Consider the following 72,089-nt stretch of genomic DNA (forward strand, 5'->3'; position numbering starts at 1 on the left):
CCACTTGGTTCATGGGCCCACTGGGCGATGACAGGGGTGGCTGTGGAAAGAGACTGAGTGTTGTCCACAGAATGGTCCATCCTATCCACTTATTACAATCCTCCTCTGCTGAGGTCACCCGTTGGCTAGCACTCACATAGGATACAAATATCTTCAGTTTTTGACCATGCAGAGAGGTTCATCCACATAACTTTTCCCCAAATTTCTTTGTCACCAATTTTCCAATCATGCTTCTTCCATGTCCCTGACCTTCCAGCCAAATAATTGGCTACAGCCCACGAATCACTATATAATCACACAGCTGGCCATTTCTCCTCCCATGCAAAGTATACAACCAGGTGTACTGCTCAAAGTTCTGCCCACTGGGAAGATTTCCCTTCACTGCTGTCCTTCAGGGATGTCTTAGAAAGGGGCTGTAGTGCTGCAGCTGTCCAGTTTCAGGTGGTGCCTTCATATCATGCAGAATCATCTGTGAACCAGCCCCTAGTCTTCTCTTCCTCTGTCAACTGTTCATAGGGAACTCCTCATGTGCCCATCGGTGTAGGCTGGGAGAGAGAAGGCAGGGTGACCAAAGTGGAGACCATAGATATTTGAGCCACTTCCTCATGTAACTTACTTGTGCCTTCAGGACCTGCTTGAGCCCGATCACATATATACCATCTCCATTTGATGATGGAATGCTGCTGTGTGTGACCCGTTTTATGGCTAGACGGGTCAGAAAGCACCAAGTTCCTGATAGGCTGCTCAGGTCACATGGTGAATTGATGACCCATAGTCAAACATACAATTTCCACCAAAGCCCAGTAACAGCCCAAGAGCTGTCTCTCAAAAAGAGAGTAGTTATCTGCAGAAGACGGCAGGGTCTTGCTCCAAAATCCTAGAGGCCTCCACCGTGATTCACCTATGGGAGCCTGCCAAAGGCTCCAAACAGCATCCCTATCTGCCATTGACACCTGAAGCACCATTGGATCTGCTGGGTGGGTCATATGGCCCAAGTGGCAAAGCAGCTTGCACAGCAGCCTGGACCTGTTGCAGAGTCTTATTCTGTTCTGGGCCCCACACAAAACTGGCAGCCTTTGAGGTCACTTGATAAATGGGTCAGAGTAACACACCCAGGTGAGGAATGTGTTGACTCCAAAATCCAAGGAGGTCCACTAGGCCTTGTGCCTCTTTCTCGGTTGTAGGAGGAGCCAAATGGAGCAACTTAGCCTTCACCTCAGAAGGAATATTTCGACAGGCCCCAAACCACTGGACCCCTAGAAATTTTACTGAGGTAGAAGATTCCTGAATTTTAGTCAAATTCATTTCCCATCCTCTGGCACACAAATGTCTCACCAATAAGTCCAGTGTGTTTGCTACTTCTTGCTCACTGGATCTAATCAGAATAATGTCATCCATGTATTGAGCAGTGTGATATCTTGCAGAAGAAGCAAAAAATGACCACGATCTCTCCGAATAAGATTATGACACAAAGCGGGAGAGTTGATATACCCCTGAGGTAGGAGAGTAAAGGTATATTGCTGGCTTTGCCAGCTGAAGGCAAACTGCTTCTGGAGGGCCTTATGGACAGGAATTAAAAAAAAGGCATTTACCAAGTCAATGGCTGCATACCAGGTACTGGGAAATGTGATAATTTGCACAATTAATAAACCACATCTGGTACAGTAACTGCAATTGGAGTCACCACTTGGTTAAGCTTATGATAATCTACTGTCATTCTCCAATATCCACCTGTCTTCTGCACAGGCCAAATGGGAGAGTTGAATGGGGATGTGGTGGGAATCACCACTACTGCATCTTTCAAGTCCTTGATGGTGGCACTAATCTCCACAATCCCTCCAGGGTTGTGATAGTGTCTTTTATTTAGTATTTTTCTAGGTAGACGCATCTCTAATGGCTTCTATTTGGCCTTTCCCACCATAGTAGCCGTCACCATACCAGTCTTACACTGGACCCACTGTAAGTTGTATCTGAGCAAAACTCCATTAATTACCTGACCTTCATAAGTCCCTATTTTAAGTGGAGGACCACAATGATGTTTTGGGTCCCCTGAACTCAATGTCAGCTCAGAGCCAGTATCCAGTAGTCCTGAAATGTCTGATCATTTCCCTCTCCCCAGTGCACAGTTATCCTACTAAAAAGCCGGAGTTCCCTTTGGGGAAGGGTGAGAGAAAGATTAAGAGCATAAATTGTCAGTAGTGCAGTGGGGTCCTTCCTCAAGTGTACCCAGCCTCCCCTTCATTCAAGGGGTTCTGCGTATGCAAACTGGCTCAAGTCTCGAAAATGATTGAGAGGCCATGATTTTTCTGTCTTTATAATTCAAATTAGTCTTTTGTCCAGTTTACTGCTTATATAAATTAAGTAGGATTAAGTAGGAATCTAGTAGGCTTTTTATCAATTTCACTTCTAGAAACACTGTGACTAATTAGCCAGTGCCAGAGCTCTACATGAGTCAGACTATTCTGATTGATGTTTTGCCTCTGCTGTCCATTACTGTAGCTAGCACACCTTGCCTTTGATGGCTGAGTGACACCACTTTGCCCCTGCCATGTCAGGATCCAATTGTTCACATTGTATTTAAATTTTGTAGTTGAGTGACTGTGATTCCCTCTGTTAGATCTGACATACAGAGAAGGACAATTACACGGCTCTTCAAAGATGCAGGTGCTGCCCTCACAAATCTATTTCACAAGTCTTTGGTCAAATGTATATCTTCTGAACCCTCCCAGCTGGGATAAGTAGGTCTAAAGTGACTAATCCACTCCACCATCCCAATCTCCCTAAGCCTTTGAGTCCCTTCCTCTACATTAAACCAAGGGAGATCGGGCATTTCCAGCTGGCTCTCAGGGGGCCATCTTTTAATCCATATTTCAGCTAACCAAGCAAATAAACTATTAGAACTTTTTAAACTCCCTGAGCTGCAACATTAAATGCAGAGTCCCTACTTAGTGGGCCCAAATTAATAAATTCAGTCTGATCCAACTCTGTGTTCCTTCTACCATTATCCCATGCCCTTAATATCCATTCCCATGCCTGTTCTCCCAATTTTTGCTTATATAAATTAGAAAACTCAAGCAGTTATTTTCAAGTGTAGCATACCTCCTCATGAGTCACACTCTCAACCTCACCTCTAGGGGCCTGCTGGGACTTTAATGTAGTAATAGGTCTAAAAACAAACAGGGGTGTTAGCAGAGGCTCCTGAGGAGAATCAACATTATCTTGCCTGGCAACTACCTCAGGGGAAGAGGCCATCACTGTTGCTTAAGGCAGTGCCATATTTATCTCCTCAGGCAAAAGTGGAAAGGCTGATGGCAGCATGGATTGTGGCGGGGATGTTGCCACTACTGGGGATGGGAAGCTGTTTCTTCTGGTAAACACATTTCATCAGAGTTTACAAACTTGGTGTCCCCGGCTTCAACAGGGTCCTCCCACACATCCCCATTCTAAGTTGCAAGGTCCCATTCTATTCCAATCAACAACCTCACTTTAACAGTAGACACCTGGCAAGGCTGTGCATGCACCTTTCGTTGCAGGTCAGCTGCTCACATGATAAGAGCTTGTGGCTGTTTTTCCACAATTTCAACTCTTTCTTTACAGGAGATAAGACTCACTCAGGGCAATCTTAGCAGATTTGAGGCTCAATATCCGCTTCTGAAGCTGGGAAATAGAATCCCTGAGTTCGTCATTTTCTTTCATCACTTTGTCCACTGGACTTAGGAACAACCAACCAGTTTCATTATGTTCCTTGGTTCTCCACATATGGTGAAAGGTATTATGTATAGAGTCACTAAACTCCTTGCCTCTCATGAGCAAGGAATCAGGAGTGTTAAATTCATTTATTTTGCATAACGCTGTAAACAGTTCACACCAAGGATTATCAGTGTTCTCCATACTATTGGAAGTAGAGTGCTTAGCATTTTGGGGTGGATGATGCTCAGAATAAATTGTTTCACTTTGGGAGTTATATTTACTAGAAGAATGAAGCTATGGCTTTCCACTTTAAGACAAAGAGAGGGACATACAACAAAAAAGACGGCACGCTCAGGGGCTATAGGGGCATGAGTTCAAATCCTGGATTTCCAATTTCTAGCTATGTATCTTTGGTGACTCATTTAACCTCAGAACCCACTTCACAGGACTATTACAAAACTGTGTGTGTGTGTGTGTGTGTGTGTGTGTGTTACTGAAAAATATTACCCAGAAATTCAAAAGGCAATAAACTCCAGAAATTCAAAAGGCAATGAAAGAACTCCATCCTTAATATTCTGTTTCTATAGAACCACTCCTGGTACCAAAATCTGTATTAGTCAGGGTTCTCTAGAGGAACAGATCTAATAGTGTGTGTGTGTGTGTGTGTGTGTATATATACACATATATATATCATTTATATATATATCCGTGTGTGTGTATATATATACATATATGTGTGTATATATACACATATATATGTGTGTGTATATATATATATATATAAAGGGGAGTTTATTAAGTGTTAACTCATGTGATCACAAGGTCCCACAATAGGCCATCTGCAAGTTGAGGAGAAATGAAAGCCAGTGAGAGTCCCAAAACTGAAGAGACTGGAGTCCGATGTTCAAAGGCAGGAAGCACTCAGCACAAGAGAAAGATGTAGGCTGGGAGGGTAGGACAATGTAGTCTTTTCACATTTTTCTGCCTGCTTCATATTCTAGCCACACTGGCAGCTGATTAGATGGTGCCCACCCAGATTAAGGGTGGGTCTGCCTTTCTCAGCCCACTGACTCAAATGTTAATCTTCTTTGGCAACACCTTCACAGACACACCCAGGATCAATCCTTTGCATCCTTCAATCCAATCAAGTTGACACTCAGTATTAACCATCACAACAGCCTAGGAGTGTAAATGGAGAGTCCATGACATTACATGGAGGGCTTGTATTTCATGAAGTGTGGGGGAGCTAGCCAGGATGTAAGCTCTACAAACCTGAAAGGCAGAGTCTGCTTCTTAACAAAAAGCTGCTTGATACTGGTGAGAAGCTAATGCTTCTTAAACCACCATACCCATGGTGAAGAACCAGTTTATTTACTTTCTCAATCTGTTATGATGGCTATTTATGAAAAGTGCAATAAAAAACAATATAGAAAAATGAAATGCAAAGACAACAGACCTGCAAAAGGAAATCAAGCAACCATTTTTAATTACTATATTTAATAGTAACAAATTTAATCTTAAAAAGTGATCCAAATACTACTGCTCTCTCTCAATTCCATTGGTCATTGCCAATTGATATCAAACAGTTCATGAACTGATGTAGGCCCATGGACCACACTCTCAGGAGCTTTGCTCTTGACCTTCCTGTTTCTGAACCCAATTTCATGGTGTGATGGCTTTGGAAAAAATAAATCGATTCCATGAGCGCAGGGGCTGTTATCACTCTTGCTCAGACTTAAAAGCTACGGAATCAAGTCATCCTCTCTTTTAATCTAGATTCCTATTTTTGTATTTAGCCCCAGATCTTTTACAGTCTGAAGAGGATTCCAGTCTAAAGGCTGTCAGGCATAGTACAACAGGAGGCAAGTGTGTACCACAGCAGTGACAGGAAATGATTCATACAGCAGTTGTAATGTAGGGTAAGAAAAAAAGCAATCCTGTTCAGCTCCTACAAAAAAACAGCACACCCTGCTGCTAACTCATTTTTCTCCCAAGTCTTAGCCTTTAGCCTTCTAACATTTGCACTTAGGCTTTATTGTCCCTACACTCATGCTCTCACTCCCACACCAGTGCTTCTGCTGTCTACTCAATATTTCAGATCCCTTGTCACACCTCTGTTATTCTTGTAAAATCCCCTTTAGACTTTCGTTCATTCATTCTTTTTTGTTGTTCTTGTTCACCTAGACTAAAATGTAGACATTTTTCCATTGACTACCCTATCTCTTTGGAAGCTTCCATTTCTCTCTTCCTATTGATACCCCCTGAATAAATTATGTTTAAATGTCTACCACATTTATAAGTCCCCATCAATCTTATGATTAACTTCATTCTTCCAACCATATTTTTTCTTCCTTTAATATATTAGTGTCCTCCTGATAGTCTTCACTGTCTTCTCTCTCTCATGTCTCATTTATTCCCTAACCAATGTGCAATTTAACTTTGGTCTGTAATTTTAAACTGAAATTGTAAATATCACCAGTGACCTTATGAGTTCCCCAAATGATGGAACTATGTCATATATCATCTTTCTTGATGTTGATGCTTTGTCTGCCTGTTTGTCTTAATGCCTACATTGTGCTATATCAATGTGTAGTGATTGGTGTCACACTTCCACCAAGTAGAATCTGGCTCCATCTTGGATGATGTAGCATGCACATCATAAAAATTAGCTTCTTTATATCATGAACTCTTCAGTTTAGATAATTTCATATTTTTCTTACATTTTTTCTATACCTAACATTTCCAAAAAAGGGACGTATCCTTCTAGAAATAATCAAGGCATAAATTTGAAAGTTGTCTCTTGCCTGCCTGGTCTGGTGCCTGCTTGCCTCCCCAGAGCCTGTTTTTCATATTGTTCACTCTGATCCAATCCCACTGGTCTTCTTGCAGTTCATGCATGCATCATGTGCTTTTTCTTCTTTCCTCTGTTTGAAATTGTCTTCCCCTGTAGTTGACCTTTTATCATTATTAGTTTTCTTTTATTTCTTTTCTCTTACTTTTTTTTTTTTTTTGAGACAGTGTCTCACTCCGTCACTCAGACTGGAGTGCAGTGGCACAAACTCAGCTCACTGCAACCTCTGCCCCCCTGGGGTTTAAGCGATTCTCATGCCTCAGATTCCCGAGTAGCTGGGATTACAGGCGTGTGCTACCCTGCCCAGTATTTTTAGTAAAGATGGGGTTTCACCAGGTTGCCCAGACTGGTCTCAAACTCCTAACTTCAAATGATCTGCCAATCTTGGCCTCCCAAAGTGCTGGGATTATAGGTGTTAGCCACCACTCCTGGCCTTATTATGAATTTTCTTTGTAGCATTTATAACTATCTGAAATTATATTACTTTTTACCTATGTGTTGCCTTTAATAACCAGAACATAAGCTCTGTGACAGAAAGAGTTTGCCTTCATAAGTGAGGGGCCTGAGCCCTGTCTATGTTTTCAGAGGTCAATTAATCCAGCCTCTTTATTTGACAGGTGAAGAAGCTATAGTCAACAATAATGGAAATATTTATGCTAGGTTTTACTCTTGGTAGCAGTGCTAAAAATGATTCCTAGACATTTTTCTACTACAAGTACTTCTATGTATTTCCAGTGAAGTATCATTAAAGGCAGGGGGGAGCGAATGTATACACAGGAGGATTTAGAATCAAAGTCCAAAGTAACTCCTGTAGGGAAAAAAAAACAAAAAAACAAAAAAAATTTGAATTTGTCCTAAGAATTAGAGCATATTTGGCGTTTTAGTTCATAATATATCTGTGCTACATATAATTGAAACATTAATCATTGAGTAATGATTGTTTTCTATGTATTCTGAAGACATTGGCATTAAATAATCTGCTCTTCAAATCCTGGTTCTAAGATCTACTAACTGTGAATTGAATAAATTAAATAATCTTAGTATGCCTCAGTTTTCCTGTATTTAAAATGAAGACACTTATGGTTTCTAGTTCAAAAAGTTTTATGAGAATTAAAAGAAATAGCATTTGTGAAACCCTTAGAACAGGTTCCTGACATATGGAAAATGGCCAATAAATGTTAGAGATGATTGTGATCTTCACTGTTGGGGAAACATAACTCTGAAGTAAGGTCTAAAATTAAATCTACAATATTATGTGCAGCCTTGTCATCTAAATCTGGGAAAGGCTTGAATGACCTAACCCCAAGTTCCCTCTATCTCTGTCTTCCTGGATAAAGTCCCCTAGCCAAATAACCCTCTTTGTCAAGTGATCAGCACAGTCTGGCTGATCTCTGAGTACTGGGTTTCAGTTCTCTGTCACCCCACAGAATTATTCAAACAAGATAAGCACATCCTCCTGTGAGAATCAGCAGTCATCCCACCCTCTTGACAATACAATATCTGTTCCCTACAGTCCATGGTTGTTCACTCTGTTCCCAGATGCTACTCCTGTGTGGCCTATATAGTGTCTTCCTCCCCTGGGCTGTGAGTATATGTGACCAATAACCTGTTATCTATCTTATCTGTCCAGTGTCAGATGTCACACATTTTGCCATCCCCATAACCAGGACTCTCACTCTCACCAAGTGAGTGACTAGCAGGTGACTAAAACAGTAAAAATATACCCCGATTCTGAGAACCTGTCCTCAAGCCCTTTGATCAACTAGTCTGCAATCTCATCTGGCAATGGCATTTCAACCTATATCCAACACAAAAACATGTGCTTCACTTGAGCTATCCTGCTTTGCTTCACAGGAGACTTGACAATGCACACTATTATATATAAATCTAAAACCATCCACATTTCTGCCCTGTAAGTCCTGAAGGGTCTTATCAGAGAAAACAAAACTGCTTATATTAAGACATATTGTGATCTATTTTCTCTACCATATACCACTATGCACTTTATATATAAATAATATCCAACTACTCCTATAATCTTATTTCATGCTTTCAATTTTTGTGATATTATTCTATCTTCTTAGAACAATACACTGCTAGCCTTTAATAAACATCATGGATTGACATCTTCTTTCTCCTCATCTTCTTTCAATGAGAAGCTGTGTCTTATTTAACTCTGTATTCCCAGGGCCCAGCAAAGTTCTCAGAATGACAAACACTACCTGTGGTGAAATTGACATGATCCACCATTTTCCTCTTTTAGTGGGAGCGCTTCTCATCCACACTACTCTCCACTCTCTGTTAGTCCATCACTTCAAGTATATCTAGACTAAGCTCAAACTCAGTCCCACATTTGACTTCAATTCACTCTGTGTCCATATTCTATGTTCAAAAAGAATCAAATCTTTTCTGTGAGAAAACACAAGTATAAATACAATGAAAATATTTTAATACACTCTATCATAGAAAAAGAAGCTACTTTTAAGACAATTTATATCCAGACAATGTGGCAAAGTTACTTTATACTTTTTCCAATAGCTTTAAAATAAGATTTGGTATATGAATAGACTCCGCATAGATGTGACATCAGGAATACTGGGAGTCATTCAATAAATATTTTGATTGACTGATTTCATTTATTCTCACCACCTCTCTACTTGCTTGCCCTGGCCTTGGTGAAACTATTTGGAAAGAGAATCAAACCTCCTAGAATAAAATTAAAAATTGATTTTTAGTAAAGTTTCATGTATTAAATTATACTCAGTATCAGAGAAGTGAATTTTTTTATGTTTTCACTGGGAATATGACTACTTATAACTGTGTATATTAGTGTGTATATACACGGTGGGTATATATACATATCTACTAGATTTAATGTAACAAGTCATTGCAACTATTTAAAATAAGTGATGGGTTGAATTATCTACAGAGGCAAAATAAAATAGCTAATTTCAGAGTGAATATTTTCAACGTTTTAGGCCTGACTAATAGTTTAAAAAATAAGAGTTCGGAGACAAATTGGTTTACTAAACAATCAAGAGTTTGGGGTGGTAAGAAGTAGCCAGTCATTTTATTTTGGCAACATTTTTTATTTGCTTCATCTTTCCCCATGAACATGTGGAGTTAGGTATGGCTGATGGGAGTCTTTTTCGACTTCTCAGAAACTGCATTTCATATCCTCAATCTATCATTTCTAAATGTCCTTTTTAAATCTGTCTTCAGATCATTCATGTGTTTCACGAGAATTAGACATTCATTTTCCCCGTTTGAAGAAACACTGTGTTGACTGACACATCCACAGTTTTAAAATAACATGGTTTACTTTATTTAGGACAGCCTGGTGTATTTGTAGAAAAATAGAAGCAAAAACTAAGGATGGACTGTATATCCAGTTTTTCCTGAAACTACTCAATGTTGACATGTTCCCATGAGAATGTGCATTGTTGTTCAAACTCTAGAAAACCAGTTATTTCCCAGAAGAATTTAATTTTCTATAATCCTACCAAACAGAAACATTTCCTTGCTCTGGAGAATTCAATCATGTAAGACTATTTGTTGTTTTCTTCAAGAGTCACATCTGGAGAATAACTGTCTTTTACCCTCTGACCCTTTTGGTAGAGATAATAATCCAAATTCTTTTTTTGTTTGTTTGATTTTTTTTTTTTTTTTGAGACATGACCTCTCTCTGTGACCTAGACTGGAGTGCAGCGATGCAATCACAGCTTACCGCAGCCTCGATCTCCCAGGCTCAAGCCTCCTGAGTAGCTGGGACTACAGGTGCGTATCACCACACTTGGCTATTTTTTTACTTTTTATTTTTATTTTATTTTGCACAGACAGCATATCTCTATGTTGCACAGGCTAGTCTCAAACTCCTGGGCTCAAGACATCCTACTGCTTCAGCCCTTCAGCCTCCCAAAGTGTTGGCATTACTTGTGTGAGCCACCATGCCCAGTCTCCAAATTCTTTTCACACAAATTCATTCTGTACAATGACTTCTGATTATTCTTCCAGTAGCATCATGTTTACCATATTTATGCAATAAGCTAAATTAATAAATGATGCAAGGCTGAATAAATTAAGGTCATGAATGACAGTACAAGTTGTCCAGCAGGGCTATGGAGGTACAAAGAAGAATGACTTTTCACTGCTTTCATGAAACAAGATTGTACAGAAGACTTTACATGGACATGTAGGGAATATATACATACATACATATATATGTGTGTGTGTGTGTGTATATATATATATTTATATTTTTTATATATGGACACTGAAATCCCAGGAGAAAATATACAGTTAACCGCCTGTAATCCCAGTGCTTTGGGAGGCCGAGGCGGGCAGATCACGAGGTCAGGAGATCAAGACCATGGTGAAACCCCGTCTCTACTAAAAATACAAAAAATAAGCCGGGTGCAGTGGCGGGAGCCTGTAGTTCCAGCTACTCGGGAGGCTGAGGCAGGAGAATGGTGTGAACCCGGGAGGTGGAGCTTGCAGTGAGCCGAGATCGCGCCACTGCACTCCAGCCTAGGCGACAGAGCGAGACTCGGTCTCAAAAAAAAAAAAAAAAAAAAGAAAAGAAAATATATAGTTAACCAAAAATATTGAGGAAGATAACATCTAATTTGGTAAAAGGAAGTTGATAATTTGGTGCTCTGATAGATTTTTTAATCTTTATTGTTGTATAATTAACATTCAATAAATTGCACAACCATAAACAATTTGATAAGTTTTGATACATGTATACACCTATGAAACATCATCCCCATTAAAATAATAAACATACGCATTGACTCCAAAAGTTTCCTCACACCTCTTTATAATCCATTTCTTCCCCAGTCCCCAGCCAATCAATTGTACGCTTTCTGGAACTATAGATTAGTTTGCATTTTCTAAAATTTTATACAGATAGAATCATACTTTCTGTGGTCTGGCTTTTTTCATCTATCGTAATGACTTTTAGATTCATTTTTTGTTCATGCATCCAGTGGCATGATTATAAATATTTAACCACCAGCTCTCTGGTGGCAGTGTTGGTAGGGGTGGGTGTGAGCGATCTTTAGCATTTGTTGATTTTCATGGTGCAAAGATTCCCATCATGATGGATTTTAAGCTACCAACATGATGTCTCTGAACTCACAGTAGGAAAGAAATGCACACAATCACATCTTGTGAGCTAGTTCTAGCCAAATCCAGCTCCTCACTATATGTGTCATCGTTTCATTCTTTGTTATTACTGAATAGTATTTTATTTTGTGGTTTTACCATAATTTGTTTATCTATTCACCTGTTAATGAACAATTAGATTGCTTCTGGTTTCAGGATATTCCAAGTATGTAGAGATGTTGTGAATATTCTTGCGCAAATCTTAGTTTGGACATATGCTTTCATTTCTCTTAGACAAATACCTAGGAATGAAACAGATGAGCCATACTACAGGTAAAATATTTCCGAGGTTGCTGGATTATTTTATACTCTCACCAGCAGTGTGGATATGTTGCAGTTGCTCCACGCTCTTGCCAACACTTAGTATCATCAGTATTTTTTATTTTTTCATTCTAATGGGAAAGTAGTATATCCCATTGTGGTTTTAATTAACATCTCCCTAACAATGAATGATGTTGAATATCTTTTTACATGTATTTTTGCCACCTACATGTCTTCTTTGGAAAGTGTCTACTCAAATATTTTGTCTGCTTTTTTATTGGGTTGTTTGCTTTCATATTACTGAGTTGTAAAAGTTCTTTATATATTCTGTACAAAATTCCTGTGTCAGTTATACATTTCATAAATATTTTCTTCAAGTCTAGGGCTTGGTTTTTCGTTTTCATAAGTTAATAAATCTCTACCAAACTTAATATCACTAAGATTTTCTCTTTTTTTTTCCTAGGAATTTTAGAGTTTTAGTTCTCAAATTTTGGTCTATATTTCATTTTGAATTAATTTTTGTATATGGTGTGAGTTGAGGACCAAGGTTCATTTATTTGGATAAATGGCTAACGAACCGACTCAGAACCATTTGTTCAAAATATGATCCTTTGCCTGTTGTTCAATAGATTTTATTTTTAAATTCAAGGTACTCATATATGACTCTAATAAGTTGAGAAATGCTAAAGCTATATCAATATTTTTAATTGTATTCATTCTCCATCTAGAGATTTGTGTACACGAGGTTATGAAGTACAGAAGAGTATCTATTAATTTAACACAAGAAAGTTCAAATTTAAGAAGGAGATGGACTGATACATGTCCTAAGAAGTCAGGCTGCTTAATTTTCACTCCTCTATTGTATAAGGGACAGGGAAGAAAGTGTGCATGCTTGGGAGAAGCAAAGATGTGGGAAAAAATTGACCCATAGGGTTGCAATGATTGCTGCACTCCAGTAGCACTCAAAGAGGTCTCACAATATGATAAGGATTGTTCTAACAAGTCTTGCTTGACTTCTGCGTCATGAAACTCAACATACAATCCCTCATCTCCCTAAACTTCTCCCAATTCTGCAACCTAGTCATTAAGAATATGCAAAGTAATTGCATATCAAAAGCCACCTATGAAGTATTAAAGACAAAATAAACCAGTGTAAAAACCCAAATGAAACAAAGCTATTATGATTAGCTTTTCAAAACGTTTTGAGGTAATTGTTTAATTGAGCAGACATCTGTTTGGTACCAGCAGTAACACAAAACGGTTTTATTTGGCAACTTAAAGAAAGTTAACCTCAAAATCAAAACAAAGCAAAACAGTTAAGATGGTTGCAATTTACTGCTGAAATTATTGCAACTCCACTTACCTCCTCCCCTTAGAGGAAATCAAAGTAAGCTAGCTTTTTATTTATGCTGGTTTCAGATATCCTTACCTATTTTTCTCATATACTATAGACATTCCCTGAAAATTCAAATATCATAATTGGAATAAAAGTAAATAATTTATCTTAAAATATTTATTTTGCAGACTGAGTTTTCAACATCTGTATCAAAAAGTATAGCAAACCACGCAATTGGTTTAAATACTCATTTTAGTGATCATTTTATAATGTAAATATATAAGTAAATGTGAATTTAATTTTATAAAAATTTAAGAATTTTCATATAAATACATCATTTATTGGAAGAATTTTCTTTGCTAGTCCCCATGTTTTGGTTTGTAAATTGAAGTTATTGTATCTGAATTGGTTGTCAATTTGTTCTACCTCTTTTGTAGATCCTAACTGAATAACTTCCAATCAAAGGATAACCTACAGAAAGAACTAGTACTTCTGAAATAACAGAAAACTGATAAGACATGGAGCTATACAGCAAGAAGCGGCTGAATCAGTAGATGAGAAATAAAACAGTAAATAGCAGGTAACAACAGATATGATATATTCTTGAGTGTATGGGGGCTATTTTCTGCACATTCCCAAATTGTTCAGTGAAGAGGAATGTGACAAGGACCTGGGTTTTGTATCCACACGTGAGGGTTACACAGTAATTAGTGCTTGCCCCAAAGTAGAAATAGCCACAGGATATGTGCTTCCAGGACCAGCTTTACGCATTGGCATGAATTGTTAAAGGGTCCTAGACAAGGGCCTGATGCCTGCTTCCTCCCATCATCATATCCATGCACAGGCACACTCTATCCATCGCATTATGCCTGAAACTATACTCCTACAGTTTGTTTTTTAGCCTTTCTCCACCCCCGTCCTTCTCAACAGTTATCTCTCAGTGTAAACAGATCAGAAAGCAGACTGAGACTCTGAAAGTGGTGATGTTGGGGATGTGGGTGTCAAGGCTCTAATGAGGAAAGGGAGGAGGTCTCCCTGAAGGGCTCCCTCTCACCTTCTGTCTATAGCTTCCGGAATAAAGCCCTGTTAAAGCATTTGCAACTCTGCTGTTTTCTTCAGTGCAAGTTGTTTACCCGTCTGTCTGCTCTTACAGCCTGTAAACTCTTCTAGAGTAAGAAATATGGCATATGGTGAGAGCCTGGTTTAACCAATACATTAATTTTAAAAACTTTGATTTCCAAGTTTTACTGAGGATCATTTTAGAATGTCCTTAGATGACTCATAACTATCAGTGTTTAATATTCAATATCCATAGTTGTGTTATCTTCTTTTGGTTGTATGTGGTTGCAGTTGTGTGTGTGTGTGTGCGTGTGTGTGTGTGTGTGTGTGTTGCAGTTGGGGCAATGGTTCTAAAGAAGAGAGAAAGAATCTGAAAGACAATTTTTGTGTCCAAGGTATTTCAGTATCCAAATTCCTTATTTCAGAATGTTACTTGAAAAAATCTCTCATTTTGCCATGATAAAAATTGGTTCAGAATTAAAACACCCCCATCTGGAACCAGTGTCTTTCTGTGTGTTTAACTATGTAATTGTCTGCTCAAAAACAGACACCCCTATTTTCTGTGAAGAAACCTGCTCTTCCTCATGATAGATTCTGGGCCACAAGTACCTCAAAGCTTCCAAGGGACTCATAAGCACACATTTGTTTTTTATCTATAAAAACATATCCAAGTGGTTTCTTCCCAGCTTAATGGAAGGTATGATTTAGAGCTAAAAGACTGTAATCCACATGGCTTTTAAATAGGTTATTTCTTTGTTTTGGTTATTTTGAGAGTACATATGTTTCAGCTCCTGAGTAAATTACAGGCTTTTAAGGCTTCACATAGCTATTTTGCTTTTAAGCAGACCGGATTTCACCTTTATTCCTTCTCAGTTTGCTTTCTTATTTACAAATGAAAAACAGCAGAGGGTAGCATTTATTTACTTTCTCCTGAATATCAGCCATGCAATATGCATGGGAAGCCTATGGAGGTGGGACACACAGGCCTCCCTTCTTAGATGCTGGGCTCTGAGTCTCCTGCCTATAATATCAGAGCAAGTGCGTAAGAAAAGAGGCCTGCAGAAAAGATGGCTATGAGATGTGAATAATAGTTCTGCTATGTCAATGAGTAAAAAAGTAAGTGGATAAAAACCAAAAGAAAACAAATAAAAGGGCTGAAGGAAGAGATGATGAACTTTCTGTGATATCTTGTCCAGCTTTTCCTGCTTCAAGATAATAAAAATTAAGAAAGTAATAACAAGAAGTCTACTTGCCTGTTGTTTTCATGGTATGTATTAGGAACACTGTCTTGTGAATCTAAAGAGCCATTTAATTGAGGGATACAATAAATAAAAAGCAATTACATCGATTTCTATAATTCCATTTAATTGATGCTGGCAAATAAATGAGGATATGCAGAGAGAAGATTTTTCTGATGGTGGAGGTTGAAAATGGATAAAACAGGAAGCACTGAGATTTTTCAATCTTATTTTTACTAGCAGACATTTATCTCAGTCTTATCCTTCCGTAGTGCCACATGACCTCACCAGGCTTACCTTCTCAGTGTGACAGTGACATCTTGGGAAGTCTTGTCTCCAGGCCTCACACTGGTAGTCCCCTTGGTCTGAAGCATTCTCCTACCCCTTGCTGCTCTTTGAACTCACTCGCTTATGAGTATATTCAAACCCCAGTTTCTCATCAAAACCTCCCTTCAGTTCTACCACAAAGAAATTATAGAAATTTGAGAATGTCACTTCTCTAAGCCTTCATTTCTCCAACTTTAAGATTAGCAAATGGAAGTGATCTTTAATATCACTTCTGCTTCTGGTCCTTAAGTTAATTCTGCAAGTGTAACAATGTCCATGCTTCTTGAAAACTCCTACCTCTCCTGATTTTCTAGGCACATTTTCTAAACTACTTGTGCATAACTTATACCATGGTTAAGTAAGAATTTTGCAAGTATTTAGGAAACTAAGTTTTCCCTTCACTAGAATGTGAATTCATTTTGGTTGTACCATTTTATAAATTTAATTTTTTGTTCTCTGACATTGTAAATTTTTAAGGTCTCAAATATTGTAGAACAAATGATATACCTAATCAATTTTGAGATTAAAGACTGTTAGTAGATACAGTGATGTGTCAGCACAAGGCTTTATGTTTCAGGTTTACCTGGAAGGGAGAGCAGGTAGGGAGAAAAATGGCTGTTTCAAATATCTTCAAATTTCAGCCACAATATTATGGTTTTGAACAGATGAATAACTAACATTTAAAACTGTCTTACCATAGGAAATAAAGCAGTAAATGTCTGTCTTTTGAGAAGATTCATCAGGGATTATATGACCACGTTGTGGAGTCACACATGAAATAAAGGAGTATAAGTGATTTCTATGGCCTCTTTTTACTACAATTCTTGCAGCCTATGACTCTATCATGTTTCTTAGAGTGACACATACCCATATGAACATTGTGCCCTGTTGAATACACACAGAAGATGCTCTCTAGTGGACATAAGAATAAACGTAAGTGAATCTAGAACCATTTGGATATGATTGCTCATATCAGGGCATGGAAGGCAAAGGTGGTTATGTCTTTGCACTGGTCTTGGTATCAGAGACTTGAACCCAGCTCAGGCTTTGCTAATAAAGAGCTGTAAGCTTTGGGCAAGTCGTCTTACTTTCCATTGTTTCAGATTTATCCTCAGGAAAGTGAAAGAGGTTGAACCAGATAAGTTCAAATATTCTCATTAACTTTAAGTGATTGTATATCAATAGAAACAGAGATATACTGCATTTCTAAAAATCCTAAAAGATGACTATCCAAAATAATAAACCATAAACATTCATTTACTTCACAAAATTAATCTTTGTTTTATAAAGGATTGAAAAAGCAATCTTATCTGCATTTATTTATGCCAATTATATATTTACATAAAGCTCTGCTATCATGAAACAAAGTTGCACAGTGTAGGGTGAGGATGAGGATATTATAAACATTATCATTTACCATTGTTGTATGATTTCCTATTTATAAACTACAGTAATTAAAATCATTTTACAACTCTTCCATTAGTCACAGAGCTATTGATTCATTACTGAGTTTATAGCTGCTTCATGAGAAATCCTGATGACTGAGAAGAAGATGAAAATATCATAGGTGCTTGGAATGAGCTCCAGTTGAAAGCATTGGCTTCAATGAGCTTTATGGTTTGAAGAAGGCATTCATTTTATGGCTTGCTTTATTTTTTTCAGGGATAAATTTTACTTCATTTCTCTTATGGATTGCATTTTATCTTAAGAAGTTAAAAAATCTCTATCAGAATAAAGTAAGAAATGACACACTTGGGATAGAGAGAATATGTGAAATCATGGACAGATCTCAGAAAGATTGGAGATCAGACGGTAACCCTTTCCACCCTAGGTCTACTTTCCATACCTTTACAAGCTTCCAGTATCCCTACCTCTTTCTCCATTGTCCAAGGCCTCAAATTATCCCAGGTTTCTATGTCATTGTTAAACATGGTCTTATACATTCACAATTAGCTATTAATAGTTAAATTATTTAAAATAGCAAATCCATTATCCACCTAGAACTGAAGGAATTATAAACAAATTACTAATATTTGCACTTATCTTTAGAATTTACAAAGTGCTTACACACACACACACACACACACACACCGTGAAATCTCATGATAACCTTACAATATTCCCTTGAGGTATGGTACATATGTTAGATATTATTCATACCACTTATAAAAGGTGAGGGAAATGATTCAGAGGGTTTAAGTGACCTATCCACAGCCACTGAGCTATGGGCATCAGTGGAAGAAGATAAATTGAAACTCAAGTGTTTCCATTCTAAGACCTAAGCCTTCAAAAAATGTGTATCCTGTAGTTATCTATGCCAATCATAAGTGATTTATTTCAACTTATCTTCTCAATGTTGTTTGACTTTTTTCTTATTTATTCATTTATCACATAAGCCTCCTTCTTTAGGATCAGAGAAGTTCTAAACTAGAAGAAACATACACAAATAATGTTTGGGCCAGACATCTAATTTTCAGCAATAGATGACTGAAACACCCAACATGTCACCATCTATGCTCTTATAGATTTCATGAAATATTACAATAAAAGTGACATCTCATTGCTACCAATGTTTAACAGATTAAAAAACAAAAACCAGCCCAAAGATTCTAAGTGCCTTTGGGGTATGGGGTCAGACTCATTTCCGGAGGTGAGGCTTGGACTCTGGGGCAGAATGAAGACTAGCTGAAACGTGGAAGAGAAAAAAAGAACCCCTCTATAAGACATGTTCACCAGTGCCATGTTGGTTTACCATTGCAATGATAGCACCTGGAAATTACCACCGCTCTCCATGGCAATGGCTAAGGAGTACCACCCTTTTTCTAGAAATTTCTGCATAATCTGCCATGTAATTAAAAGTAGGTATAAATATGACTGCACAACTGCCCCCGAGTTGCTACTCTGGGCACAGCGCCTATGGGGTAGTTCTGCTCCACAAGGAACAGTGCCTCTGCTGCTGCTTTGCACTGCCACTTGAACAGAAGTTACTGTCTAACACCACTGGTGCACCCTGAATCTTTTCCTGGGTGAAGCCAAGAACCCTCCTGGGCTAAGCCCCAGTTTAGGGACTCACTTGCCCTGTATCACTTTGAACAATGTCATACATCTAACCCATAGAACTAAGGCAAAAACTGAAGTTGCCAATACAAAATCTTATAGATGTTTTTAGTTTTTAATAAAAAAAAATTATTATTTTTTCCCCTTGAAGTTCTCTAGAAAAATAATTTCCACTAAATTCGTTAGTATCCTGTTCGATTATGTTTTCTCACTGGAATCCTTTTTGTCTGTCCAGTGAAACTAAAAAAAAAAATGTATTCTAGTGGTAACTAAGTTTGTCCTACTCAGAAACCAATCAAGAATTTCTTCATGGCTTCCTGAGTGTAACAACACTTTGTGTAATGACAGTGCTCTGGGTGTGTAGTTTCTAAGTGCTCTATTGTGGGGAATACACAGTGTAAAGGACCATTTCTGTCTACCAATATTTATAGTTGGGTAACTAGACAGCATGTGAATAAAATCAGCAGCTGTGGCATGAGCATACATTCACGAGGACAAGAAAATCAGAGTGTGGCAGACATGGAGATGCTACACCCCGATCTTTTTTTGAGGAAAGACTTACTGCCAGCTGTGGAGAGTGTGGTCAGCTGAGAGTCTCCTGTTAACCCTTCTGGATCAGTCTTAGCTCTAAGCAAGAGCCACCTTTTCTTGAAGTTATGTTCTTTCCACTTCTGGGGAAAGTCCGAATCCTGTGCCTCAGTGAGGAGGGAGTATGAAGGTGCCTGCTGGGGGACAACCCTTTTGGATAATCTTGCTCCACATCTCCCAGCTAAGGTGGATAAGGCCCTGTTGAGCATGGGTCACCATTCAACATTTTTCCTTTGCCCAATCCTGTTTTCTCCCCATTTCCTTTGTAGGTGATTCATGATAAATATCTTGTATCCCAACTCTATTTTAGCATCCATGTCCCAGAAACCTAACCTGCCACAGAGAGCTGCAGGGCAGAGAGAGCTGAATATTGCAGAGACAGGCACAGACAGACAAACATCAGAAAAAGAGCCATGATAGCTTTGTATTTTTTTTGCTGTTATTCTCCTGAACCTGGCTATAATTTTTGCCTTTTTGTTCTGTTTTCCAATCTTGCAAATTACAATAAATCGCTCTAATTATTCTTAGTGTATTGTTTAATTTACTTCAAATCAATTTCTACTTTTAACAGCCATAGTCATAACTGTATGACCAAATAAAACAAAGTGCCGTGTTTTGGAGCAGTGATACAAAGTACAATAAAATCTAAGAGAAAGAACATATTAGTATGAGTTTGTAACAGCAAGGAAATAAACATGAATGCCAGGATTTTAACCAGTTTTTCTTCAGCCCCCTTCTTTTCTTTTCTCTTTTCTTTCCTTTTCTCATTTCTTCCCTCCTTCCTTCTTTCCTTCCTTCCTTCCTCCATCCCTTCCCCTCCTCTTTCTTTTCTTTTCTTGCCTTTCTTTGTCTTTCTTTCCCTCTTTCTTTCTTTCCTTTTCTTTCTTTCCTTCCTTCCTTCTCTTTATTTTTTCTTCCTTCCTCTTTCCTCACTTCCTCTCTCCCTTCCCCCTCCTTCCTTCCTTCCTTCCTGTTTCTTTATTCCCCTCTGCTTTCTTCCTGATCTTTGCAACTCACTGTTCCTAAACAATAGCCCAATGAGATTTCTATGGTGTCAGATCAACAAATGGAGTTTCTAAGAGTAGTATGTCGATAGTCTGGGGAATTATAATGGACAAATAGAGCTAGAATTTTAGCAGATTCTGTAAGCCATGGCAAGGGCTTGTATTAGAGAAAAGGAAATAAATCATAGACAACAAAATTCAGATTCTGCTACTTTTCCTTTCACAAAGAGAAAAATATAGTCTATATCTTTTTAAGGCAGCCTGATCCTTCACGTTTTAGCCTGCATTCTTCTGTTCCTCTGTCTTCCCAGCTCAGTGAAATTTTTCTCAACCTCCAGATCCCCAATTTACTAAGTTGGAAGCTCCAAAGAGGGAGAAGTATATCTATCACTGTTATCTCAGTATCCCGAGTGCAAAGCATGGGTAATAGGGGACATTTTGGTGTATATTTGCTGAACAGCTAGGTTTATTAATAAGCAAATGTTTAGCCTTTTGTTATTATATTTTATAGAAGTTAAGTGATTCACCCTTAATAACATGGTTTATTGTTGGGTAAATTAAGACTCTGAAACACTTCAGCCCTTAGGCATATTAACAGCATAAAGCCAGTGGGGTCTTCTGTGTTAATAGATTGTTAGCTTTCGATAACACACTGCCTCCTTGTGAGCAAAAGCAGTAGTGGCTGTGGAGAGATTTCCTCCCTCAATCGGCTGTCTCTAAGAGTGAGTGGTATGTATGACATAGCAAAGCTTCCTAGGATACAAGCAGATTAAAATGACAGGCTTCTGCTCCAAAGATTTAGCTTTGTTTTACTAACATGCAAATGAATGAAAAACAAAGGTAGTTCTTTTCTTTGGAGTAGAGAGTACTGAAGACACCATCAGAGGCCCCATCAAAGCTCTCAACTTCAAATGCTCCAGGAGATCCGTAGTCCCTTGGAAACCAGTTGGGTTGGTGGAGCACCAGGGTCCAGGGCAGCTGAATGCAGCAAATGATGAGTGAATGATTAAGGATGAGTAAAGAAGACATCTAGCATCCTAGAAAGTACAAAATATCAATTGATTCTTAAAACAAATTTGTAACCAGACTGCACAATTCACCAACTCATGGAAAACCAGTGCAGAGCCTTTGACCTCCTGTGGTGTCTCCTGATTGGCTGACACATAGATTTTATGCTTTTTTTATTTAAACTTTCAAGCCCGTGTGGTAGGTTTGCTCCCATCACTTTACTACTCCTCTCTGCCTCCTCAGGGAGTGAGCTGGCCACTGCCACAGTGCTCACCCCTGCTGCCATGCCCTGCTTTGAGCCCTCCTCCCTTTTTTGTTTAAAAATGATAACTGCCTTCTATTTAATCTATACTTTCCTTAATACTACAGCTCATACTTATAAGAATCGCACATATCACCTGAATGACACATAGCTCAGCATTTTCATCTGTACTGCTCTTCTCTCCGCCCATTTTTCAAGAATATGTGTCTACAGTGTATTGAAGGACAGAAGCTGCATCTTTTAATTCCTCCAAGTGAATTAGTATGTTACATGGGTCACTAAGACATATCTAGTATAAAGTGACAGGCTCATGTGTTATCAAGCATTGTATATATAAAAATGATTTGCTCTTCAGCACTTAAAAAATGTTCCTTATCTCTTTACAAATAAATATATTTTGGCATTTTCAAGATGCTGTTCAACATGAAAAAGGTCACGCTCTGAACATGAGTAAAACATAATTGTCATCAATAAAAAGACACTGTAAAAAAAAATGAAGCCCCCTAGTGAATGCAACCATATTTAAATTTTTCTGTAGATGTGGTACATTGTCAAGCCTTTTAATGCCATCCTTTTCATATTAAAGTTTGCACATTAGTATAAATGCACTTTTCAAAGTAAATTTGCTGAATAATTTCACCTTACTCTTTTCTTTCCTAAATTTGCACTCAGATTGGTATGGTTTAAAAACAGGTTTTATATGAAACACTTTGAGCTGCCTTAATGTAATGGAATTGCACAAATCGCAGGGTGAGTGTGAGCTGGAGGGTAGCAGGATCTTCATCTCCTGTTACTATGCCAATGATGTCTGACTGAACCATGATGCAATAAGAGCTATCTCGTTTAATAAAAGACAGTTTCTCATTCAGTACCTCAGAAGAGAGATTTCAATCAGCTCACAGTCTGGGGCTTACAGTCTACTTGCAGGTTGAAATCATGCTGTTGACAGTATCTCAGCTGGCCACGAAGAGTGTTGTTGAAAGCACATTTGCTTGGACAAGCTCCAGACTGAGAAAGCCCTCAGCAAAAGATAAACTAACAAGCAAGGACAAGGACGTTTTCCAAGTAGTGATAACTCCTGATTGCATTCTTAAATTCTTCGTCCTCTCTTTGAATGTGGGACATATGGACTTTCAGGTAAAATCAGTCCAACTCCCAGAAGACTGATTTGTAGAGAGACGACTGTCTGATGTGATAAACAGCAACTCTCCATCAGTTCAATGCAAATCAAAATTATCTATAAAAAATAAAAGTTTGAGGAAAAGAGAAACTCTGTACAAGAAGGATACCCTGTGCTTGGCTGAGAGTCTTGCTGACTGCAAGAATGTGGACCACTAAGACCCAGCAAACTGGATTGCCCTATACTTGGCACACCTTTTCCAAGTTATAACCCTGTATCGGTTTCCTGCTATAGATGGGAGCTCCAACATTCAAATGAAAGAATCACTCTTCTTTGAGCCTGTTAAAGCTCACCTCAGAACTTTGTTGTCACAAAGCAAAGGGATTATTAGTCTCCACAATTGCCCATCAAATCCTCCTGACAGATCAGAAGACCAAGGCAGCCATTTCCAGGATGCTGGTTCTCTACTGAAGCAAAGACAGGATCATTGAAGCTGATGGGCCACAATCCCCTTGCTTCTCCTACACGTTGCCCCATGGTGTCTGATGGTTGTCATTTCAGAGATAAGAAGATATTTCAAAGACAGATGATGAAGTACCTACCCAGCATTAAGCACAAGTAAGCCTGAGTCAGACATGGGGAGAATAAAGTTTAGATAATACAAGGTTTACCTGAAAAATTCTTATTTTGTGTATCATAAGGAATTCCACAGGGCCAGCTGGGCCATTTTCCCCCTGCATCTGGGCAATTCATAATATTAGCTTAGTAAAGAGAGATCTGCAAGCTTGCTCTAACTAGAAAGGTAAATCATTGATAAAATATGTAATTCTTAATGTATTTAACTCAGTTTAGTTCCATTTTGGTACTATCATCAAGACCAGTAATTTTTCTTTGAAAAGTATGGTTAGCAGAGAATTCTGCTAGAAACACGGAAAGCTCTGACTCGGTGTTAAATGAAAACTTATAAACAAAACCAGTTAGAGAATAAAAGCAATGGTCAATCTCAGTGCCCATGATAACAATGATTTAGCATATTTGTAAATGAGTGAAAGACAATACAAGAAATTAGAGAAAATGAGCATTTTTCTATGTTTACCTGCCATCTTCATTAAATGTTTTTTTCTGGATCTACACAACATATAATTTCTACTGTGATATGAAGTACATAGGGTTCTATGTATATGTGAATACAGACAGTAATAATTAATTACATTAATTAGTTTATCAAATATGTTATTTGTTCATTAGGTAATCAAATTAGGCTTATCCTTATGGAAGTATCATGTGCCTATGTATAGGAAACAGAGCATTGGTCATTGGTTTTATCATTTTATAAGTCTTTAGAGGTTTGCATGCCTCTTTTGCTTGGCCAAGATACTTCAAATCGTGGGCTCAGCTGGGTTGCTGTACCACCCATATCATGTGCAATTGCTAAAATGAATAAAAAAGTATTTTCTCTTTTCAAGTTTTTTGACTGTTGTTTGATTTTCTATAGTATGGTGATAGAAAACTACTGATATGCTCAAAGAAACAAGAAATTTCCAAAATCTCTCTGAGTCCAGCTCTCTGTGGGATGCTGTTGCTGGGGAAGGTTAAAGAGGGACAGTGTATAATCAGTGTCCTTGATGAATTCATCATCTACTTCTGGTGAAAAAACTCATACATAAGAACCCAGTAGAAATCAATATAGAAGTGCATACATTCAGCTATGGGAAAAATAATACTATCTTGACATGGGAAATTAATTACCTATAGTTGTTCTTGAAATACAATATGCCAAAGTGCCCAACACGAGAATTAGAAAGTTGAATGGAAGATATTCATCACCCATCCCCAGAATAACCTAGAAATGTGAGAGAATTGAAGTGTTTTAGGTCATCACTGTAATAGAAATGTAAGTGGCATGTTTTTCAGTCCAAGTTAGATACAAATTATCTAACTAGCGCAGATTAGGTGGTATATTGATTTTAACTTTTTCATTTTTTTTCTTTTTTCTTATTCTTTTTTTATGTGGACATAATATCATGCAGAATTTCATTCATTCTTCAATAAGTCAGATGTAATTAATAGTTCTCCTTGAATCTTTGTTTTAAACACCATTCCACAGGAATTTATAACCTGATTTACTCTAACATCAAGTAGTAAGAAAGGAAGAGAAATATTTATTCAAATCAAGCATATTAAGCAAATCTAAAAGTATCTAAAATTTTTTAAAATGTTTAGTTTTAGGGAACACACTAAAAATGATATCTCTAAAAATTAAGAAAAAAGCATGATTGGCTCTAAACTGTTACTGAGAACAAAAAGGATTTTATCTTCATAGAATGCTCTTTTTCCACCAAATGAGAAAACTGAGTCTGCTTCAATGAGATTACACAAATCAGTAAAAGTCATACGTTTGTATGTCCTAAAATTAGGACATTTGGCTCTCAAATCAATGCTGTTCCAATTATAGTATGTAATTTTAATAGAAAAAGAACCTATCAACCAATTAATTAATCAAATTCATAAAGTAATAAATCACATGGTAATTAAGTAACTTTTAATGGGGTGTAGGAAATGCTACCCCCAAACATGGCCCTTTGGTGTTCTGAGTATTTTAAGCTGAAATTAATTGAGGACCGTCTTCCACCTCCCTGTCTCCTAGAACAGGCCATAGAAACTGAAATTCCCCTCTTCTTTTTCTTTCCTGAAACAGGCCATAGCACCTAGGAAGATCCCTCTGACATTCTCCCTTCTTTCTCCCCTGAAGATCCCCATGTTACAGGTATCCTGACTTACATTTGGACAAAAGAAATATCACAGAGAGGCCAAGAAGAATTAGCAAATACAAGATTAGCAAATGCATCTTGCTAATCCTCCCCTGCGTCCTCACACCCAGTTTATTATAATTAGATCAAATCCTTCTTCCTCCAATCATACTTCTGCATGACTCTCCATAAAAATACAGTTTTCCTTGGTCTTCGGGTCTTTATTTCTGAAAACTCAGATAACATGTAAAATTTATATTGAATAAATGTGTATACTTTTCTATTGTTATTCTATATTTTGTTATAGGAGATTCAGTCATGAACTTAGCCATGGTTGAAGGAAAATAAATGCTACCTTTTCCTCCTTACACTTCCATGAAAATGAGAGTGGAAGAAAGTTTAGATCTAAAGGGTTGTATGTTTGGGGTCAGGCTATTGCAGGGGACTCTGCATATTCAGGGATTACTAGGAGAGCAGCATCAAAACTAGGAGGCAAGAGGGAAGTGAAGGGACTGAAGGCAGATGTAGAAAGGCAGAAAATAAAAACTGAGGCCGGGCGCCGTGGCTCACGCCTGTAATCCCAGCACTTTGGGAGGCCGAGGCGGGTGGATCACGAGGTCAGGAGATCCAGACAATCCTGGCTAATGCAGCGAAACCCCGTCTCTACTAAAAATACAAAAAAAAAAAAAAAAAAAAAAAAAAAAAACAATTAGTGGGGCGTGGTGGCGGGCGCCTGTAGTCCCAGCTACTTGGGACCCTGAGGCAGGAGAATGGCGTGAACCCGGAAGGTGGAGCTTGCAGTGAGCCAAGATTGCACCACTGCACTCCAGCCTGGGCGACAAAGAAAGACTCCGTCTCAAAAAAAACAGAGGGCCAGGCGCAGTGGCTCATGCCTGTAATCCCAGCACTTTGGGAAACAGGAGAGTCGCTTGAGTCCAGGAGTTTAAGGCTACAGTAAACTGTGATCACACCTCTGCACTTCTGCCTGGGCTGCAAAGAGAGAACCTGTCTTAATAAAATAAAATAAAATAAAAAATATAAAAATACAAACATAGGCCAGGTTTACAATTTTTCTAAAGACTGGAAACAAAATCTGTAGTTCTCTAGGGTTGTAGTGCACTATAAACAAAAGCCAGTGCCCCATGCTGCTGGTGCTAACACACATACACTGTCACATTTAGTAGGTGAGACCTTGGCTGTTGCTCTCACTTATGTTATCTAATACTAGTCTCCCTGTTGCTATGAAGGCATTTTGTTGATGTGATGAGAATCTACAATCAGTTGACTTTAATTAAAGGAGACTATTCTCAACAGTTTATGTGAGCCTCCTTCAGTAAGTTGAAGGCCTTAAGAGCAAAAACAAAGGTTTCTCATAGAAGAAGGAATTCTGCCTCAGAACTGCAACATCGACTCCTGTTTGAGCCGTCAGCCTATTGGTCTGCCCCACAGAGTTTGCACTTGCAGCTTGTCAGCACATACACTCATATAATCCAATGTCTTAAAAATAGGTCTGGAAGGGCAGGGTCTCCCCCACTGAAAGTCAGCTGCATGTGCTTCTCTCTCACTTATGCATATTCTGGCCTTCCTATTAACTACAGGGAAGGAGAAACGTCACCTAAAACTAATGTTCAAAGAAACAAGGATGCTTTTTAACGATATCTATGTTTACAGCATACCCAATGGCTTCATTGTCATCTTTATTCCATTGCCTTTAGACATGAAATAGTGTCAACAGTCTGAATTCTAAACCTTTGAAAATAATGTCACATTAAATATTAACAATAATCAAGTCAGTATATTTCATTACCACTAAATGGATTTCAGATATAGTATCTCACTGAGCCTCAAACCTTATGAGGTGTATGTTATTATTGTTTCTATTTTATGGGTGTTGGCATTGTTAATTTGGTTTCTCAAGATCTGAACTTGAGCTTCCATTCATCAAAGTCTAAGCTCTTTCTAAATTTAAGGCACTTCTTACCAACTATCATCTATTAGTAGTTTCTAGATTCTTGTATCTTACACGTAAGTACTTCTTTATAGCATTGACAGAAAATTCATAATTTGTGTGTTTTGATTCATGAAGATATGAATAACATACTCATTTAATCTAATCTAATCTAACAATTATTTCCAAAAAAGAAGCATGCTACCTCAATAAAGTGCAAAAAAAGAATATTAGAATAAATGTTTAAATTATTCTAATATTAACCTTTTTCCCCTTATATACCAGTGAAAAGTGTGAAAATGTTGCATATAAATACCTGGCAATATTATTTGTAGATAAGGTTTTCACAGTTTTATACTGTTTTCAAATAAGTCAGTTATTTTCTGATCAGAAATTGACTGTTACCTCCCTATGACCTCAGCACCATTCTAATTGTTATAAGATATGAAAAAGAATGTCCAAATGGAAATTCCTGGCTTTAAAATTAATAATTAATTCTAACAACCAATGGTTAATGAACATTCACTTTTTGTCTGACACTCTCTTAAGTGTTTTACAACCATTATCTCCTTTAAACCTATAATGTAAGTGTTCTTATTGCTAGTCCAGGGAAGCTTGCAACAATAAAAAGACTTACTCACTATTACATAAATAGTAAGTAGCAGTGCAAGGACTCAGACCCTGGCAATCTGACCCCAAACCTTGAACTTGTAACCACTAAGCTGTATGAACACCCTGAAGAAAAACTAAAACATTTAGTGATGCATATAGTAGCATGAGATGCAAAATTTTAAATATTCAAATGCCAATATTTAAATGAGGCCAAGAAAAAAGAGACATACTTAGACACAACTTATACTTCACTGGAATGAAGACCACAAGAACAGGAGCATTTATCTGTCTTGTTTACTGTTATAGTCTTAGCCCCTAATCAATAGCCTGACATATAATAGACACTCAATAGCTATTTCTAAATGAGTTATTTTAGAATAATTAGAAAATCAACAGAGCAATGGACTGTGAATGTATAGAGAAGAGGAAGGGATCATTACTGGTGGTGGAAATTATGACTTTTTCTTTGGTTCTTTTATTCAACTAATAAATATTTATTGAGTTTCACTATGTTAGTGGCCCATGAGAATAATGAGAAAGTTAGTGTGGGCACTCAACTGTGCTTGGGCTGATAGAAGGACTAGAGTTTTCCAAGGTTTTGGAGGAAGTGACTGATGCATACAAGTTTTTATGTGGACATCTGTAGACACAACCTGATCTTGCTTATATCCTGAGCAGCTACCATCACTTGTGAGTAGGTTATAACTTTTGAGGATTTTATGTTTCACAATCTGATTTCATATTTGCTGAAATAAAATTCTAGCTAGAAATCATTTAAAAAATGGACCTATGGTTGCCACAACTGATGAAAATTGAATATAAACTATGGATGAAATGCTCTTATTTTATCAATGTTAAATTCCCTAATGTAGATAATACTAATATGTTTATGTAAAACAATATTTTTGTGTTTAGGAAATACAAATTTAAATGTTTAGTGGTAAAAGGGTACAACACCTTCAATTTATTTTTAAATTTTTCAGAAACAATATGAATATAGAATAAATTCTAAAGTAAATAGGGCAAAATGTAAACAATTGATGAACCTGGGTAAACCATATACAGGATTTCCTTGTACTACTTATGAAGCTTGTTTTAAATTTAAAATTATATAAAAACAAAAAGCTTAAAATGTAAAAAGACGTGTAGATAATATTTTTCTACCCAATAATTCACTTTGAAAACTTGTTTGATGCTTAAACGGGCAGTGCATTAACAAATCATCATTCACGATATCATTTTGAAACCGCTTGTCACCTGCATGGCAATTTTTTTTGGTCATAACTTCTGCTCTGACAAACAGGTTGATTAAGGGAAAGTAAGATATTGTGTTAGGTACATTGCATAGATTCTGTTTAACACATTAGAACTAAGTAGGCCGGGAAGGGTGGCTGACGCTTGTAATCCCAGCACTGTGGGAGGCCGAGGCGGGCGGATCACGAGGTCAGGAGACCGAAACCATCCTGGCTAACACGGTGAAACACCGTCTCTACTAAAAATACCAAAAAATGCTTGATGACGAGTTAGTGGGTGCAGTGCACCAGCATGGCACATGTATACATATGTAACTAACCTGCACATTGTGCACATGTACCCTAAAACTTAAAGTATAATAATAATAATAAAAAAAAGAAGGTACTCATTAAATAAATTTTGAAAAAAGAAAAAAAAAATACCAAAAAATTAGCTGGGCGTGGTGGGTGGGCACCTGTAGTCCCAGCTACTCGGAAGGCTGAGTCAGGAGAATGGTATGAACCTGGGAGGCGGAGCTTGCAGTGAGCCGAGATCACGCCACTGCACTCCAGCCTGGGAGAGAGAGCGAGACTCCCTCTCAAAAAAAAAAAAACAAAAAACAAAAAAAAAAACATTAGAACTAAGTATTGAAGTATTAATATGTAATAATCATTTAAGTTAGAACAATTACTCCTATTTTTAGGTGGGTAAAAAGCTGAAAGCTAAAAGTGGCTAGCTAAACTGGTAATTATCCATTGGCAATTATCAATAAGTCATAAAGCAAAGAGTCTCAAGTTTGGCGACACAGAAAATGCTAAAGATAACTTTGAAAAATTACCGTTGCCTGGGTCTCAACCTGAAAATTCTGACATAGTTTTTCTAGTGTAGGTCTTGAGTACAGTTGTTTTTAAAGGTTTTGTAATCACCCGATAGATTCTTCCTGCCCAGTGCACAAAGACTATATGGCATTGCATGGTTTAGCTTAACTGATTTGAGGCTATCCTCACCACATGTAGGATGGAGTTATTACTCGAATCAATCTCATCTAAGCTCATATGTTAAGAGATTTTCAAAGGCAGTTTGGGAGAAGGGGTGAGGATGACATAAAAATGGGTGCTTGCTGCTGATAGGATGGGGTCAAAGCTGTCCCCTTGAGCTGAGGTACTTCTAGGTGGGGCCACAGGAGGTATGGTCAGTGGGTCCAGGCAGAGTCATGGGTGTCAGACATGCAAAAAACCTGAAAAGATACCTCAAAAGGCCAATCTATAATAATGATGCAGGACATATCTCATGACAACTTCACAACTTTACACCTTAGCAGAATTCAGGTTCCTCTTCTCCCCCTAGCCTAGTAGCATTTCATTAGCTTTACAAAAGTAGTTAAGTTTTAGGGAAGGGCAGTTATCATCTAAACTATAAACTAAATGTTACCAAATACAAAATCCCAAGTAATGAGATCTTTCAACTACAATATGTGCAAGACACTAAATTAATAATTACAACTTACCTAGATAGAGTATTTAGTTCCACATTCTTAATAGTTTGGATGTTGACAAAAACATAGGAAACAACACAAAAACAGCTAAAAATTGTCACAAGACCTATACACAATAATTATTGCAAATATGACTCTCAGGTTATTACTTCTTTTTATTTTATTTTGTTAGGCCTAAGCCCAGGAATAATTAAGGCAACTTGAAAGCTAAAGACAAGTGTGGGGGTGGGCTACATCACATCTCTTTCACTGTCACAATTTTCTCACTGATATAATTTTTGCACAGACAATTTCAGTTTCCAGATGACTCTAATATACAACTTGTGTTGAGAAACACAACTGATTTTCAAATAAGAGATTGGATTTTCAAATAAGAGATTGGATTTTCAAATAAGCTGGTAATCTAACCCCAGATCCTAAGATCCTTCAATCACAATATGGGCAAGAAACTAAATTAATAATTACAACTGACACAAATAGAGTTTATGGTTCCACGTTCTTAATAGTTTGGACACTGACAAAAACAGGAACCAACTCAAAGGCAGCTAAAAATTGTCATAAGACCTAAGCACAATAATTATTGCAAATATTACTCTCAGGTAATTAGTTCTTCTACTTTCATTCAGTTATAAATAGCTTTAATGTACAGTTTCTCAGTTATTGGAATTATTAGAAGATAAAATGAAAATACAAAAGATTATCTGTGATAGAATCACATGCCTTACCATTGGAACAGTCTAAAGAAACATTTCTAAGAAAAGGCTAAAAGTAGACTGCCTTTGCCAGAGAAATAAGTACAACTAATTCTGTTACCAGAATGGAGTCCTGATCCAGACCCCAAGACCTGTGTCTTGTACCGACCTCCAATCTTATTCTGTCACTTAGAATGCCTAACTGTCTGGAATGCAACCCAGTAGGTCTCAGCTTTATTTTACTCAGCCCCTATTTAAGATAGAGTTGCTCTGGTTCAAATGACTTTTACAATTCTATGCCTGAAATCCCTGTTTGTCTCAGGTTTTGAAAGAAATGTGAGATCTTTATATGATCACTAATTACCTATACTCTTGCTACATTGTAGTTCCGAATATATTTCTAAAATGGCCCACAACCACAGCCTTCACAAGCTGCATACTCATTCACAACATCTTCTAAAATTCACTATCCAGCAAAATGTCTTCTTCACCATCCTCTTTTCTAAAATATCTCTGACCTTCTTGCTCTAACTGAAGTCTGGCTGTTCTATGACCTCTGCTTCACCATTTGCCTTTTTACCTGGTATCTGCTTCCTCCCTCACAAATCTTGAATTGCTGAACTTATTATATGCAAAACCTAAATGTCAAGGCCCTGTGATTATTAAGGATAAAAATTGTTCTGGCACTTGTTAAAATGGTAAGAAAGACTTTATGAAGAACATTTGCAAAAGGTGTCAAGACTATTGCATTAGAGGTAAGAGACTGAGTTCAACTGTGAATAAACAAAGACAGCTGGAGAATTACATCCAACAGTGAAGGGGTCAGTGGATAAAAAATTACTAAGAGGAGACTTCAAGAATAAGTGGGTTCTTGCTAAATTGACCTAACAGGATTCTTGCTGAAGGCAGGGTGGGGTGATGAGATATCAAGTGTGAGAGATTCTTAATACTAAACTGACTTAGCAAGGTTCTTGCTAAAATGAAACATGTCAAGAATAGGGATCAGGCATATTAACTCATTTAATCACCATTTTAAAAAGCAATTATATACTAGAAAAGTGAGACACAGAGATGCTGAATAACTTGGCAGAGCTAGGGAAAAGCAGTGCACAAATCCAACCCCAGGCCATCTAGCTTCAGGCTTTGAGCTCTTGACCACTGGACTGTGCTGACTTTTTCTGGTAGCATGACTTCTTGAAAGGATAACTGACCACCTTGCTTGGGGAATACTAATGAATACTAATGGGGATTAATAAAGGTAATTTTATCAGTAGTTTTTAAGAGCTTGTCTGCTTGTAGATTAATATTGGGATTATTGTTTAACAGTCTCCCAGGGGATCAGAGGTTCCATTGGGTATATTGAAATTTGAAAGTAAATAGAAACTCAAGAATTATTTTGATGTATTGCCATATTTGCAAACTACTTAAGGGTTTGTTCCTGTAAAGCAAAAAGAGGCTATTCATTAACTCCCATACTAATAATAGCACAATAGAAAATAGTTTAACACAATAAATATCGTCATTTTAGAGTGGAGCCTTAGTTCTTGCCAAAGAAACCTGTTTCAGTCATGTGATGAAGGTGAGACATCCCAGGGATATTGACTCTCCTTCTTGTCAGCTAATGGAAATGTTAAGACTATACTTAAGGACATGTAAAACTCCAAGGAGAATTATCTATCATATTTATTACATTGTTATATTAATTTTTGAGATAAAATAAAAAATTATTATATAAATATATATTTATCTTTACCAATAAATATTCTTTATTCCAGCAAGCATATAAAATATTTCAAAAGAACCCTAATGTATTATTAAGTGAATGAAGATTGAGCAGGCACTCATAACAATGGGATAATTTAGTTCAACAGACTTAATTAGTATCCATATTCTTCACAAACGCTTTGTATTAACCTGCCCTCCAGGAGCCTTAGGTATCACTTATATATGGTACTCAGTTTAACATGGTCACATACTAATACAACAATAAAGCATATTGTCACTTTAAAATGGACATATTATAGAGAAGCTTACACAAAAATTGAATAATAACATAGGTGATATCAAAAGTCCCTTTTACATTTCAGGGCTAAAACATTTCATTAGCAAAACATGCAATTCTGAAAAAAGAAAAAAACATACACACCTGGTGCTGGCATTTCCGCATATACATTTGCAAAATGCTTCCAATTAGCATGAAGATGATAATATGACCAGTCTACAGGGCTGTATAATGAATGGTGTTATTTCAATTAGGAATAATTGATGTATTTATATGCATCCTAGGTGTAGTAGAGCCCCACTAAAGAGTCATCGACTCCATATGACATACTCAAATCATACCCCAATGAAAGCTAATGGCATTCATTAAAATAAAACAGCCTTCATAGAAAGACACTGAGAATTCAAATTCTCTCCTGTAATACAGGATGTGATTACTGAATCACTTTAGCTACAGAGTGACAGGAGAGTAAATATGAATATTTGGAGGAAGGAAATGTAACAGTTGCTTCTTTGTTATATTTCTTATCTATCCACATCAAAATTGATCTTACTATAGTGCTTCCTCCATGTCCAAATTCTCCAAAGCTCTAGAAAGCTACCATCACCCTTGGGAATAGCCTCAAATTCATGCTATCTTCATTATTCAGAAGCATGAACCCTATACTTCTCCATAACTCACCATCATTTTAGATTAATTTCTCCTTTCCTGCATCCAGACAGTTGTGGTGTCCTGTGTATTCTGGGTTACTGAAGTAGCTTCTGATCAGGTTCTCATCATCCCTCACCCTGGAAATTGCGGCAGTGGACTCTTGATTGCCCTGTTATCTCTCCTGTATAATCTTTCCTGCTCACTGTGGTCCAATTTATCTTCTTAAGTCTCAAGTCAGATAATGTCTGCCCCCCATAAAAGCACTTGGAGTTTCCTTGTTTTCTAGAGAATAAAGCCAAAAATACTATAGTACTCAATGGTCATGGGATTTCCTTTTTACTTTCAATTATATCCAAATCTTTTCACCTTCACTTCCTTACACATCACTCTATTCACTTCCTACTCAAGAAAGAAAGAAAGAAAAGCAGATTTTGGGTATTTCTTTCTACCAACATTAGAGGCAACTTTAGTCATAAGGACAAACACTGTAATCAATTTGTCAATCTATAGTTATACACTGACCATATACTACTCAATTATTTCTAATCATGATTTCATAAAAGAAATAATTAACTGCCATTACTAGGGGAAACCTTTCCTAGTTCGTTGGGAAAGGAAAAGCTAAGATACAGTTACACACACTAAACTGCAGGCAGTTTCTGTTGACCAGAACCTGAGCAAGTCACAAAGTGACTGTGATAGGGAATACACTTAGGACTGCAGGTAGCTGAGATGAGAAGCAAGAGATGGAGGGATATGAGGAAAAACAGTGCATGCATATGTTCTTCTACCCTTCATCTTTTGCCATCTATGGAGAATCATATACCTGACACAAATGTGTAGTTGACCCAAGAACAACAGGGGTTTGAACTGCTCGGGTCCACTTACAAGTGGGTATTTCTCACCCAGAAATACAGGATTCATAGGATATAAAACTTACATATGCAGAAGGCTGACTTTTCCTACATGCCATTCCATGGGCCAACTTTGGGACTTAAATATGCATGGTATATGTGGAAATTCTGAAACCAATTTCCCTTGTAATAAGAGATGACTGTATTTACATAAAACTATGTTTATGTTTTAGTGGCTAAAGAGGTTCCATGGTTCAAAGAGGATGAGAATGTCCCTGTGACAAGAGGAATGGATTATGTAATGTTTCTGTGAAAACAACATGGAGCACGTGGAACTGTCTGGACTTGAGTATTCCAGGGTGGCTTCCAGAATCAGAGGCAATGAGTGGAGGAAATACAGTCCCAAGACTATGAAGTAAAGCTCAAATCTAGAGGCCACTGAATAAGGACGGTATTGGGTACATTCATTACTTATTTTCATAGTCCAACACCATTAATTATCTAATAACAAATTCATAATACCAACCAGGTTACCTACAATTCAATTCTGCTCTAACGCTACCTGGAGTTAGTGTCAGACTCCACAAGACAAAGGGCTCAGTCGCACAATATCACCCTCAATTCAGATGCCAGCCACAATCCTCAGGGACCATCCAAACTTTTGACAAGACTGGCTATAAATGTGGGGGTTTCTAGGACTCTCTCACATTTAACAATTCTCTAGAATAACTCAAGGAACTCACTGAAAGTTCTATGCTTGCTTTTGCAGTGTTATTGTAAAGGCTACAAATAGGACATGACTTGGAAGGGTTTTGAACACACAGGTTCTATGCCCTTTTTCTGTAGAGGCAGGGCACATCACCCTCCCTGCACATAAGTGTATTTACTGACCAATCAGGATGCTCCACCAAGCTTCAGAGGCTTTTTGTTTGTTTGTTTTATTGGAAGGACATGCCGGCATGATAAATTAGATTAAATCTTGGCCATGTGATTGAGTTCAATCTTCAGCACTCATCCCAACTTCTAATCACATAATTAGCCTTTCTGGGGACCAGCCCTCATCATGAAGCTATCCAGGGGACTCACTTGTCACTTCATTAGTATATCAAAGCCACTCACTCCTATCACTCAGGAAATTCCAAGAGCTTTAGAAGTTCTGTGCCAGGAATCCAGTGGAGAGAAAGATAAGATGTATTTTTTATTATATTGCACCATTGTTTCATCATAGAACTTATTTTGTTTTGTACCAAATTTTGCACTACTTTAAAAACTTTTAAAAATGTGTTCAATGCACATAATGTGGCAGAAATAATAGTAGAAAAAATCCATATGCCCTTTATTGAGTTACATCTATGGTTAACATTTAACCCCATTTGTTCACTGCATCATTATCTCTCTCATTCCCTCCCACTTCTTCCACACACATGTGCATGCATGCACGCACACAAACACACACACATATTTTTGTCTCTGATCTGTTTGAGGATTCTATGACATGTGTCATCTGCACTATTCTTAAGGCTAATATAAAAGGCTTTTCTACTTTACTTTGTTCTTTGTCCTTGCAAATGTGGTTATATTTATTAAAGAAAATATTTTTCTTCATTTTGTATTTTTTTTAATATTTTTAATTTCAGGCCAGGTTGCTTTATATTAGTTGTACTAATCAGTTGTTCTCTACTTCTTAAAACAATTCTTTATTAATTTTATGCATTGTGAATGCATAAAATTGTATACAAAGTTTATAACTTGTCTTCACTTTAAGGTGTCTTTTAATTTTAATATTTAATATTCATATAGTGAAATATATTCATCTTTTTTATACTGAAAAGTCTTACAAATTCAAAACGTTTCTCCAGATCAAAATCCAAAATATTTGATAACATCTTTTGTGAAGTGTCTTTTCAAATGTTTTTCCCATTATCTATTAATTTTTTTATTTTTTATTTTTCAATTTTGTGGGTACATAGTAGGTATATATATTTATGGGGTACATAAGATATATAATACGTTGATACAGGAATGCAATGTGTAAATCAAATCATGTTAAATGGGAGTCTATTCCCTCAAGCATTTATCCTTTTTGTTACAAAAAATACAATTATACTCTTTTAGTTATTTTAAAATGTACAATTTAATTATTATTGACTATAGTGGCCCTGCTGTGCTTTCAAATACTAGGTCTTATTCATTCTTTCTAACATGTTTTTGTGCCCATTAACCAACCCCACTTCCCCACCACTGCTCTAATACTCATTGCACCCTCTGGTAACCATCCTTCTACTCTCTATCTCCATGAGTTCAATTGTTTTAATTTTTAGCTCCTACAAATAAGTGAGAATATGTGAAGTTTGTCTTTCTGTGCCTAACTTATTGCACTTAACATAATGACCTCCAGTTCCATCCATGTTGTCACAAATTACAGAATCTAATTCTGTTGTGTGGCTAAATAGTACTCCATTGTATATATGTACATTTTCTTTATCCATTCATCTATTAATGGACACTTAGGCTGCTTCCAAATCTTGGCTATTGTGAACAGTGCTGCAACAAACATGGGAGTGCAGCTATCTCTATGATATATCTCTTTGGGTAGATTTGCAGCAGTGAGATTGCTGGATTACGGTAGTTCTATTTTTAGAATTTGAGGAACCTCCAAACTATTCTCCATAGTAGTTGTACTAATTTGCATTCCTACCAACAGTGTATGAGGGTTTCCTTTCCCCCCCATCCTCACCAGCATTTGTTATTGCCTGTCTTTTGGATAAAAGCCATTTTTACTGGGGTGAGATGATATCTCGTTGTAATTTTTATTTGCATTTCTCTGAGGATCAATGATGTTGAGCACCTTTTCATATGTGTGTTCACCATTTGTATGTCTTCTTTTAGGAAATGTCTATTCAGATCTTTTGCCCATTTTTTAATCAGATTAGATTTTTTTCTATAGGATTATTTCAGCTCCTTATATATTCTGGTTATTAATCCCTTGTCAGACAAGTAGTTTGCAAATATTTTCTCCCATTCTGTGGGTTGTACCTTCACTTTGTTAATTGTATCCTTTGCTGAGCCGAAGCTTTTAACTTGATGTGATCTCATTTGTCCATTTTTGCTTTGGTTGCCTGTGCTTATGGGATTTTACTCAAGAAATTTTTGTCCGCATGAAAGTGGGGGGTTTCTTCAATGTTTTCTTGTAGCAGTCTCACAGTTGAGCACTTAAATTTAAGTCTTAATTCATTTTGATTTGATTTTTGTATATGGTGAGAAATTGAGGTCTAGTTTCATTCCTCTGCATACTGATATCCAGTTTTCCCAGAAGCATTTATTGAAGAGATTGTCTTTACCCCAATGTATGTTTTTGGCACCATTGTAAAAAATGCACTGTAGGTGTATCAATCTGTTTCTGAGGTCTCTATTCTGTTCCATGGGTCTATGTATCAAAGCCACTCACTCCTATCACTCAGGAAATTCCATTTTGTATTTTTGGTTGTTATTTTAATTTTCTTCTTATTCATGGTGGTGGGTAAAGATGTTAACATTTACATGTAGATCTCCAACACCACTTCCTATTATTCTGAATTGGGGGTCCCTGGTAGCCAAGGTACCTCTGCTTTTAAAGAAATACCTCCACATTATTTTGACCCAGGTAATCTTTAAAAACATGCTTTGAGGAAGTTAATGCTTTTAAATCATCCCTACATCTGTTATCAAGTTTATAAAGTTTTCAATAAAAACTTTTCTAAAGGAAAATATTTTATAGAGCAAACTATTTACTATGCCCATAAAAAGAATGAGATTGCATCTTTTGCAGGGACATGGATGGAGCTAGAAGCCATTATCCTCAGCAAGCTAACAGAGGAACAGAAAACAAAACACCGCATGTTCTCACTTCAATGAGAATATATGGACACAAGGAGGGGTGTTGTGGGAAGTCAGGGACCCCGAACAGAGGGACCAGCTGAAGCCATGGCAGAAGAACATAAATTGTGAAGATTTCATGAACATTTCTTAGTTCCCCAAATTAATACTTTTATAATTTCTTACACCTGTCTTTACTGCAATCTCTGAACATAAATTGTGAAGATTTCATGGACATTCATCACTTCCCAAGAGTATTGATCCAAAAATCAATACTCTTATAATTTCCTATGCCTGTCTTTACTTTAGTCTCTTAATCCCGTCATCTTCGTAAGCTAAGGATGTATGTCGCCTCAGAACCCTGTGATGATTGCATTATCTGTACAAATTGTTTGTAAAACATGTGTGTTTGAACAATATGAAATCTGGGCACCTTGAAAAAGAACAGGATAACAGCAGTTTTCAGGGAACAAGGGAGATAACCATAAGGTCTGTCTGCCTGCGGGGCCGGGCAGAACAGAGTCATATTTCTCTTCTTATAGAAAGCAAACAGGAGAAATATCGCTGAATTATTTTCTCAGCAAGGAATAGCCCTGGGAAAGGAATGCATTCCCAGAGGGAGGTCTCTAAAATGGCCACTCTGGGAGTGTCTGTCTTATGCAGTTGAAAATAAGGGATGAAATACGCCCTGGTCTCCTGCAGCACCCTCAGGCTTGCTAGGATTAGGAAATTCCAGCATGGCAAATTCTATTCAGACCAATTGTCTGCTCTTGAACCTGGTTTCCTGTTAAGATGTTTATCAATGACAATGCATGCCCAGTGGGACATGGAACCTCATCAGTAATTCTAATTTCGCCCTGGCCTTGTGATCTTCTTCTGCCATTTGCCTTGTGATATTTTATTGCCTTTTGAAGAATGTGATCTCTGTGACCCACTCCCTGTTCATACCCCCCTCCCATTTTGAAATCCCTAATAAAAATAAAAACTTGCTGGTTTTGCGGCTAAGGTGGGCATCACGGAACCTACCAATAGGTGATGTCACCCCCGGAGGCCCAGCTGTAAAATTTCTCTCTTTTGTATTCTTTCTCTTTATTTCTCAGACCGGCCAACACTTAGGGAAAATAGAAAATAACCTATGTTGAAATATTGGGGGCTGGTTCCCCTGATAGAGGGGAACAATGCACACTAGGACCTGTTGAAGGATAGGGGAAGGGAGAGCATTAGGATAAATAGCTAATACATGGAGGGCTTAATACTTAGGTGATGGGTTGAGAAGTGCAGCAAACTACCATAATGATAGCAACAGGAGGCAGCCAAATGCCTAGGCAGATAGGGGAGGGTTCCTGGTGAAACACCACCTCCAAGTTGTAAACAGTTTAAAGCCTGAAAGCCAAGCTACAAGTTAAATCCTCAGACTGGATTGAGAACTTGTCTTCCTATTTGGCGTGCTTTCCTCTGATTGATCCCCACTCTTCACCTATTTTACATATACGTACTCTTTCCTAACTGGTTTTATACACTGTTGTGCCCACCTTTGGTGTCTCTGCTTTAACCTTTTTTGCATACTCACAAACAAATCAATACACATTCCCCATTCTGAGGTCATAAAAGCCCCGGGATCCAGCCACACAGGGGATTTTCCCACCTTCAGGTAGGGGAACCACCCACCAAGTACCCTCTTTGCTGGGAGACTTCTTTTCACTTAATAAATTCTTCTCCTCTCACTCTCTGGTGTCTGCATACCTAATTTTTCCTGGTTGTGAGACAAGAACTTGGACCTAGCTGAGCTAAGGAGCAGAAAGATCACAACAATGACACACGTTTACCTATGTAACAAAACAAAACTGCACGTTCTGCACATGCATCCCAGAAATTAAAATAAAATAAAATTTTAAAAACCAGCATGCAAATGAAACAAAAAATAGAAGAAAACAATTTAGTGAAGTTCTTTTTGCTGTTTATTGTGCAAATATCAATAAATTAGATTGTATCTACTATACACTTCTCTCATTTGATGAAATATGGCAGTTTCAGATACTACAAAGTTTAACGTGTATTCTCTATAGTAAAAAGTACTGTACACAAGTATTTTTCATTTAATCTCTGTCTGCAGCTGGATTTTCTGGAAGCAAAACCTAAGACAAGGATTTGATTCCATGTGATTTTTTTTAAGGTAGTGCTCTCAGTAGGCACAGCTTGATGGAATCAGGACAGAGAAAGAAACTAAACCCGTGAGTGTCTCAGCTAGAGTATAGCTCCAGCCTGATCCCCAGGATAACTCTGGACAATAAATTTTACGGCACAGAGGAAAAATCCAAAGCATAGAATCTGGGCTTTTGTAATCTCATGCCAGTTAGTCATTTGATACCACCAGTTGCAAGGGTAAGGAACATAACTTCTCAAGCAAGGCAGCTTCCATTTGGCAGAGGGAAATTACCCAGAGATGAGTGCAGCTGTGTGAGCATTAGCAAACAATAACCATTGCAGCTGGGGGCAGGTGCATCAACTCTATAAAGGGGATCTGGGAAAAGCACCAACAGGTCCACCACAATCTCAGTATCCCAGTGATTATTTGTCAACTGTTTAGCGGAGAACGATCCTGTTCTGAACACCGTGTTATCACATCAGATGCCCAGATAAATGTTTAGGCATCATAATTTTGGGTAGCCCTTGAAATATACCGGTTTGCATGACTTTAGTAATTAAGCTTTAAAAATGAGCAGACAGCTACTGTAAGAACATTTTTAAGGTGATGCATGCTGTAATGTGATGTTCCAGAGTGGAAACAGAAGGCTGTTAATCTATATCCTCAATGTCACCAGACACTGCTTCTTCTCTTTCTACTCACTATCTTTAATTGAAGCTATTTATTCATCGCTCCTTCACTTAAATACACCTGCTTTGTATTTTATTCAAATATATGTTCCTGTTGCTTTTCTATTCAGTAAATGCTCAATTCATGGTTAATGAGCAACTAAATATACATATGAATATACCTATGTATATTAAAAATATATATGTATTTTACAAATATATATGTATATTACAAATATACATAGGTATATTACTATAACTATGATACGGCACTTGTGTCCAACATTTCTTTTATGCGACAAAGAAGGAAGACAATCATAAAGAACAGTGATTAGTTTAAATAAGATATAATTTACTGCTAGAATTGGTTAGATGGGCTGTGACTAGGAAGCTAATGAAATGAAAAGCAATCAAACATAGTGAAATATTTTTCTCACTAAGTATCAACAAGTACTAGAAATCCTGTTGTTATCTAAATAAAGCAATAATATTCCTACTTGGAGGAAAAAGACAGAAACGAATGGAAATTGTTCATTCATAAATTCGGTGTAAATACATATTTTCAGGTGGTGGGCTAAATATGGAACTGGGAGAAGAATCTGTTTTGCTTCTAAGCTAACACATTCGCACATCTTTTTTTTTTCCAATTTTTCAGATTCTTAGTACAGATGGTATACCAGGTGGTTTAAAAATCTGCCTGACAACAACAACAAAACTCAAGTAATCACTCCTCTTCTGCAGATGTTGATTTTTGTTCTCATGGCAGCTACCAAAATCAGAAACTTCTTTTCCCCTTAACATAAAAACATACATTTTATTTTTAGTTTATTTATACTCAAACCTTAATCCAGAAATGATTTCAAGTGGCTTATAATGATATCTAAAAACAAACATTTTGTTCACTTAATTATGTTCTGAATCTGTGTTAGTTTCTATTTTCTGAATATTTTAGCAGTTGCCTAAATATTGATTGTAGAAACTGGGATTTGATTTTTATCTCTGAACCTACAGGGTTTCCCATTTTCTCTCTTGCACCGTCAGTGGCCAGAGCTTAATATTTATGACTCATCATTTAGAAATAACATCTCTGATGCAAGCAGATGGCATTTATACAAATGGTGTTGGGGCTCTCTGCCAACACTGGGACATTACGTAGCAAAGGAGGCATGTCAGGAACAAGCATGAAAGTTGGAGATGAGACAGCCCAGGTAAGCATTAAATTGGACATCTAGACATGTTGATGAGACAACTAGATACTTGACATGATTGGAAGATTATGGAAACATGTTACCAATGACAGTCAATAAAGTACTGCATTCAGCATAATTAATCTTTTTTCTTTAAATGCTATACCTGTTTGCATTGCTAGTAACAAACATTAACTTTTATAGGATCATAATTTGATAAATGCTTATTAGCAGTAAACACAGACTAAATATTTTAACCAGTCAAAATGACCTATTTTTATTAAGTTGGATGCTGCATATGCTCATTTGAAATGCACTAGTACATAAACTTGGTATTCCAAAGAGCTTGAAATTCAGAGGATATAGAGAAGAATAGTTAGTTTCTTCAGCTCTTATTTCATGGATACTTATTTCATGGATAAGGGATGGGTTTTGAGAGTCAAGGAGAAATGCAGTAATGGCAACGACCTCCATCAGTACTTGCTAAATAAAAAGGAAAATTCACTTGAATATGTTCTACTTAATTTGAAAAATATTTAATATCTAGTTGTATATAACATAAAAAATTGAGCTGATACTAGGATCAATCCTGCTGTAATAAACAGAAAGCTCCTTCCGTATGGCTGATACTACACTAGGTGAAGTGGATTCAGTAATGACAGTAATTCAGCATGGTCTCCTGCCTGGCTTCATGGGGCTCATAGTCATGTGGGTCACAGCCAAGGGTGATTAGCTTCCTTAGGTAGGATGTGGACAAGAGTCAAATAGTGTAGGTGTGCATGTGCATGGGTTGGGGAAAGGGGGCGTGTGCTACTGATTGACATAATGACTGAGCAGTGCTATAGGTCTTCAATAGGTAAGGTCCAGTGATGGTAAACATCTTGTGCTGCCTGGGAGAGACCCATGCAATGAAAAATTGCCTTCCCAAAGTGCTCATAGTGTCCCTTTTGAAAAATACTACAGGAAAAAAAGACAATGTGCACTTAAAATATGGTGTACTCATATAAAAAATAAAATACAGAATTACAGCACAAGTGAACATTACTGCATATATTAGAAATGTCTAATCCAACCTTACAGCTTTAAAGAATCAGGGATGGTCTTTCAAAAGAAAATGCAACTGAAGAAAGAATAAAATTGAATCACATGAAATGTAGTTGGAAGGAGGTAGCTGCAGTCTTGAGCAAAAGCCTGCAGGCAGGAGAGAAGATGTTCCATATAAGGAACAAAAGTAACATGTATAGCTGAGATTAGACTACCAGGTAGGAAGTGACAAGAAATGAAACTGGAACAAGGACCAGGGCCAGGTTTTGCAAGGTCTTATAAGGTCTGCTACGGAATCTGCAAGTTCACTGGAGGAAAACAGGAAGTTACTGAACGAATTTCATTCAGGAAGCAACATGACCCTAGCTGCAGTCTAAAATTGTTTCACTTTAATTTGAAGAAATAATGGGATGATCTCTCAATATCTTTTTATCTTTGCAATAAATTATTTCTGTTGCTGCTGTCAATAAGCATTAAAAGTTAGGGTTGAACAAGAAAGTAGAGAAGAGGAGATAAAAGTTGTATCAGAACACCAATTGGATGCCTAATGTGGATGGGGCATTTGTACAGCCAGGACTTACACTGTTTCATAGGAATAAAATGCAAGCCACCTATGTAATCCTAGATTTACTAGTAGACACGTTAAAAACTTACAAAGAAATAGGTAAAAATTAATGTTAAAATATATTTTATTTAAATCATATATTCAAACATGATCTCAACGTGCAACCAATGTAAAAATTTACGGAGATATTTTACTATTTTATTATTTACATACAGAATCTTAGAAATGCAGCAAACATATTACACTTGTAGCATGCCTCTGTTTGGACTTTTACATGGTCAACTACCCACTTTTACATGGTCAACTACCACATATAGATAGTGATTCTCACACTGGACAGCACAGGCATAATGTTTGTTCGTGATGAGAGAAGAAAAAGTTTGAGTATTTGCTATATAACTGAATAAAACAGACTTTTCAAATGCTGAAGTGGAAACTAAGCAAAAGTAGAATCTCTATTTGTATCAATTGATTAGAAGGGAGAAGAAGGGAAAACATCATGACTCATTGTTTTCTCCCTGCCTATGGATAACTATTAGGCTGACTTTATGTAAACACGGATGATTGTTCTCTTCACAAATCAGGGCACTGTAATTTCTTTTTTTCTTTTAAAACGAACGGCAAGCTACTATAAAACTAAACAGTAAGTGAAAGTTTATATTTATTATAGTTCTTTGTTTGATGTGAATGTTCAAATACTGAGATAAGCATAAATAGATTTGAAAAAGTATTCATTCAAAATCTAATAGCCTGATAAAAATTCAAATATTACCATCATTTTAATTCAAAATATTATATACTATTTGAATTCTGGCTGTGAAGAACAGAAGAAAATTGCCAGTTCTGTGCTCTATCACAGTAACTGAGATATATAACGGTGGCTAGAATGTAATAAAAATATCTACAGTTTCAAGAGATTATATAAGGCAATATAATCTTAATATAATAAACATTAAGATTAAATATGTTAATTCATTTAATCTTCATAACTATTCTATGAGATGGACATTGCCATTAAAGTCATTTTATGGATGAGTAAATAGCAGTTCCTAGAGACTAAATTATGTATAAACGTAGAGACAACTTAATAAAGATCATCAATTTTGTAGGTGGGAAATTCAGGGATTTGAACCTACAGAGTCTAGTTCTATATCCATTTTCTTCATTATTACTGAATATTGCATTCAATAGTTATTTGTTGAATGAATGAAGCACAATTTTCTCACGAAATGTGTTGCATTTGAATATGACACACAATGATTTTAAGGGTAAGAGAAGGAAGCAATACAGTTTGGTCGTGAATGGCTTCAAGGGAAAAGTAGGACTTAAGTGGAACATTGGGGAATAAGGAAGATTTAAACATGCTGAGTACCATATCCAGTGTATTTTGTGCATAAAGAAGCAAAGAAGTAGAGTATGAAGCAGGTGATTAACTTGGATTTCAGGCAAGAGTGCAGTCACAGTTCAGAATGGTTCACATGAAAGACCAGACTTAACAGTGGTTCAGATGTGGGCTTTGGAAAATGCAGTGGTTCCCTTCTGTCTTCTCTGTTTAGTCCAACATGAAAGACTATTTCAAGGGGAGAGTGTCCTCAATCTATGGACCTCCTTGTTGTATAGAATATGTTAGCCTGGCTGTTGTCCCTCTTGGGTTCATATGTTTTTGGCATGAATCTTTCCAATATGAAATGCACAGGCACATGATACACTAGGGAAGACTGAGTAAATATTGGGGCTCGCAACCTGTGAAATATCCAAGTGTTCCAGGAATTCTTCTTGCATGTTCCAACCTCTTTCCACTGTACCACCTCTAGATTTGATTTGATGTTCTGGCTTTTGTGTTCTGCTCCACATTTCACCATCAAATCTTATCTACCCGGACAGATATTTTGCTGCGATTGAAAACGCTGTCATAAGCATCCTTGCATTCCCAATGCCTAGCACTGAAAGTGGCATATTGGAATAATTAATTGTACCAGAGTTATGAGTTATGAGCAAAGACTCCATGTGCTCCCTGTACAGCTTTGACTCTTGTCACTGCCACTTATCAGCTGTGTGACCTTGAACAAGTTACTTACACATAGAGTTATTGTGAGGACTAGGTGAGTTAAATATATGCAATGCCCTAGATCGGTACCTGGGTCATGTAAATGTTATATAAGATTCACTATTATATTCGTTATTGTTTTTGGACTGAATTTTAAGGGGTAAAAGAACTCTCTTTTATGCAGAGACCTGCCTGCCTTACCCTTCCCTTATGCGGAAAATTTTTATGCTAAATGTAGTAGACTTACTCTAGTCATTTGTTTCTGTTATTAGGACTATAATTAGAGGAGAAGCACAAAAATGGCTGTCTAGAAAGAGTTAATACACATTGATACAGATTGCTCTCATGGAGAAGAGACAGAGTGGTGAGTAAACATTAGTTCTTCAAGTGGATCACCCAGGGACCCAAATTGGGGTTCATCAAGGAAGTAATGGTGACCCATGGAGAGCAGAGACCAGTGAGACATGACGGCCACCCACCTGGGATTGGCATAGATCCAAGGGAGGCTCCCTACTGGAAGGGAAAGTGTGAGTAAACAAGAGCCCTTAGGTACTCACACTTCTGCTATGAGCCTTTACAACCCTTGGCATGGGAGATCCCCCTGACCCTCTGGGACTCCAGACCAACATGGAGAGCTGTCTGGAGTCTGGGGAGAGCTGCTGGTCAAGCCCACATGAAGCTCCATGGGTCTTGGATCCCTGAGCACCCCAGCACCAGCTGCCATAGCTCCACAAAAAAAGGAAAGCCAGGCTGTCTCACACATCCCTAGGATAGGGACTGAATCATGAAGCTGGGGAGCAGATAGACTGCAGGCCCTGCCCCCGCTGCACCTCGCCAGGTAAGGCCTACTGGCCGGGGCCCCAGTGCAGCTACTCCATCCTTACCTGAGCACTCCAGCTCATTGCTGTCCTGCATTTCTCCGGACTTGAACCCCCAGAGTTAACACAGGCCTGCTGCAATTACTGCTGCCATGGGCCCCATCCCTGTTGCTGAGAACTGTCACTGACTTCCAGCACAGTACAGCTGCCATCCATATGGCCAGACTGTTTTCCACGTAGGTGCCTGTCTCTGCTACTCCTCACTGGGCAAGGCCTCCTGGTCTGGACCACCAGCACAGCTGCCCTATCCCTGTTGATGGCAGCTGTGCATTTCTCTGGGGTGGAGCTCCCAGAGACAAATGACAATCTCTCTGCCATTACCACCCTTGCTCATGTCAGGCTAGGGAGAGAATAAACAGCCTGATTGCTTTTGCATGCCTAGAACATTCAGAGGCCATCCTATGGAGAAGAGGCCAGACTATCTTCTGCATGAACTCCTGATATTCCTCCTCTTCACCAGGCAGAGCCCCCAAGCTTGGACCCTCAGCATGGTCACCTTATGCCCAGCTGATCATCTCATTGGCAGAGAGTCTGCATTTCTCTCAAGTGGAGTTCCCTGAGGCAACTGACAGCCCCTCCGCCTCTACCCGTACTGTGATACCTGCCCTTGCTGCCTCTAAGCAGTGGGAGGGCACAAAAATCCTGATTGCTTTACTCACATCTTTAGCATGCCACCATCAACCTATAGAGAAAAGGACAGGCTGTCTTACCCGTAAGTCCCTGTTCACCACTCTTCACCAGGCAGGGACCCCCAGCTTGGGCCAGCAGCAGCCATTCCACTTCCAGTTGATATCTCCAGTTGATAGTGGCTCTGTGTTTCTCTGGGGTGGAGCTGTCAAAGGCAACTGACATGTCCTCTGCCATTGCTGCCACTACAGTCCCTGCACCTGCTACTACCAAAGGGAACAAAAAGCCTGGGTGTGATGTGCAGCTTGGGAGTGCTGAGCAGAGATCTATGGCCAGTACTTGAGCACAGACTCTCAGAGCACTGAGAAGAGTGAGTCAAGTGGGTTCCTGGGCTGCTGCAGCAGTGGGGTGTGCCTTCCTCCAAACTGCCAGCCCAGAAAAGGTGTAGTCTATCTCCCTGACATGATGTCTGCCTGAGGGAACCCTGTGGCCTGGAAAACCTAACAAAAGAAATAAGCGAGCACTGCCAGTGAGTGGAGGGGGCTCCCCCAAGGCCTAGGAGTGAACCTGGTGAGTAGGTCTCCTCTCCTCTGTATAATAGAGTCACATGGCTGACTGAGAGCCTATCTACTGCTATTTACTCTTAAGCACTTTCTACTAGATTACATCCCAAACTACACCACCAAAAAAAATGTGGCTAATATACTCCCCTGTGAAATCAAGGGCAAGAATTCAGCCACACACAAATCCTTGGCCATTTGAAAACTACAGAAATGAAGTACACTGACAATACCCAATTTATATTACAGTTAAAGGAATACAAACCCTCCCAGATGAGAAAGAATCTACAAAGGGCTAATATTCAGAATCTACAAAGAACTTAAACATATTTACAAGAAAAAATCAACCCCATCAAAAAGTGGGCAAAGGATATGAACAGACACTTCTCAAAAGAAGACATTTATGCAGCCAACAGACACATGAAAAAATGCTCATCATCACTGGTCATCAGAGAAATGCAAATCAAAACCACAATGAGATACCATCTCACACCAGTTAGAACGACGATGATTAAAAAGTCAGGAAACAACAGGTGCTGGAGAGGATGTGGAGAAATAGGAATGCTTTTACACTGTTGGTGGGACTGTAAACTAGTACAACCATTGTGGAAGACAGTGTGGTGATTCCTCAAGGATCTAGAACTAGAAATATCATTTGATCCAGCGATCCCATTACTGGGTATATACCCAAAGGATTATAAATCATGCTACTATAAAGGCACACACACGAGTATGTTTATTGTGGCACTATTCACAATAGCAAAGACTTGGAACCAACCCAAATGTCCATCAATGATAGACTGGATTAAGAAAATGTGGCACATATACACCATGGAATACTATGCAGCCATAAAAAAGTATGAGTTCGTGTCCTTTGTAGGGACACAGATGAAGCTGGAAACCATCATTCTGAGCAAATTAACACAAGGACAGAAAACCAAACACCGCATGTTCTCACTCATAGGTGGGAATTGAACAATGAGATCACTTGGACACAGGGTAAGGCACATCACACTCCTGGGCCTGTTACAGAGTGGAGATATGGGGGAGGGATAGCATTAGGAGAAATACTTAATATAAATGACGAGTTAATGGGTGCAGCAAACCAACATTTCACATGTATACATATGTAACAAACCTGCACATTGTGCATATGTACCCTAGAACTTAAAGTACAATAATAAAAAAAGGACAGAAAAAAATCAATAATTTATAACAATTAACAAATAGTAAGAAAGGTACCAGATTGTATGAGGGTGCTTATTTCTTCAAATTTTACTTTAATTCAGGTGTGTTTTTTTTTTTTTTTTTTTTTTTGATAGAGTCTTGCTCTGTCACCCAGACTGGAGTGCGGTGGAGCGATCTTGGCTCACTGCAAGCTCCGCCTCCCGGGTTCATGCCATTTTCCTGCCTCAGCCTTCCCAGCAGCTGGGACTACAGGCGCACGCCGCCAGGCCCAGCTAATTTTTTTGTATCTTTAATAGAGACAGGGTTTCACTGTGTTAGCCAGGGTGGTCTCGATCTCCTGACCTCGGGATCCACCTGCCTCGGCCTCCCTTTAATTCAGGTTTGTCATGAAAATACGGTATTGGCCGGGCGCAATGGCTCACGCCTGTCATCCCAGTACTTTGGGAGGCCAAGGCAGGGAGATCACAAGGTCAAGAGATCGAGAACATCCTGGCCATGGCCAACACGGTGAAACCCCATCTCTACTAAAAATATAAAAATTAGCTGAGTGTGGTGGTGCACATCTGTAGTCCTAGCTACTCGGGAGGCTGAAGCAGGAGAATCGCTTGAACCTGGGAGGCGGAGGTTGCAGTGAGCTGAGATTGCACCACTGCACTCTAGCCTGGAGACAGAGCGAGACTCCATCTCCAAAAAAAAAGAGACATAAAATAAACATGAAAAAATTCTCATCATCACTAATTATCAGAGAAATGCAACTCAAAACCACAAAACCACAATGAGATACTAATACCAATCATAATGCCTATTATTAAAATGTCAAAAAAGAAACAGATGCTGGTGAGGCTGTGAATAAAAGAAAATGGTTATACACTGTTGGGGGAAATGCAAATTAGTCCAGACACTGTGGAAAACTGTGGAGATTTCTTAAAGAGCTTAAAACAGAGGTACCATTCAACACCACAATCCCATCACTGAATACATAGCCAAAGGAAAACAAATCATTATACCAAAAAGACGCAGGCATTCATATGTTCATTGCCACATACTTTGCTATTCACTGTGGCAAAAACATGGAATCAAACCAGGTATCCTTCAATGGTCAATTGGATAAAGAAAATGTGGTACATGTACACCATGGAATACTACGCAGCCATAAAAAGAATAAAATAATGTCCTTTGTAGCAACATAAATAGAGCTGGAGACTATAATCCTAAGTGAACTAACACAGAAACAGAAAAACAAATCCTCCATGTTTTCACTTATAGGTGGGAGCTAATAATCATTGAGTAAACATGGACATAAACATGGGAACAATAGACACTAGACTACTAGAGGGTGTCAAAAGGGGGCATAGGTTTAAAAACTACCTATTGAGTACTATGCTTACTATCTGGGTGCAATATACCCATGTAACAAACCTGCACTATATATCCTATATGCATAATTGACATTTTTTAAAAATATCATAACTCGAGTAATTTGTATTTTTGATATGTTACTTGTCATTCCAAATTATAATGCATTAATGCCTTATACATTTATCAATTTTTTTACTATTTGTAAACAGCATATACGCTTCTAAAAAATTGAGACAGTAACTAATGAAGTAAAATTTTAAAGCATTAACAAAATAAGTCAATAAAAATATATACTTTCAATGTAGGTACAGTATCTCCTATAAACAATTCACAATCCTGTACATAAGTTGTCGATGTTGCTTGAGCATTTTAGTTTCATTAATATGGGCTAATACGAAATTTCTGCCTTTCATCATTTTAGGGAAGCTTTGACATATTTCTTCCTTGTTTGCCAAGAGAACTTTGGTCTCCTTTAATGCCAATGCTTTTTAAAAATAGTTTACCCTCAGTTTTGTAGAAACACAGCAGCCAGGGCAGATGTGGGAAGGGTGGAGTTTGGGAGTTAAAGGTAGCCAATGGGGAGGAGGGAAGGGATCCTTTCCTGTGACCACTGACAGATTTCTCTACTGTCAATTAAGATGCCCTGCAGGCTCAATGGGATGCCACGAATTCTTACTGAATTTATGATAATTGATGACTGCCTCTATGAGTCTCTTCATATAAAGTTTCTTCTCATATATTGCATCCCAACTATTTGGGGAGGAGAAGCCTATAGAGCACTATATACACTTTTTTTTTTTTTTTTTTTTTTGAGACGGAGTCTTGCTGTTTTCGCCCAGGCTGGAGTGCAGTGGCCCGACCTCCATTCACCACAATCTCTGCCTCCCGGGTTCAAGAGATTCTCCTGCCTCAGCCTCTTGAATGGCACTATATATACTTTTAAATATAATACCTTGTGGCTATCTGTGCTTTTACATTTCAGAATTCCTCCTATTATCTGTTTAAATAATTCTGGCAAATCGCATCTTTCCTTATCCAAACATAGCTTTTATTTTTCAATTTTATTTTAGGTTCTGGGGGTACATATGTAGATTTGTTACATGAGTAAATTGCATGCCACTGAGGTGTGGTGTAGAAATGATCCCATCACCCAGGTAGTGAGCATAGTACCCGATAGGTAGTTCTTCAACCCTTGCTCCCCTTCTCTTCCCCCTCTAGTATTCCCACCCCAGTGCCCAGTTTTTATCGTTCTCATCTTTAGGTCCATTTGTACTCAACAAACGTACATTTTCATGCTCTAATTTGAGACGCAGCTCAGACTTTTTGGCCTCTAAACTAATAAGCCTGATCTGGACTCTCTATAGCTGCATGAGGTGCTCTATTTGTGTACAGTGTGCATACTGATTAACAGGTCAATAAAATTTTACCTACTTTGAGGTAGTATTACATTTCATGGATCTCCACTTTAGCACCATATTTTATATGTAGTTATGTTTTATAAATTTTTCTTATAAAATTTCTGAGTAATTGAACACTTGTAATCTTTTTATTTTAAACTAAAAGAACTGACATTAACCTACAAAGAATTCTGTACTTGAAATAATTATGTATAACTGCCTTCAAATAGAAGTGATGCTGTGACAGAGGTTTGGAAACTCTGAAAGGCAATTTTTTAAGTGACTCTGAGCAAAGAAGTGTGTTAAACAAAAGCTCCTTCTTCGTAGACATATTGTCTGTTGACACTGTGTTTTACATTGCAAGTACTGGAATATATGTATTTCCAGAATACAACAGACAAAAATTCCAAAATGGACTTATACTTTACATGAAAATATTGAATGTGTTGAAATTTTCATAAAGTATGGATATATCTGACGCAAACATATTGGAACTGGGCTATCATGTAAAGAAATAACCCTATGCCATAGACGTTCTGCTTCTATGACAATACAACTGTAAATGAGCAAGAGTAGTAGAAGCACAGGTAAGAAAGTTGAAAATCCAAAATTGTGCATTTGATCTGAGCAGCAACTCATTTAATTTTCATTTATTAATCTTATGTTTTGTTTTCTTAAAAACGTGGAAAGAGAATAAAATACGGAGTATGGAACTGTTTTCATCTTTGGGAGTCACTGATTGGTGAACTTAATCAGGTCAATTGACCTATTAGATTTCAATCTCCTTATCTGTAATATGAGGATAAGAGTGTAAATTCTTCAGGTTCTCCTCACTTTTTAGCCACTTTAAAGGCCAAGGTCATCCATTATAATCTTCTCTTTGCATGCTGTCTTAAAAGTGATGGGAAGTTCTCAGTTCATGACCCTGGTGTACGATGTTAGCTAATCCCAATTTTAGTGATGCTAACTTTAATCACTTGATTAAGGAGGCTTGCACCATAAATCTGGACTGTAAAGTCAACATTTTACTCTTCAAGATAATCACTTTGGGGGATATTTTGAAAAAAAAAATAATGCTTCTTGTCAAATAATCATCTACCAGTTTTAGAATATCTTGATGATTTTCTAACTCAATCATTCTTTTTATTTCTAAGAGAGTTTTTCTTTCTTTCCATTTATTTATTCACTGACTTATAAGAATATGGTTTCATGAAACTTGCTTCTTTTTTATTGTCATTATTTATTTTGATGCTCAAGTTGTCCCAGGTTTTTCCAATGGGACCACCTTCAACCTAGTCCCTGTGTATTTTTGATGTGTCCATGAACGTTTCCTGACTTTCTGAAGTTACAGCTCCATCAGTACCTCAATGGACTCAGTGCTTGCATGAGCCTTGTTTTGTTAATGAGTTATTTTTCCTTTTAACTAATGATAGTATTTAGAAATGAAGATCTTGGTACTATGAGTACTCTTTGCTTCCAGCGTGTCATTGTTTATTGGCCCTCTTTGGCTAGGGGTTTTCATGATGAATGGATATTTCTGCCTCCAGGAAGAAAGGAGTCTTACTTCTGGGGCTCACCTAGTGTTTTTCCCTTTTCTCAAAGATCACAGTCCTGTGCTTCATAGTATAACAACAAACAGACATCTTCTACATTTTCTGCATTTTTTACTTTTGTATTTTTAAAAGGATTAGCAGGTACTAGTTGCTGTGTCATGAGATTGTAGTAAGCTTTTGTTTATTTTAAAGCAGATGAGAAACTGAGAGAATAAAATTTTAACAAATGTTTTGTCTAAATCAGTTCTGCTTATCAGAAACAAAGAAAATAAGTGGGTCATTAATTAAAAAAACTATTCTATAAACATGGAGAATTTCTCATGAGCTAAAGTCCTAAATATTCTACATAAATCCCCCAATGACCAAGATTTGGCCTCTGTAGGACACCAATTAAAAATGACTCTGCTTCAATTAAATTAAACTTGTTATTCTGATACAAGTATGCAAAGCCCCACATCTCTTCAACTGTAGGCAGAGAAATGAAGGAAGTGAAGAATGGAAGTTTATAAATTTCACATCTTTCAGTTTGTCCTCTCTTTATGAGTACATCAGAATTAGAGGAATTCACCTTTTTTATGGTACCTTAAGACTAAATAGAGGAAGGCTGGAAGGCTAGATAGATGTAAAATATTTTTCCAGGCACAGCAAGTTCTTTCATTCAAATAGTCAATTCCATCCCAATGGTAGTTATATCCAATTATTAAATAAAATTTTTAATGTAACTTCCTGAAAGATATTGGTGAGTTGTATTATTTTATATTACTAGGTACTTAGTTAATGTACACTAGTCATGTTGGTATATGCCATTCAATGAAGATGAGAGACATTAATTTAGTTATCTACCCATTATTTAATAAATAGGTGGAGAGTTGGGAATATAAAATTCTGTGTATAAATCTTGGTTATACTATTATGGTATTTATTTAATTGGGTAAAATAATTTACTTATTAGCATAATATACTCAGCGTGACTAATTGCTAATATTTCATTATTTTTATAGGCCAATAAAAAAATTTACAGCCAAGGCAAAATTTAAGGGAAAAAAATGTGGAAAGGTAAAAACCTGGTATCAGTAATTCTTATTATTTTATATATCTACTCTAATTGTAGTTATTCTGTTTTCATTTATTGCTTGATATTTAGTTTGTAGATGAAATTTGCAAGGGAAATGGGAGAATATATAAGCCTACTATATCATTTGCAAAGACAACTGGGAGCTAAAGTTATATTTATTTAATACATATTTATTGATTCTATGATAAATAAATAACATTGTTTTAGATACATTGGAAAGCTCATAAATACAAAACGGAAGTCCTTGTGGGCATTATAATTATATCAAAAAGCTAAATGATACCTTGGCAAAATATTGCAAAGTATTTTAAAATATTCTAAGTTCTGATTGCTAAGTATTAGTAATATTATCTAATTTTATATTGAAATATTGATGACAGATAATAACAATAATAACAGTAGATACCCTAATGTAAGAACATAAGAATCCTTTCCAGGACTATGTTAATCATTTGTAGAGAAGCAGAAGGGACATCTGATTTAAAAACCACATACTTTTAAATCAATAGCACTAGATGGCAAAATATTATATGATCCCAAACAAATGATTGTTGGGATCAGTGAGACTTGTAAGTAGTTTCTGAATGTTGCCTGTACAGAGATGATGAGACCTGGACTAGGACCTGAATGGAATTTCAGAGAAAATGGAGAATGAGGATACCCTTGCGAAGAGGAAAAAATTATGGGCAAAATGACTCAGGAGACAGCAGCTCTTGTATTAATGAGTAAGCCATTGAGAAGAAAGAAGCAGTAAGACTAAAGGGTCAGAGATCAGAGAATTGTCTGGACCATGCATCAGTCTTATAAGAAAAGGTAACCATTCTAAGTTCTGATTCTAGAGAAAGGAAGCCTGTATCAGTGACCATTATAAGGAAGGGGGCTGATTATATAGCCTCAGGATCTTGACTTAACTCTACCATAAGAACCATTTCCTATCTAGCAAAACCACTCTCCTCTGACTCTCTTTTAACTCTTTTAAAATAGTCCTGGGACTTTTCTTAGGACCACCTGTTTTTAGGGTATGAGAACCTTGATGACAGGAAAGGGTATTTTCAATTTCATCTGAAACTCCCACAGAGTCTCAGCTTTCATCCTAGGGAGAGAATGACTGCCCATTCATTGTGACCCCCAAAGCAGCAAATGAAAAGAGGAGAACCAGAACATGAAAGGCAAGAGCATTTAAAATTGTGGCACCGTGAATAAATCACTAAATTATTTCAGTCTCCATTTACACATTTATTTTAAAACTAGAATTAATACCTGATATGATTTGTATGTTTGTCTCCTCCAAATCACCTGGTGAGACATGATTCCCAGTTTCGGAGGTAGGGCCTGACGGGAAGTGTTTGTGTCATGAGAGTGGATATTTCATGAATAGCTTGCTTCTGTCCTCATGATAATTAGTGAGTTCCTGCTCTGAGTTCACACAAGATCTGTTGTTTAAAAGTGTGTGTGACACCTTCTCCCATTCTCTCTTGTCATGTGATGTGCCTATTCACCCTTTGCCTTCTGCCATGATTGTAAGCTTCCAGAGGTGTCTGAGAAGCGGATGCCAGCACCATACTGACTATAGAGTCTGCAGAATGCTGAGACAAAATAAACCACTTTTCTTTATAAATTACTCAGCCTCGGGTATTTTTTTTATAGCATGCAAAAATAGTCCAACACAATACCTTCCTGACTCACTTCCCAAATTTTATGTAACACTTAAAGAGCATCATATAACTGAAGGATTTTTCTTGTTCACGAGTACACGTCTGTATTAGTCTGTTCTCATGCTGCTATAAAGAAATACCCAAGACTGGGTAATTTAAAAAGAAAAGAGGTTTAATTGACTCACAGTTCCACATGTCTGGAGAGTCCTCAGGAAACTTACAATCATGGTGGACGGCACCTCTTCACAGGGCAGCAGGAGAGAGAATGAGTGCAGGCAGGGAAAATGCCAGGTGCTTATAAAACCATCAGATGTTGTGAGACTTACTCACTATCACGAGAACAACGTTGGGAAAACCACCCTATGTGACGTAATTACCCCCACTTGGTCCCATCCTTGACAGGTAGGGATAATGGGAATTATGGGGATTAAAATTCAAGATGACACTTTGGGTGAGGACACAGCCAAATCATATCACCATCTCATGGCATTTTTAGTTTTGTGGGTCTTGACATAAATCAATCTTTAGGCTCACCTCTCTATAGTAACAAAAGGCACTGTGTTTACACCAACAGGGCACATTAAAAATAAATATATCATTACTAAATTTTAGAATAGAGAAGGGGCTTAGTCTTTGTCAATTTATGTTGATCCAAGTATTAATTAAGATTACTGTTTCCTTTTCCCAAGATTTTTCAGTTTCATAAATTATTTACTAAACTTTTTGTATGAGCAGAACTATGATTCGTGAATCATAAGAGCAACTTGGACAGGTAGGAGGAAAAACTCACATATTATAATTAGAGGTTAGAGTATAATAGCACGTAAAAAAGCATCAACTTGAATTCTAAACAGTAAAAACATATCTGATGCAATTATGAAGAACCTTGGTCACTTAGTGGGGAAAAGTAAATGAGGATTTCTTTCCCTCAAAGGTATGGGGAAGCAAAATTGTATCAGACCTTAAGCACTATAATGTCTAATGTATGTAATTCTGTGTATCATAGTAATTTAGATGACAAAATTAAGTCTGAAACATCAAGCAAACCAATTCTACATAACACAATGTGTCCACAGTCACTATTTGGGCTCTGCTCAAAAGGATAACTTATTTTAATTGAGTCTTTGATTTAAATAGATATGAAGACATTTAATAAAATTTTCATTAAATATTTCTCTTAAACAGAAAAGACAATTGAACTTATGAGATGATATAAGTGTTATCATAATAAAATTAAGTTTGGTAGTTGAGTTCGCTGTTTTCCTACTGTAAAAGTAGGATTATTGAGGATGGCATAAACAGGAATCCATGTCCCACCTTATCTAGGGCTTCTGATTCTCTTTTCCCCTCATTGATCTCTTTTTCAACAGGATCAGTGAGGGGAGGTATGCATCATGGGGGAGAAGGGAAGGGTGATTGGAGAAAGGAAGGATGTATTGTTTCTTCTGATTTTTTTAAGTTATCTATCTGTGTTTTCTTGTAGCTCTCTAAGCTTCTTTAAAAGAGCAATTTTAAATTTCTAGTTAGGCAATTTGTAGATCACCAATTCTTAGTGGTCAGTTACTAAAATGTTACTATGTTTCATCTGTAGTGTCATATTTTCTTGATTGTTCATGTTTCTTAAAGTCTTGTGTTCCTGTCTTTCCATTTGAAGAACCAGTTACCTCCTGCAGTCTTTACTGATTGGTTTTAGGAAATAAAATCTTTAACCAATCAGCCCAGCTAGGAATTTTTTAAGAGTACCTTGAAACTTTTCTATGAATGTACCCATTCCATACTTCTTGTTTCCTCTTGGTAGGAATTCTTAAATTATACGCTTTCTATATTGCAAAAATCTAGGCCAGGTGTTGAGAGCCTCCTATTTGTTTTTCTTAAGGTGGTACCCTGTAATGCTCATATTTGTGTAACTTCTCCCAATTCTACAGAGTTGAGCTGGCTGCAAAAAACACGGATATATATATGCCAGAATATATATATATGCCAGAATATATATGTATATGCCAGAATATATATATATATATTCATATTTAACTAAGAAAATGTTAATTAAATCACAGCATTCATGAATCCAAGTAAGTAGTTCTTGACACATAACATTTTCCTAACTTAAATTCAATTGCTATGTTCTAAGAAGAGAGCTTAAATTAATCTTTGACATGAAGATGAAATTTTCCCATTTTCAGAGGAACTGGTGCTCTATAGCCATGCTCCTTCCTGATACCTAATTATCTTCTCTTTCACCTGAATGAAATTAACTGTCTTGGACACCTACATTCAAAAGATGTGTGCACTGTGTAGAAGAAAGGAAGATAATAAATTTCTTTTCACTACTTTCTAATTTATGTCTCTTGTCATTGATCAATTCTGCTGGTATATGGGTGAGTATAAATTTCTTATTTGTATAGTACTTGAAAAATTTTTTTCAGTAAAAAAGTAGCTGCTGGCAAAGCCTTTGGGAGCTCTTTGAATGTGAAGTTACTTAAACCAAACTACTTGTGGACACTCTCCCCTCTGGATTATTGAGGCCAAGAAGGAGTCCTCATATGAACTTGCTGAAAACATTTCTGAGAATGTTCTTTACAATGTTAATATTTAAAGACAACATGGAAAATCTCATATTGACCCTTGCTTTGCAGAACAAACACTTTGCTTAAAGTGTGTAAGCAGGGTCCAGCAGAGGAAACCCTCTGGTGACATCTTTTGGAATTCTGGTTCATTCTGTAAAGTAAAGCATATTCTACAATTGGGTGAAAGATGAACATTATAACCTAGAACTCGAAGTAATATTAGAATTCAAAGTAAATCAGTTTGTGAAAGTGCACGATTATTTTGGAGATAGTGATTAGAAATAGTCAAGGGCTACTATTTGTTTTATTTTTGTTTTGTTTTTTCTTCACCTACCACTTCTTGCTATTTACCATTTTCATTTTTTGTAATTAAAAGTTTATTACAGAAATGTCCAAATGCTAAGATAGCAAAGGTTCATATACGCACTCCTCAGAACAATCAAATATCAATATTTATAAAATATTTTATATTTTATATATTAATAGAATAATATATAACTTGAGATGATATCTGAAATTTGTTACAAATAATGTAGGAGAGAAAATGCATGGGAGTAGGGATGTAACAAATTGACTAAAGCTTGGCAATTGTTTAATACCAGTTATGGATATGTGACTTTCCAGTGGAATCTTGTGAATGTTTGAATTTTTATAATAAAAAGTTTTAAAAAATTATCTAAGTAGCTTCATGTTTTTGCTCTTTTAATATATATACCCTACTTTGTTTTTAATAATGACCCCATTTAATTGAACTTTGTGCAATTTGCAGAAAAATAACACCATAAATATACTTAAAGACCCCTGATTTTACTCATCAGTCCCATATTCTCTTTTCTCAGTGCACAAATATAATGTTTTTATATCAGTCCATACTTTTTTAGTTTTATTACATATGATGGGGATCAGAAAATGATACCTCAAAATGAAGGCCTCACAAGCAGCCTCAGAAGCAAAGCGTCCCTCTAATCTTCTTCTGCCCTCCTGTCTCACACCCCTTCTCCGCTAAGGCAAGCCGTAGAAACTAGAATTTCTCTTCCCCAAGGCAGGTATAAAGACAATAACCTCTTTTCCCTAGTGCCAGATATAAAATGTAAAATATTAATTTGACTTTCCCCACTTCCTGCATAAGAACTGTCCATTACAAAATTCTCTGACCTATCTTCTTTGATTGTAGGTCGTAAGACCTTCATTCTAGAAAGGGTCCCGCCTCTTACTGGGAGAAAGAAATGCCACACAGAAAGACCATTTGCTAAGTTTCTCCCCTCAGTCTAGTATTAGATCAGACCTTTCTTGCCAAATAACAGTTCTACAAGGCTATATGTACTCCACTGAATATGAAAATGGATGATTTTCCAAGTATCTTTGGGTCTTCATTCTGAATATTTCCATGTCATTTAAAACCATGATCAAATATATTTATATATATTTTCTTCTATCAACCTGCTTTTCTTTGTCAGTTGATTTTTCAGCAAACCTTCAGAGTGCAAAGAGGAAGTTTTCCTTGTGCTCCTACACATACATGTATATCCAGAAATAGTATATTATTTTCAGTATTTTAAAATTTTACATGTTATATTCTACTATATGCAACTTATTTTTTCCAATTAATAGTTTACTTTTAGATTTATCTGTACTGACACAAATAAATCTAATTCTTTCATTTTATATGATGTAGGATAGGCTATTACTAGACATAGCTTCAATTTATTTTTGTAATATTGCAAATACTGCTGCAATAAACATTTCAGTATACAACTACCTGTGTATCTTTGCAAGAATTCCCCTTGAGTACACACCTAGAGGTAAAATGGTTAAGTCACAGGCCATTTCATGTTCATCTACACTAGATATAGCCAAATTGCTCCTCGGAGTAATTGGGAGAGTTAGCAAAGTGGGAGAGCTCCTGCTTTTGGTACATTTTGCTTAATATCTAGAATTGATTAGTTCTAACTTTCTTTTTTTTGGCTAATCTGATGGTATCAAACGTCACATCATCATCTTAGTTTAAGTTCTCTGGTTATTAGTGAAGACAAACATCTTTTCAGGTGTATCTTAGCCATTCAGATTTTCTCTTTTGTGAATTGCCATTTCATATCTCTTTTTTTTTTCTATTACAACATTTGATTTTTCTTACTAATTTGTAAGCATTATTTATAGGTTCAGGATGCTAAACTGGGATAACTATAATGTGGAGATGATGAAGATGAATGCAGATATGTTTCATTGCCAGTCCAAGGTCACTCAAGTGGTAACTATCCCCATTAACTATACTTAACTATAAACCCTTTTACTCCCACATTATGCTGTCTTCCAATTATCAAATAATAACTCTAAAAATGACTTCTAATACTATTTCTATTTCTGAAACTTCATGGTTTTTTCAACTGGCAAGTTCCTGAAACAGTAATTTCTCTTCTATGTAAAATAGTACCTTGTTGATATCGACAAATGTATGAGGATGCCATCAAGAAGAGCAGAAAATTCAACACCTCTTTTTTTGGACAGAGACATCCTCCTGGATTTGTAAGGTGTTTAACAGCTTAAAATATGAGCCACAATATTTATCATGAAATTATTTTCTTGCAGTGGATGCAGCTCCAGCAGTGTAACAGAAAGGATGCATTTAGGGAGAATGTTAATAAAATGGATCAAATTGCTATGGGTTTCCTGAACCATGTTTGAGTGAGCATAAAAGATAAATTTTAACATTGTATTTATTTTAAATATAATAATATTAAAAAGTTTATGCTTATTGACATCACCTGGTAAAAAAACCATGTAACATACTAATAAGAAGTTTAGATTAGAAGTTTGGTACAGGTGCAAATTGCCAAGCAATAGAACTCTTCCTGTTTCTCCTTTTCTTGCCACAGAATTTTTCTGTTTGTAAAATAACATGATCCCTGTGTCACTTTAAAGACTTTGAAGCATCATCACAGGAAAAAATAGTATTCTTTGTTCTCTGAGTAACTCATATAGACACAGAGAACTCCAAAGAATGGCTGGTCCCATTTGGTTTTGCGCTGAGGCAGAAAATAAACCTAAGTGTTCATTCCAGGATTTATCTTTTCTTTGAGTATTACATGGACCTTTATCATTCTTACAGATCCATAAAGATCTCTGATGTAATGAGCAGCACAGGCATTTCTAGGAGGAGTACAGAAAGTAAATGACAGAATATCATAGATATTCAAGCTTAGGAAATGGAAGAACAGAAAAAAAGTTTTGAAAGGCAATAAAGATCTTTGCCCTTAACAGTCCATCTTGTGTTACTTTACACATAATCTGTAGCTTAATAATTCCAAGTATGCTGAGTGCTTCTTACAGCTCAGGCACATCCATATTAAATAATATACAAAAATTAATATATCTATAGACCTATAAAATGAACAAAGGGTTTCTGATGCCACACTTTTTTTAGAATTTATCAATCTGGTATTTTGTTTCATTTATGTTATTGCGACAATGAACAGCTAACATCACTTACTGCTAATGATGAGTTCATCTAAATATCCAAAACCAAACCAATGAACCTCTACCTCAAGCCTGCAACTCTTTTTCCATTTGCTTATTATATCAATGACTTCTACCATTTTTAGTTATCTAGGCTTAACAAAAAAACCATAAAGTTATTAGTAAATCCTTTCAGTCTTAAATTTTCTATATCAGATTAAATGTAATCTTTCTTCTGAATAACTATAACAGGATTCAAAATTTACTCACACTGATAATGTGATGTATTAAGAAAATGTAGCCAATTGGTCCAGTATTGTTTATTAAGATGCTATCTGTTTTTTCAGAATTGCTCTGAGGTGCCTACATTGTCAAAAATAAGGTAGTCCATACATACACTGGTCTGTATGTGAGCTATCCAATTTTATCTGTCATTTGGTCCATCTTTTCAAAATGATCTTATTTTAATATATCTTTACAATGGGTCTTATATCTAGTGTTGTGTGTCCTCCAGATTTTCTCTTCAAAGTTGCCAAGAATTCACAATTCCAAAATAATTTTAGAACTCACTAGTTATATTTTGGGGAAAACACTTAGATTTTAATTGGGTATATAGATTAATTTGGGGAAAACTGATATTTTAATAATATTAAGTATTTCAATATTAATTATAATACATCCCTAGTTTTAAATTTTACCCCCAAAATATTCCACAGAAATCACTGTAGAGGTCTTCATACTTTCATTAGGTATTTAGACGTAAAAAATTTTTGATAAAAGAGAGTTTATACTGTGACAAAATAAAGAAAAATTTGGGGAAGGTATTAGTCCATTTGTGCATTGCTATAAAGAAGTACCTGAGACTTGGTAATTTACAAAGAAAAGAGGTTTGATTGGCTTCATGGTTCCACAGACTGTGCAGGAAGCATAGCTGAGGATGCCTCAGGAAACTCACAATTCTGGTGGAAGGTGAAGAGAAAACACATCTCATGTGCTGAAGCGGGAGGAAGAGAGTGAAGAAGAAGATGTCACAGACTTTTAAAGAATCAGATCTTAGGAGAACTCATTATCATGAGAACAGCAAGGAAGAAATCTGCCCCCATGATTCAATTACCTTCCACCAGGCCTCTCCTCCAACATTGGAAATTACAATTTAACATGTAATTTGGGCAGAAACACAAATAAAAACTGTATCATTCTGCTTCTGTCCCCTCTCAAATCTTATGTCCTTTTCATATTACAAAATGCAACCATCCCTTGTCAACAGTGTCTCAAGTCTTAACACATTTTCTCATTAACTCAGAACTCCACAGTCCGAAGTCTCATCTGAGACAAGGCAAGTCCCTTCTGCTTATGAGCCTGTAAAATCAAAAACAAGTTAGTTACTTCCAAGACACAATGGGGGTACAGGCATTGTGTAAATACACCTATTCCAACATGAAGAAATCAGACAAAACTAAAGGACTACAGGCCCCATGCAAGTCTGAAACCAGCAGGGCAGTAATTAAATCTTAAAGCTTCAAAATAATCTCTTTTGACTCCATGTCTCATATCCAGCCCACACTGATGCAATGAGTGGGCTCTCAATGCCTTGGGCATCTCTGCTCCTACGGCTCTGCATGGTACAGCCCCCCAAGCTGCTTTCATCAGCTGGCATTGAGTGCCTGTGGCTTTTCCATGTACACAGTGAAAGCTGTAAGTGGCTCTAACATTCTGGGGTCTGAAGATTGGTGGCCTTCTCACAGCTCCACTAGGCAGTGCCCCAGTGGGGACCCTGTGTGGGGACTTCAACCCCATATTTCCTCTCTTCATTGCCCTAACAGAGATTCTCTATGAGGGCTCCACCCTTGCAGCAGACTTCTGCCTGTACATCCAGGTATTTTCATACATCTTGTGAAATACAGGCAGAGGCTTCCAAGCCTCAACTTTTGCCCTCTGTGCACCTGCATGCTTAACACCATGTGGGAGCTGCCAAGGCTTATGGCTTGCACCCTCTGGGGCAGTGGCCTAAAATGTATCAGGGGCCCTTTTAGTTACAGCTGGAGTTGGAGCAGCTGTGATGTGGGGGGCAGTGTCCTGAGGTTGCTCAGTGCAGCAGGGCCCTGGGCCTGCCCAGGAAACCACTTTTCCCTACTAGACCTCTGGGCCTGTGATGGGAGGGGAGGCTACAAATGTCTCTGAAATGCCTTTGAGGCATTTTCCCCATTGTTTTGGCTATTAACATTCAGCTCCTCTTTACTTAAGCACATTTCTGCAGCTGGCTTGAATTGCTTTCCAGAAAATGAGTTTTTCTTTTATATCACATGATCAGGATGCAAATTTCCTAAACTTTTATGCTGTGCTTCCCTTTAAATAAAAGTTTGAACTTCAGATCATCTTTTTGCTCATGCATATGACATTACACAGAAGCAGCCAGGTCACAGCTTGGACACTTTGCTTCTTAGAAATATCTTCCACATGACACCTTAAATCATCTCCCTCAAGTTCAAAGTTCCACAGATCTCTAGGAAAGGGGCACAATGCCTCCAACCTCTTTGCTAATGCATAACATAAGTGAGTTTTGCTCCAGTTCTCGGTAAGTTTTTTATCTCTTTTTGAGATCACGTCACACTGGACTTAATTGTCCACATCACTATCAGCATTTTGGTGATAACAATTTAACAAGTCTCTAGGAAGTTCCAAACTTTCCCTCATCTTCCTGTCTCCTTCCGAGCCTTCCAAAGTGTTCCAACCTCTGCCTGTTACCCAGTTACAAAGTCACTTCACCATTTACAGGTGTCTTTATAGCAATGCCTCACTTTCTGGTACCAATTTTCTGTATTATTCAGTTTTTGAATTGCTATAAATAACTACCTGATAGTGGGTAATTTATTTTAAAAAGAGGTTTAATCGGGTCATGGTTCTGCAGGCTTTATAGGAAGTGTGGCTGAGGAGGCCATGCTTATAATCATGGCAGAAGGCAGGGGAAGTCAGCATGTCTTACATGCTGGAGGAGGAGGAAGACAGTGAAGGGGAAGGTGCCACACACTTAAACAAACAGGTTTCATGAGAACTCACTTACTATCATGAGGACAGCAAGGGGGAAATACAACCCCATGATCCAATGACCTCCCACCAGGCCCCTCCTCCAACATTGGGAATTACAATTCAACATGAGATTTGGGCAGGGAAAGAAATTCAAACCATGTCAAGGAATGACCAAATTGAGATAGAAAGAAAAGCAATCAAAAGCAAATATATAAGTTCAAAAAATTCAGAGGTAAAATAAACTTTTTTTGTGTGACTATCTATGAAGAATGAAATAGTCAAAGGAATTCATAAGGGCTCAGAAATTTTGGGGTGAGTTAAACTTGGTAGATTAAAAAATGTGTTTGATTCTGCTGTAGAATGTCATCCAGATGATAATTTCCAATTAGGGGTTGTGTACACAAGTCTGACTATATAAAGTGGTCACTTAACATGTAAATTCTATGAGATTAGTGAGTTTGTCTTGTTCACCATGATACCCCCAGCTTTCAGTGCTTGGCATATAACAGTTCTCAATAAGAATTTGAGGAATGAAAGAAAGACAAATGTATTTTTAAAAGAAGGCAGGAAGGAAAGGGAGATAGGACTGGATATGGAGAGAAGAAATAAAGAGAGATAGAGAGAGACAGACAGATAGAGAAAGAGAGACGTAGACGTGGGAATAGAAAGGGAAATGAAAACAGAAAAGAACTCTCAGATTATCTCAGAAAAGAGGCAGGCCCTTTTCCAGTAACATAATTTATTTTCTCTTAAATAGTTTCATCCTCACTACTCTGATCACGTTTTTCATCTCATTTTCATCTGGAATGTTTAATATGAACATAGTGTAAAAGGGAAATTTAGATGTCTTTATTATTGTGAAAATCCTAATAAAAAGGAAATGTGATCATTCAATGAATATTTATTTTTTTCAGGTTAGTAAGTATAATGGTAATAATTTTTACATTGCAATAAAGCAAGGAATTAGAATGGCTTATTGCTTTTATAGCCCAACATTTATTTCACTTGATTCAAAGGCTTTCACATTATTGCATTTAAGAAACAATTACTATAGTATCAGGTTGTCATTTTGTTAAGGTAATGTGATCTTAAAACTATGACAGTTAAATGCAAATTTTAAAGTAGAAAAATCTCAAATTTAAATGAGACTAAGTTCTAAAAGTTGTAAGAGTATCATTAGTTTCTCTAAAATAAAAAATAATTTTGAGGCATCTTTTCTATACTGGGAACTAGAAATAGAATATAAGAGGTTTTTTTAGATCAGCCTCTCACCTACAAGCAAAACAAACTCTATTTTATTGCAGAAAGGTAAAGCCCTATTCTATTCTTCTATGATATTTTCCTTTATTCTTTCCTACACCAGGCTCTTAAGTATCCGATGGACCTTTTGCATGAATAACAAACTGAGTCCAAATATCTTTGACACATAACAATTTCCCAGGCCAGTGACAGAATAGAGAAGCCAGTAGGGAACAAGAGAGAGAATAGAGGCCTGGATAAACCAGGAGACATTTTAATGGCAGTCAACTATAGTTATGGCTAGAAGTGATTGTTAGGGAAAATTTTACTATTATTACGTCATAGTCTAAGTAACATGGATGGTTTGGTAATGTGACCATAATAAGAAAGATAAAGAAATGTTATCTATAACATTTTAACATGGTAGTCAACTTTTCAGAAGGGTAGAACCAAAATAATGGATAAAATTGCAAAAACAGAGAGTATTTAGCTTTAATTCAATCCCAGTATATTGCAAAAGAAAATCCAAGAGGGAAGAAACAAATTAATGTTAAACAAAAAAACATGCTGTGTTACCAGTACATTCTCTATTAAAGTTGTTACATGGGTTATCTGATTTTTCCTTTACTCCTAAAAATGTGACATTATCTCTGTATTGGTTTCTTGGGCCTGATATGACAAATTACCACAAGTTTCCTAGGGCTGCTGGAATAAATTACTGCTAACTCGATGGCTTAAAACCATAGAAATTTCTTGTCTTACAGTTCTGGAGGCCAGAGTCCCGAAATCAAGGTATAAGCAGGACCGTGCTCTCTCCAAAGTCTCTAAGAAAGAATTTTTCCTCACCTCTTTCAGCTTCTGATGGCTCCAGGTGTACTTTCTGTGAGGCCTTCATGACTTTAATCTACTCTGTCTTCACATGGTTTTATCCTCTGCTTCTCTCTTCCTTTTTCTTTTTCTCTTCTCTTGTAAGAACTTGTCATCAAATTTAGGCCCCATCCTATTCCAAGGTGATCTTATCTAGAAATGCTTTAATTAATTAATTCTGCAAAGTCCTCTTTTTTCAAACAAGATTATAATTTTAGAATTTAGGACATATACGTAACATTTTTGAGGGTCATTATTCAATCTCTTGCAATCTCCAATTTTACCAGTGAGAAAAATGTAACCATAGAAGGTAAACGTCTTCTCAAGAACACATTGGCATTTCCCAGGGGAAATTTAAACTTTGGTCTGTCTGAGACCAAATACTTTATCATTCTACATGACCCAGATTGCAAATTTCAATTGTGATTATACTGGCACATCTATTCTTTTTATTTTTATTTTTATTTTATTATTATTATACTTTAAGTTTTAGGGTACATGTGCACAATGTGCAGGTTAGTTACATACCTATACATGTGCCATGCTGGTGTGCTGCACCCATTAACTCGTCATTTAGCATTAGGTATATCTCCTAATGCTATCCCTCCCCCCTCCCCCCACCCCACAACAGTCCCCAGAGTGTGTTGTTCCCCTTCCTGTGTCCATGTGTTCTCATTGTTCAATTCCCACCTATGAGTGAGAACATGCGGTGTCTGTTTTTTTGTCCTTGCAATAGTTTACTGAGAATGATGATTTCCAATTTCATCCATGTCCCTACAAAGGACATGAACTCATCATTTTTTATGGCTGCATAGTATTCCATGGTGTATATGTGGCACATCTATTCTATAAAGAAAATCAAAACTGTACTTTTTGGAATACTTTAGTGAGCAGAAATATTAAAATACTACTTAAAATATAAATAACAAACAAAACGAACAGTATATCACAGGTAATCTAAGATCATGTCTGGCAAATAATGCCAAGAAAAACACAGAAGACCTTGGAGCCATTAGCAGAATAAAAAGGGTAAGAATTTTGGGAGAAAATGAAGAATTGTTACAAGATTACTTAAAACCTTGAATCTGATTATCCTTTGGATTTTCTGTCAGGGAAAAGAATCTTTGAACTGAAAGTGGGAGGAAAAAAAAAATAGAGAGAGGACATTGAGGCCTAGGATAGATGAAGGCTTTGAAGGAGAAAAATCAGCTTTTTCACGTCTCCTCACACAGGTGAATTCAACTAAATATTTAATGTAACTTCTGGTTGGTAAAATTACTAGTCTGTTGGTCAAGATAAAAAATAATGAGCAGTTAGAGTTCAGCTGGAAGAATAAAGTTGTGTACATCATGACAACTTTTAAAAAGGAAGAGATCCACAAATTATGTATATACTCTTTAACTTTCTATCAACCTCTGGGGATATTAGAGAAACAATGATTAAAGGATCGCTATTAAGACCTAGAGCCAAATGGTAAAAATTATGACTCATGATGAAGTTAATAAAGGCCATTGATTCTATACTAGGATTATTTTTTTCAATTGGTACGCAGAAAGAGTCTTCAAAATATATTTAGGCTTGAGAAGATTTAATGTCCCCCTATAACAATGCAGATCTTAGTCAGATATTAACAACTAGTTGAATCATTTTAATCAGACTACTGCTTAACACATCACTGTTTTCCGTACATCCACTTGTCTGCACCAGTTTTTGCTGACCCTATCTCCCATTCCTTACACTAATTTTATAGCCTTCCCTGTCTCCCAGATTTTAGTATCTACCTGCCAATTCATTTGCCATATTGCTGTCAAGGCAATATCCTAATCTATGGAATTGTTCACCCGAGTCCTTTGTAACCTGATTTTGTTCTTATTTTATTTCTTTTCATCAATATTTCCTTATATTTTTATTTTAGTTATTTATTTTACTAAATGAGCCCTGAAACTTATTGATTCTATGACTGCTCATTTTTCCTTCTGATAACAACCTAGTCATGCTTTAAGGGTCTAGTACAAATGTTATGATTTCTTAAAGCTTTATTTTTCTGGTTGTCATAACCATCTCAAGTCTATGAATAAATTATACCAACATCTGTTCTTTCACTCAAATTGTATAAACGCATCTATTAAGAAGTGATGACTCTTTTGGTTTGTTTATTTTTCATTTTATCTTTCCAACTAGACTCTGAACAATTTTAGAATAAACCTATTTTAACCATATCCTTAGTATCCACACACTGGCACTTAGCATGTGCCAACTAAACATATATTTTACAACAAACATAAAGGTTCCTTGTTCACTAGAAGAAAGTTAATCATTTAATTGTTTTGAAGGCATGAATCATTTCTGTGAATAACAGCATTCCTTCACCCAGTATGTGTTTAGTCCTTGGCTAGATATCCATCGGGTAGAAATATTATAAAAGAAATTTTAGTATGATATAGTGGCTAAATTACCCCATGTGTTCAAGTTTTCAAGTCTGAGGTCCTATTTTCACTAAATTCTTTCACAGATTAAATACTGTCACTTCCTTTCTAACAAATTTACCCATATTTATAGTGTATCATTGTTAATTTTTAATTTGGTTAATACACATATAACTAAAAAATAATATTATATGAGTATTCATAGCCTTCTACATTTTTCTGAGTGTAAAACAGAATTCTGTTTGCCTTTCACTTTAGCCTCTAACTCATCTGCAAAGAAAACTATTGTTGCCTATTCCAGTGGAAGGTGTCTTCTTTTTAATTAAAATTTTTATTGTGACAATTGTAGATTCACATACAGTTGTGAGAAGTAATATAGACAGAACACTTGTACAATTTGCCCAGTTTTTCTCGATAACATTTTGCAAAACTATGATACAATATTAAAACTAGAATATCTACATTGATACAATCTATGAGTCTTACACAGATTTCTCTGGTTTTACTTGCCAGTCTTTTGATGCAGAATCTGAGCAAAAGATAAAAAAGGAAAAAAGGGGAGGGCCTGTCATTGAGGATTTGCATCAGAAAGGGATTAATTTGAGATTTCACATGAGTGAGAAAGATTAAGAGAAAAGCAAGTGGAAGAGTGGAAAGAGCCTCTTAGTTTGAAATTACCTTTTACATGGAGATAGAAAATGAGGGAGAATTTTAGGACTGTATGTGCCATCTTGTGAAGAACAGTGAGAATAATTGTAATGAACAGTGAGGATTCAAAGATGTTTATACTTCCCACTTTTTTGTGTTTCAAAGTCTGGATCAAAAAAATGAAATTGATATTATTTTTATTTTTCTGTGAGATTGATGTTTCTTCCAATCGTCACTGATGGAGCCAGGGCCAGAGAAAGCCCTGTGGAAACAAACCAAGACCACACAAATGAGAACAATAAGAGGCTATTTAATCAGAGCTTGCTGTGGCAAGGGAATCAAGCACCATCATCTGCGCTTGACAGGGACTCAGGCAGGCAGGGGAGTGGGAAAGCTCTCTAGGTATTCCTTGAATGGGAAGGCTTCTGGTATTCCTTGAGTGGAGGTTGCTAGCATGTCATGTAAAGCATTTTATTAAATAAACATTATTACTTCAACAATCCATGCTCTCACTTTTCAAAAGTTTAATTTAAAAAATAAACAGTTGCCATTCATATTTCCATGATCTGTTCGATTGAAATCAGAAACATTAGTTCTTTTAGATTGTCTCTATGTTTTACTACACCAAATGAAGTGAAAACTGAGGTTTTTCCTTGGGCAATTCTCCCAATGTTCCCTCAAATATAAAAAAATACAGATATTTGTATACATATTCTCTGTATTAGCTTCTTAATTCATAAATTATCCATTGTTTCTAGCCCTTAGTTTATAAAAGTTTCCTGGTAAAAATAATGTTTTGTAATTCCAAAAGGTTTATTCTACAAATATTCTCCTTAATATATGGGATTTTGAAA

Source organism: Pongo abelii, chromosome 17 (genome assembly GCF_028885655.2).
Source record: "Pongo abelii isolate AG06213 chromosome 17, NHGRI_mPonAbe1-v2.0_pri, whole genome shotgun sequence".
In the NCBI taxonomy this organism is placed as follows: Eukaryota; Metazoa; Chordata; class Mammalia; order Primates; family Hominidae; genus Pongo; species Pongo abelii.